The 72,089-nt window shown below is 45.1% G+C and overlaps 2 protein-coding genes across 4 annotated transcripts in view; one reads left to right on the top strand and one right to left on the bottom strand.

Annotated features, from left to right (window-relative positions):
- The window catches only part of LOC124026852 (myotubularin-related protein 14-like), a 37,430-nt gene extending 13,287 nt beyond the window's left edge, over window positions 1-24,143 (bottom strand). For 2 of the 3 annotated variants that reach the window (XM_046339531.1, XM_046339536.1), the window contains exons 1-17: window positions 23,271-24,143; window positions 22,315-22,463; window positions 20,351-20,459; window positions 18,264-18,339; window positions 17,614-17,677; window positions 17,032-17,154; window positions 15,673-15,746; window positions 15,135-15,205; window positions 14,674-14,748; window positions 14,075-14,141; window positions 10,575-10,660; window positions 7,390-7,466; window positions 6,326-6,362; window positions 5,872-5,942; window positions 5,307-5,374; window positions 1,563-1,698; window positions 1,114-1,293 (exon numbers count right to left, since the gene is read on the bottom strand). In XM_046339531.1, the coding sequence (XP_046195487.1) occupies window positions 1,114-1,293; window positions 1,563-1,698; window positions 5,307-5,374; window positions 5,872-5,942; window positions 6,326-6,362; window positions 7,390-7,466; window positions 10,575-10,660; window positions 14,075-14,141; window positions 14,674-14,748; window positions 15,135-15,205; window positions 15,673-15,746; window positions 17,032-17,154; window positions 17,614-17,677; window positions 18,264-18,339; window positions 20,351-20,459; window positions 22,315-22,463; window positions 23,271-23,411 (1,604 nt within the window). In that variant the 5' untranslated portion in view covers window positions 23,412-24,143. Of the gene's footprint in view, window positions 1-33; window positions 94-1,113; window positions 1,294-1,562; window positions 1,699-5,306; window positions 5,375-5,871; window positions 5,943-6,325; window positions 6,363-7,389; window positions 7,467-10,574; window positions 10,661-14,074; window positions 14,142-14,673; window positions 14,749-15,134; window positions 15,206-15,672; window positions 15,747-17,031; window positions 17,155-17,613; window positions 17,678-18,263; window positions 18,340-20,350; window positions 20,460-22,314; window positions 22,464-23,270 lie in introns of those variants that run through there. The other variant, XM_046339540.1, reaches the window with a different exon arrangement.
- Window positions 24,144-30,950: 6,807 nt separating this feature from the next.
- Window positions 30,951-59,137, top strand: LOC124016440 (LHFPL tetraspan subfamily member 4 protein-like). Its single transcript, XM_046332009.1, has 2 exons — window positions 30,951-31,924; window positions 58,872-59,137. Exons 1-2 carry the CDS (start codon window positions 31,519-31,521, stop codon window positions 59,135-59,137), a joined length of 672 nt encoding a protein of 223 aa, XP_046187965.1. The 5' UTR covers window positions 30,951-31,518.
- Window positions 59,138-72,089: the final 12,952 nt, after the last annotated feature.

Genomic DNA, 72,089 nt, shown 5'->3' with positions numbered 1-72,089 from the left:
GCCAAGACCTCAGGAAAAAAAGAATTGTAGACCTCCACAAGTCTGGTTCATCCTTGGGAGCAATTTCCAAACGCCTGAAGGTACCACGATCATCTGTACAAACAATAGCACGCAAGTATAAACACCATGGGACCACGCAGCCGTCATACTGTTCAGGAAGGAGATGTGTTCTGTTTCATAGAGATGAACGTACTTTGGTGTGAAAGGTGCAAATCAATCCCAGAACAACAGCAAAGGACCTTGTGAAGATGCTGGAGGAAACAGGTATGAAAGTATCTATATCCACAGCAGGAAAAAGGAGGAAAAGGGGGAAGCTTGAAAACCGAAGAACACCATCCCAACCGTGAAGCACGGGGGTGGAAGCATCATGTTGTGGGGGTGCTTTGCTGCAGGAGGGACTGGTGCACTTCACAAAATAGATGGCATCATGAGGAAGAAAATTATGTGGACATATTTAAGCAACATCAAGGCATCAGTCAGGAAGGTAAAGCTTGGTCACAAATTAATCTTCCAAATGGACAATGACCCCAAGCATTCTTCCAAAGTTGTGGCAAAATGTCTTAAGGACAACAATGTCAAGTTATTGGAGTGGCCATCACAAAGCCCTGTCCTCAATCCCATAGAAAACTTGTGGGCAGAACTGAAAAAGTGTGTGCGAGCAAGGAGGCCTACAAACCTGCCTCAGTTACACCAACTCTGTCAGGAGGAATGGGCCAAAATTCACCCAATTTATTATGGGAAGCTTGTGGAAAGCTTTGACCCAAGTTAAACTATTTTAAAGGCAACACTACGAAATACTAATTGAGTGTATGTAAACTTCTGACCCAGTGGGAATGTGATGAAAGAAATAAAAGTTGAAATAAATCATTCTCTCTAATATTATTCTGACATGGTGATCCTAACTGACCTAAGACAAGGATTAAACATCAGGAATCGTGAAAAACTGAGTTTAAATGTATTTGGCTAAGGTGTATGTAAACTTCCCACTTCCGACCCCATGCTGCACCTCTATTTCTGTTTCCACACTCATTTCATACCATCGCCTTCTGAATAGACTGAAAATAAATTGTTCAAATAAAAAAAACTACAACTGACTTCTAAGTGAAGGCTTACCTTCTCCCGGGCACAGACATAGGACTGCTGCCTGCGCGCGTGAAACCTGTCTCTGATTGGTTGGAGGAGGAAGAGCTGGAGGACTTGGTTTCTTGACTGAGGGGGTGGGCCAGCCGCTCCTGCAGGGGGTTGGGCCGGTTCCACAGCACCGTCTGTGGGGACGAGTTGTGTCCCTTCCTCCTGGGAGGCCATAGAAAAGGAGAGTTAGGTTTGACGTTATCTGACCCTTCATTTGGTATTACTTTTAGGCAAGTTGGCTGAGAACACATTCTCTCCATAGAAGTTACAACCATACTGGACTTCGATGGAAGGAAGACTTGTCAACATGACACAACATATAGAGCAGGGCAGACACAAAGCGTCTGCTAACTAAATTATTTAATTAAGATAATTATTTTTATACTAACGTTACGGGTCACACCAATAGACAGATGGAGAGGAGAACTCACCAGCTGGAGGCTGCCAGGGGCTGGCCGGAAAACAGGTCCACGGCGTCGTTGGTGAGGCAGGTGGCTCCGCCCACGTCCTCCGTGATCAGAGAGAAGTCACTGCTCAGGCTGGTCACGCTGCCCCGGTCCCTGGCCTCTGCACCAATCACACGGGAGACACGGGTTTAGCGGATAGGCCATCAGACCAATCAGAGGACAGACTAGTTGTAGGGGAGGTACTAATTAAAAAAATACACTGGAAGTTGCCAATTGTGACATTTTGGCAGGAATGTTGTCTGTATGTTGGTTCATGTATACGTTTGATATTTAAGAATTTTGTGTCTCATGAAACCACAAGAATTCTTAGTCAAACAATACATGCCTTTTGCCAGAGATATGGACAATAAGTCTGCCGTTTTAGAGGATCCCATTTGGCTCTGGGAATCATAACATGACAGCTAATGGTCAGAGACGTCATAGTAGGTGACAGCTTGTAGTCAAACCCAGCCTCAACCATTTACATGGAGACAAATAGGTCTGTGAACGCAAAAGTGGATATCAACAAACATAATTATTATGAAATGAGGTGGGTGGAAGCTGCGTTCACAAACTGAACATCTGGTGAACTGTTTCCAGTAGCTGTAAATGCAGCTCCGTTCAAAGCTCTGTGTATCATGTCGAGGGGACAAGACATAAAAGCTCATCATGTTAAATCAGAACTGAGGTAGTGGGAATTCATACCATGGCTTTTCTGAAGTTTCTTAGCACCACTGTACAGACCTCTATCCTTATGTAATATATAATAATGAACTATCTAAAGTTCTCATTATTATGGCATACCATCCTCATTAGTAGCGATACTAATTATTCTACCACACGTCTTGTGCTCCTTATAGGACACATTACTGCACTCTACACTGCTCTAAACTGTTCATCTCTGTATACCCGTCGCAAGACCCACTGGTTGATGCTTATTTATAAAAATAAATAAAAACTCTTAGGCCTCACTCCCCCCTATCTGAGATATTTACTGCAGCCCTCATCCTCCACATACAACATCCGTTCTGCCAGTCACATTCTGTTAAAGGTCCCCAAAGCACACACATCCCTGGGTCGCTCGTCTTTTCAATTCGCTGCAACTAGCGACTGGAACGAGCTGCAACAAACACTCAAACTGGACAGTTTAATCTCAATCTCTTCATTGAAAGACTCAATCATGGACACTCTTACTGGCCATTGTGGCTGCTTTGCGTGATGTATTGTCGTTTCTACCTTCTTGCCCTTTGTGCCATGTTTTATACTGCAACCTTGTTGTGTTGCTTCCACGCTGTGTTGTCTGTCATGTTGTGTTGCTTCCACGCTGTGTTGTCATGTTGTGTTGCTACCACGCTGTGTTGTCATGTTGTGTTGCTACCACGCTGTGTTGTCATGTTGTGTTGCTACCACGCTGTGTTGTCATGTTGTGTTGTCATGTCATGTTGTGTTGCTACCACGCTGTGTTGTCATGTTGTGTTGCTACCACGCTGTGTTGTCATGTTGTGTTGCTACCACGCTGTGTTGTCATGTTGTGTTGCTACCACGCTGTGTTGTCATGTTGTGTTGCTACCACGCTGTGTTGTCATGTTGTGTTGCTACCACGCTGTGTTGTCATGTTGTGTTGCTACCACGCTGTGTTGTTGTGTTGCTACCACGCTGTGTTGTCATGTTGTGTTGCTACCACGTTGTGTTGCTACCACGCTGTGTTGCTACCACGCTGTGTTGTCATGTTGTGTTGCTACCACGTTGTGTTGCTACCACGCTGTGTTGTCATGTTGTGTTGCTACCACGCTGTGTTGTCATGTTGTGTTGCTACCACGCTGTGTTGTCAAATCAAATCAAATCAAATTTTATTTGTAACATACACATGGTTAGCAGATGTTAATGCGAGTGTAGCGAAATGCTTGTGCTTCTAGTTCCGACAATGCAGTGATAACCAACAAGTAATCTAACTAACAATTCCAAAACTACTGTCTTATACACAGTGTAAGGGGATAAGGAACATGTACATAAGGATATATGAATGAGTGATGGTACAGAGCAGCATACAGTAGATGGTATCGAGTACAGTATATACATGAGATGAGTGTGTAGACAAAGTAAACAAAGTGGCATAGTTAAAGTGGCTAGTGATACGTGTGTTACATAAGGATGCAGTCGATGATGTAGAGTACAGTATATACATATGCATATGAGATGAATAATGTAGGGTAAGTAACATTATATAAGGTAGCATTGTTTAAAGTGGCTAGTGATATATTTACATCATTTCCCATCAATTCCCATGTTGTGTTGCTACCACGCTGTGTTGTCATGTGTTGCTGCCTTGCTATGTTGTTGTCTTAGGTCTCTCTTTATGTAGTGTTCTCTCTTGTCGTGATGTGTGTTTTGCCCGATATTTATATTTTATATTCCAGCCCCAGTCCCCGCAGGAGGCCTTTTGCCTTTTGGTAGGCTGTCATTGAAAATAAGAATTTGCCTAGTTAAAAAAAAAAAAAAAAACTGTTTAATGAGCCACAGACTACCAAGTTTATGTAGGTACTGTGACATCATAAAATATTATGTAAGGGATAATCAACGAGGGGCTATAAGTTATATGGAACATAATGCCTGATGTGGAAGGTTTGTGCTACAACGCACTAGAGGAGAGTGTGAATTATCTCCCTATAATGCACAGCAATATTCAATGGCTATGAATATCATTCTTACATGTTCCATATTTGAGCTGCTTTTGAAAGCAAAAGATGAATTTAAAATATTATTGCCATTGTTTAATTAGATTTTCATTGCAAGCTAAGAGGACTGATGGTTTGGATAGCTAAGCTAGCAAGTCAGTCAGTTTGGTTACCAAGGCAACTGCTGTAGCTATCTAGTAAACTTGCTAGCTAGCTACTTCAGTGCATTTCTATCGGCAAATGAACACATTTTCTAGCGACAAATGTGTTTAAATTATAGTCTGTTCTCTGGAAAATAATGCAGTTCTGTGGAAGGTTAGTCGTGGCACACGTCTTTCAGATCATGCATTATTTTCCATAGAATACATAGCCTCTTGTTGATTATCCCTTTCATATAACAGGGATTTTCTGCCATTGAAATCCTTGCGGAGGGTCGCCTAACCGTTTTTTCAGGTCGCCTAAGTCCAAACTGTAAAAGCTAAATTATAATATGGTATGGAAAAAGTTTTCAGTGTCAAATGTAATGATTAAAACCAGATATAAAATACGTAGAAAAGATAATGAACCTATATATTTTGATAGTATAATCTTTGAAAACTAACAATCACCAAAATAAAAGTTAAGACACTCAGGGAGAATTGAAAATTCCCCAAAACAATTAATTTAGCATCATACATTTTGTTATTATGTTTGCACAAAATAACACAAGATTAGCCATGGCAAAATGCATAACATTGCATGACATAAGCTTTAAAAATGCAAAAAAAACATAAAAATAAACTGTTACAAATCGAGAGTTTGGGACTACAAGGTTCAATCTGCAAAAATATGATTGAGATAACTGGCTTTTAAGTTCTGAACCCTCATTTGTTTGAATGGTGTCAGCAATTTTTTTATTGTATTTTTTCTCTAACAACTTAAACTGTGGTATTTAGAGTACTACATGGCTAGAGAACATTGAACAGAACAAGGCTGTCAATAACTCAATTTGGTCAAAAACGCTGATAGAACCTTAGTCTCAAGCTCTTGAAATGTCTCCAGGGAAACAACTTACTCAACTGGCAGAGGTCGTCCACTGTGAAATCAGTGTCTTTGAAATTAGAGTTTTTCCTTCTGTGGAAACTGGAGAGAAAAAGGGATGCTGAAACAATACACACACAGAGAGAGAGAGAGACAGGGAGAGAGAAAAAAGAAAGGAAAAAAAGAGCGAGGGAGGGAGGAGAGAAAAAATTGATAGAGAGCGAGCCATCAAAGAACAGAGAGAAGAAACAAACTTCTTTAAAAAAATCTGTTTTGTCATAGTGGGAATCGGACCATGAAATAACAGCATTATTGCCCCGAGTGGCTGTATGTATACTTACAACTCTCCTGTTGAAACATTTAAAAGAGTGGCTTAAGGGCATTGTACACTGGGTGTACAGGCTGATTGACAATGTATGCATCCCCGAAATGGCACCCTATTCCCAATATAGTGCACCACTTTTGACCAGGGCCAATAGTGCTCTGGTAATTGTAGTGTACTATATAAGGACTAGGGTTTCCATTTCAGGGACGGACAATGTTTTATAAAAAGTGCATTTACATTTCAACCGTCTGTTGTTCCGTGACATTTCACTCACCTCGGTTTCTTCATGGCAGAGAACTTTTCTGAGACAATGTGCTTCAAAAAATTGAAGCAAAAAAAGAAGATCTGCCAAGAGGAATAGAAGGAGTTTAGTGTTGGAGATTAATTAAATACGTGACAAAATACTGCCCCCTAGTTTTGAAAAACATCCCCAAACACCTCACTTTAGTTGAAAATTGGAACATACTTAGTGAATAGTTAGTTACAGTAGTCTGGTATATCAGTTTCATAAAATGTATCAGACAAAGCTGTACTCTTATCTGTACAAGCTATTCAATCTACTTTGGTGCAGTAAATTCCTAAAAACCTAATTCAAGAGGTTGGCAACAGTGTTTGAACTTGGGGGCAGGAACCATATTAACTAAATAGAAAAATGTATAATCAATGTTTTAATATTCCACACACACACACATGCCATTGCATTAATATTGTGTTAGAGTACTACTGACCTCCTCTCCTTTGCTGAGGCGATCAGGTAGCATATGACTGTAGGAAACACAGACCAGATCGGTGACAATGATCGCCATCAAAAACAATCTAGCTAAGAACCCTTTACTACATATGATTATGAGCCACCATCCTCAACCAACCTATTTAACGCCTTCATACTTTCTCTATTCCTTTTCCTTTCTATTAAGTGTAGTTCTCCATGCTCCTGGTAACAATGTAGGTGTGCCAGTTATACTTTTACAATTTATATACTTATTTGTTCAAACATTATAAATCTTAAGATCAAAGTGAAGATGGAGACTGCAAAGCAAAAAGAAGAGGATTCAGTTTAGAACTCATTGTTTACAAAAGTATACCAATAACCAATTGACCCATCATTCCTCCTATCATCTCTGACCTCTGGCTTTGAACCCGAATCAGTCAAGTTACCTTTCACATTTAAAGGTAAAAAGAACAAATGAACCAACTCTCAATGGGAGTTTAAAGTTAGACCGAGCGAGATGACGTTGCCACGAGCAGCACTGCAGATATTGCGATTGGTACGATGCAAGACTCCGCTCTCACACAGTCACACTAAGTCTTTGCGCATATGCACGGCTTCTCTTCACGCTGCAGAAAGGTTTAGCCTTGCGCTTCAACACTCTTAGTTGTTGCAGAAAACTACCCACTATTCCGTTTACTTCTAGCATCTAAATCATATCGCTGGGTCTACCTTTAAGTGATGGAGAGATAACACAAATCAATACAGACCACCACATCAAACCTCAGACAGTTGGAAAAAAATGCCCAATTATGATGGATCGTAGGAAGGAAGAATGGAAGATGTGTGTGTACTATTCTTGGTTGGTCCCATCCCTCCTCCTTGAAAGCAGTCCCAGGAGTTTGGACAAGAATAATTACTCTATTGGGCTATCTGGAGGGCGGACGTTTTCTTTTTGACTCCATTTGATGAGTTAAACATTGGAGAGATGCACAGCGGTAATTATATATATATGAAAGAGAAGAGGAAGAGAAGAGGAAGAGATGAGAAGAGGTCCATTGTGAGCTCAATGTGAATCCTTACCCAAAGAGGAACCAGTCGTAGGCGATGGTCAGATAGAGGATTTCAGCCGGCTCCAGACTGGCGTGGACGGCACCATCCTAGAAAAAAATTAATTCAAGAATGCAAATTAGCCTCAATGGGCACCACATGGTGGCATTGGCATGGTCGTTGGATTACGAGCTCGCCGCAATCCTCCATCTATTTTTTAAATTCCGTTTGTAAGATATACCATGCATGATAGATGTAGGGAAAAGTGTCAGGTACAAATTCCTGGGTTCAAATATTATTTTGAAATCATTTCAAATACTTGAAGAGGCAATCAGCAATTGCTACATGGATTTTTGGGACACCCATTAAATGATATGTACCCATTGAAGAATTTAATTTATGAGCTTAATTTAACTGTCGTATCCCATCAGAGCCCAAAATATAAGTTGGTTTTACTCCAATATTCCTAAACAAAGTAAAATGTATACAAAACAATGCAGAGCCTGAAAACATGGTTAAAACAACAATGATGATATCATGGATGGTCAGTCCTTACATCAGTCCTGTCTTTGAGAGTGATTACATTTCTCTAGCCCTATCCTTCAGCTTTTAGAGAGAGACAGTGGCAGAGAAAACACTTTGTTATTGTTTCAACCACTGATTGGCCCTTTAAGCTGGGCTTGATTGAGGTTCCCTGGTTTAATGGAACAGTCCCCAATCTGCCAAAACCCAGCCACCTGACACTTTGGGCAAAGCTAAAGCAAACGCTGAAAGTATTTAACAGATTTCAAATAGGATTTGAAATATGATGCATATTTATTTGGCCAAACCTAATATTACATTTTAAATAAACGCAGACACTGAATATTGAATCTGGTGATTAAGCGGTGGGTCTCGAATCTGAATTCCATTTGCGTATGAATATATAAAATGGGAGGGGCACGAAGGGGTCAAAGCTGATGAATTCATTGTGGGATTACAGAACATTAATTTTGAAGAAGTGCCTTTGAAATTGAATTGCAAAATGGATACCTGGTTGGCGGAGGTAGAGAGGTAGAGAGAGAGAACAAGAGAGCGCGAGAGAGGTATATCGTATTTACGGTATACCGAGTTATTTGGAAATAACCATGGGATGGTTTTTCAATACCGTTGAAACTATTTACATTTTTTAATACATTTGGATATGTTTTGCTACTTTTTATGTATATACCTGCAGTCAACTTGTGCAATACATTAGGAGATAAAGCAGATTGCGTTCTTCATTTCACCGGTCACATCTTTCATTATGAAGAGTACAGGTAGTAACCAGTGACCTGGTGTTGGTTTACAAGCACACACACACAATGTGCTAAATGCTCTGCAGTTGTGCATTTGGTTAGCTAATATAGTAGCAAAAGTATGTGAACATTTTATTCCCAAATCAGGGGCATTAATATGGAGCTGGTCCCCCCTTTGCTGCTATAACAGCCTCCACTCTTCTGGGAAGGCTTTCTACTAGATGTTGGAACATTGCTGCGGGGACTTCCATTCAGCCACAATAGCATTATGCCTGTCTCGCAGTCGTTGTTCCAATTCATACCAAAGGTGTTCGATGGGGTTGAGGTCAGGGCTCTGTGCAGACCAGTCAAGTTCTTCCCCACCGATATCGACAAAGCATTTTTGTATGGACCTCGCTTTGTGCACAGGGGCGATGTCATGCCGAAACAGGAAAGGGCCTTCCACAAACGGTTGCCACATACAGTGGGGCAAAAAAGTATTTAGTCAGCCACCAATTGTGCAAGTTCTCCCACTTAAAGATGAGAGAGGCCTGTAATTTTCATCATAGGATCATGATTTGCAAATAAATTCATAAAAAATCGTACAATATGATTTTCTGGATTTCTTTTCCTCATTTTGTCTGTCATAGTTGAAGTGTACCTATGATGAAAATTACAGGCCTCTCATATTTTTAAGTGGGAGAACTTGCACAATTGGTGGCTGACTAAATACTTTTTTGCCCCACTGTAGTTAGAAACACAGAATAATCTACAATGCCATTGGACGCTGTAGTGTTAAGATTTGCACAAGCATTTTGCTACACTCACAATAACATCTGCTAACCATGTGTATGTGACCAATAAAATTTGATTTCCCTTCACTAGAACGTTCTCCTGGCATCCGCTAAACCTAGATTTGTCCGTCGGACTGCCAGATGGTGAAGCGTGATTCATTCTTCCAGAGAACACGTTTCCACTGCTCCAGAGTGGCAGCAAGCTTTATACCACTCCAGGCGAAGATTGACATTGCACATGGTAATCTTAGGCTTGTGTGCGGCTCCTCTGCCATGGAAATCCATTTAATGAAGATCTCGACGAACAGTTCTTGTGCTGACATTGCTTCCAGAGGCAGTTTGGAACTTTGCCTGAGTGTTGCAGCCGAGGGCAGATGATTTTTACACGCTTCAACAGTCGGCGATGCCCTTCTGTGAGCTTGTGGCCAAGCCGTTGTTGCTCCAGCACTTACAACTGACCGGGGCACTTACAATTGAGTTGTTGGAAAGGTGGCATCCTATGACAGTACCACGTTGAAAGTCACTGAGGTCTTAAGTACAGGACATTCTACATTACATTTAAGTCATTTAGCAGACGCTCTTATCCAGAGCGACTTACAAATTGGTGCATTCACCTTATGACATCTACTGCCAATGTGTTTGTCTATGGAGATTTATTGGCTGTGTGCTCGATTTTATACACCTGTCAGCAACGGGTGTGGCTGAAATAGCAGAATCCAAGTTGTTAGCTTCTTTCAAAATCAAGCTTTGCATGCAGGAAAGCAGAAACTCTCCTTCTGGATCATGAGCCTTGCTATGTAATATTTGTTTTGAGGGTGCAGAAAACTGTGAGTAGCATTTTGTTGGTTACTTGTATACTTTTATGAGCTGGGATGTCTGTCATGAAAATAGTTTAAGTCAGAGACTATAAAATGTTCACAATGCAATCGTTAGCATTAAGTTAGCATTCCCTATGGGATTTAACATATACTTGTTAGCATTGCTAACCTTTGGATTACAAAACTCAGTGGGTTTTGAAACTAGCGCCCCTTGTGAGCAATGCCGGAATTACCAAATACCCTGGTATGGCACAAGGTCGGTATGAAGGCCGCCCAAGCCTCGGAGAGAAAAATAGAGAGAGAAACAGATGGACAGGAATAAAAGAGAGAGATAAGAGGAGAACACTTACTGCCCACAGCGAGAGACGCAGGAGTGACACGAAGAGAGGTGTCCGGTCCCAACCGGATATGCAGTGCACGAGGAGACCGCTCTCGTCTACAGGGAGCAAACCCAATCACAACCAAATCGGAACCACTTAAGAAATTAAGGTTGACAAGGTTTTATAGAGATTAGGAAGTGATGAGGAATAAAGCCCATGAACAAGACTAGTAGTTCAGCATCTCAGAGACCCTCACTGGACCCTTTGAGATATGAGATAGGACTTAACCAGTCTTTTATGGGGTGAATTTACTTCCTGAAAGGAGCCAGACCCACCCACACACCAGACCCACCCCACACACACCAGACACACACCCACACCAGACCCACACCCACACCAGACCCACACCCACACCAGACCCACACCAGACCCACCCCACACACCAGACCCACCCCACACACACACACACACACGAGACCCACACACACACACACACGAGACCCACACACACACACACACACACACACCAGACCCACACACACCAGAACCACACACACACACCAGACCCACACACACACACCAGACCCACACACACACACACACACACACCAGACCCACACACACCAGACCCCACACACACACACACACACCAGACCCACCCACACACACACACACCAGACCCACCCACACACACACACACCAGACCCACCCACACACACCAGACCCACACACACACACACCCGACCCACACACACACCAGACCCACACACACCAGACCCACACACACCAGACCCACACACACACACACACACCCACACACACACACCAGACCCACCCACACACACACACCAGACCCACCCACACACCAGACCCACCAACACACACACACCAGACCCACCCACCCACACAACACACACACACCAGACCCACCCACCCACACACCAGACCCACACACCAGACCCACACACCAGACCCACACACCCACCCACCCAGACACACCTGACCCACACACCAGACCCACCCACACACCAGACCCACCCACACACCCACACACCCACCCACACACACACACCAGACCCACCCACCCACACACACACACCAGACCCACCCACCCACCCACACACACCAGACCCACCCACACACACCAGACCCACCCACACACACACCAGACCCACCCACACACACACCAGACCCACCCACACACACACCAGACCCACCCACACACACACACACAAACCAGACCCACCCACCCACACCAGACCCACCCACCCACACACACACCAGACCCACCCACACACCAGACCCACCCACACACACACCCACCCACCCACCCACACACACCAGACCCACCCACCCACACACACACACACCAGACCCACCCACACACACACACACCAGACCCACACACACACACCAGACCCACCCACACACCAGACCCACCCACACACACACACACCAGACCCACCCACACACACACACACCAGACCCACCCACACACCAGACCCCCAAACACACACCAGACCCCCACACCAGACCCACACACCAGACCCACACACACCAGACCCACACACACCAGACCCACACACACCAGACCCACACACACCAGACCCACCCACACACACCAGACCCACCCACCCACACACACCAGACCCACCCACACACCAGACCCACACACACACCAGACCCACACACACACACACCAGACCCACCCACACACACACACACCAGACCCACCCACACACCAGACCCACCCACACACCAGACCCACCCACACACCAGACCCCCAAACACACACCAGACCCCCACACCAGACCCCCACACCAGACCCACACACACCAGACCCACCAGACCCACACACACACACACCAGACCCACACACACCAGACCCACACACACCAGACCCACACACACCAGACCCACACACACACACCAGACCCACCCACACACACCAGACCCACCCTCACCAGACCCACACACACACACACACCAGACCCACACACACACACACACCAGACCCACCCACACACACACACCAGACCCACCCACACACACACACACCAGACCCACACACACCAGACCCACACACACCAGACCCACCCACACACACCAGACCCACACACACACCAGACCCACACACACCAGACCCACCCTCACCAGACCCACACACACCAGACCCACCCTCACCAGACCCACACACACCAGACCCACCCTCACCAGACCCACACACACCAGACCCACCCTCACCAGACCCACACACACCAGACCCACCCTCACCAGACCCACACACACACACACACACACCAGACCCACACACACACACACACCAGACCCACCCACACACACACACCAGACCCACCCACACACACACACACACCAGACCCACACACACCAGACCCACACACACCAGACCCACCCACACACACCAGACCCACCCACACACACCAGACCCACACACACACCAGACCCACACACACCAGACCCACCCTCACCAGACCCACACACACACACACCCACCCTCACCAGACCCACACACACACACACACACACACACACACACCCACACCCACACACACCCACACACACACACACACAGACCCACACACACACACACACACCAGACCCACACACACACACACCAGACCCACACACACACACCAGACCCACACACCAGACCCACACACACACACACACCAGACCCACACACACCAGACCCACACACACCCACACACACCAGAACCACACACACACACACACCAGACCCACACCAGACCCACACACACACACCAGACCCACACACACACACCAGACCCACACACACACACACCAGACCCACACACACACACACCAGACCCACACACACACACACCAGACCCACACACACACACACACACACACCAGACCCACACACACACCAGACCCACACACACACACACACACCAGACCCACACACACACACCAGACCCACACACACACACCAGACCCACACACACACACCAGACCCACACACCAGACCCACACACACACCAGACCCACACACACACACACCAGACCCACACACACACACACCAGACCCCACACACACACACACCAGACCCACACACACACACACCAGACCCCACACACACACACCAGACCCACACACACACACCAGACCCACACACACACACACAGACACCAGACCCACACACACACCAGACCCCACACACACACACACACCAGACCCACACACACACACCAGACCCACACACACACACCAGACCCACACACACACACCAGACCCACACACCAGACCCACACACACACACACCAGACCCACACACACACACACCAGACCCACACACACACACACCAGACCCACACACACACACACCAGACCCACACACACACACACACCAGACCCACACACACACCACACACACACACACACACCAGACCCACACACACACACCAGACCCACACACACACACACCAGACCCACACACACACACACCAGACCCACACACACACACACACACACACCAGACACTGACCGTCGCTGTTGATGATGTGAAGCAATAGCTTCAGGTAGTTCTGGGTCTGCTGGACCAGGTCCCAAGACTGAAACAGAGGAACACAGAGTTTTAACACGTTTTCATCTGGGGTGCACTAACGTTCAGACAGACATGTGGAATAAGGAATCACATCAGCGCTATTCATGACGTCTATCTGCAACATTCCACAACATTTGCCAAGTGAACGTGGCCCGGGTGTGGGGACTGCATCGCTTATAACCTAAACATATGCATTTAAAATTAGGGCTGTCAAATTATTTTTTTTTTTTACTCATTTCAGAAACCACATATCACAGTTATAGCAAGTACAACTTTCCTAAAAAAATCTGCTAATCAGCTAAATCTGAAAACAATGGAACAATGGACGTAATAAATATCAAGACATTTTGTTTAACATGAGAAATTATTAGCCAGCAAACAGATGCAGCTTCATAACCCACCTACAGAGGTCACTGTGAGACCACAAATATCAGGAAAGACTCAGAATTACAGCTCACTGAAGTATTGAATACAGTATAATTATGGTTATATAGGGAAAATGGTAGATGCACCTGATATTCAGGTATTAGTAGACATACCTGATATTTAGTCCAGTCTATATTCAAGTTCTTGGTAAAGCACACAGGGATTGTCAAAGGAGCATCCACAAAATCCTGTTGATGAAGGTTAACAATGAAACAGTATGTTTTGAGATCTGAGCTCCTATTCATAAAGTGTGTAACAGTGCTCACCTAGGTTCAGTTATGTGTTTGAGATCTGAGCTCCTATTCATAAAGAGTGTAAGAGTGCTCACCTAGGTTCAATTATGTCTTTGAGATCTGAGCTCCTATTCATAAAGTGTGTAACAGTGCTCACCTAGGTTCAGTTTTGTCTTTGAGATCACAATGAATAAGATAAATGGACAGGGGGGACCGGATCCTACATCAGTAGTCCTAACTTCAAGACGCATTGTCAATACAAGCCCTGAGAACAGTTCATCTGGATGGATAGATATGAGGAATCTCAGAGATTGTGTGTGTGTGTGCGTCAAACACAATACCTGATTCCAGTTGAATACTAGTCCTTCAGCGGTGTAGTCTCCATCTTTGTAGTCCTTAAAGAACTCACACCCTGGAGACACAGAGAGAGGGGTGGTGTTCATTAGACAGCGAACAGAAGAAAACAGAAACAGGGAGGATGCAATAAGAACCACTTGTTTCCAGTTTCAGTTGAAAACCGTGTACGCTAATTAATACAGCCCTGGTGTTGTGGTACAAAAAATGGTATGCGTAGAGAAGAAGACAGCTCTCTCTCTCACTGAGTATGAGTGTAGCTATAACAATAAAGATGTTGGAATGCATTGTAAGGCTTACCAACTGCCTTTCTGTTGTCTATGTAACTATTGTACATAAACTGTGTGTGGAAACCTACTTTTCCTAATAAAACCGACATTATTAAAAGTAGATAAAAAGTTAATAAATAAATTTATTTTAAAAATGTAGGGGGTTGGGTTTTACCTGGGTAAGGGTTAGGGTTTTACCCGGGTAAGGGTTTTACCTGGGTACGAGTTAGGGATTTTCCTGGATAAGGGTTTTTACCTGGGTAAGGCACAGAGAGCAGGGTGAAGTCTGCATATCGTTGAGCCTTATCCACCTTCTCAGACGAGGTGACACTGGACGACAGATCAAATAAAAGAGTAAAGAGAGAAAATATTCCCAATGTGATGAAGCAGCTACAACATACCTGAAGCACTAACCTCATACTGAACATTCTTGTCTAACGGTGCGTATACATGACATGATTCCCGAATTAACTGTCACACATAGCAAGCACGCACATGCACAAATATCAACATTACATAACAATAATAATTTGGGGGGTGCTTATATTTGTCCTGTTACACACTTGTACAAGTGTGAACTGGAAATGTGTGTCTTGCATATTCCAACTCCACCGAGACACCCGGAGGGAGTGGGGTCACAGCCAGGGTGACCATTGTCCAGTGCCCCTGGAGAAATTGGGGTTAAGTGCCTTGCTCAGGGCACAGCGACAGATTTTTCCCCCACCTAATAGGCTCTGGGATTTGAACCAGTGACCTTTCAGTTACTGGCCCAACGCTCTAACCTTGAGGCAACCTGCCGCACACAATTACATCAAACAAGTTCGCAGGCACCTAGGTAAATAAACACACACACACAACCTTTTGACAAAAACACCGCCACACATGCAAAGGTCAACATGCAAACAAGGGTACACTTTAGGAGTCAGGTATATTACATAACATAATGCTACCAAAAGACCAACCTGTGAGTGTGTGTTGAACACATTAAGAATCCTGGCTGGGTGAGGGTGTGTTGAATACATTAAGAATCCTGGCTGGGTGAGGACGTGTTGAATACATTAAGAATCCTGGCTGGGTGAGGGTGTGTTGAATACATTAAGAATCCTGGCTGAGTGAGGACGTGTTGAATACATTAAGAATCCTGGCTGAGTGAGGACGTGTTGAATACATTAAGAATCCTGGCTGAGTGAGGACGTGTTGAATACATTAAGAATCCTGGCTGAGTGAGGACGTGTTGAATACATTAAGAATCCTGGCTGAGTGAGGACGTGTTGAATACATTAAGAATCCTGGCTGAGTGAGGACGTGTTGAATACATTAAGAATCCTGGCTGAGTGAGGACGTGTTGAATACATTAAGAATCCTGGCTGAGTGAGGACGTGTTGAATACATTAAGAATCCTGGCTGAGTGAGGACGTGTTGAATACATTAAGAATCCTGGCTGAGTGAGGACGTGTTGAATACATTAAGAATCCTGGCTGGGGGAGGGTGTGTTGAATACATTAAGAATCCTGGCTGGGTGTGTGTTGAATACATTAAGTATCCTGGCTGGGTGAGGGTCTGTTGAATACATTAAGAATGCTGGCTGGCTGAGGGTGTGGGTGTGTTGACTTACTTTAGGCCAAACTTGACCTTCTTGTTCTCCACCATGAGGTCACAGATGTAGCGCACAGAGAGGTAGCGCAGCAGCTTGATGTCCAGACCCCGCACCTTGTCAAAGAGCTGAGAGTCCCCATTGCTGAAGAGAGACAGATGGTTGAGCATAGAAGTACACAGAACCACTAACATGTATTTAATATTTTCAGCATTCAATCAAGCAAGAAAAAGAAAGAGAGCGATAGGAGGGAGAGAAAGACATTGAGAAGGGGTACACAGAGAGAGCGATAAGAGGGAGAGAAAGACATTGAGAAGGGGTACACAGAGAGAGCGATAGGAGGGAGAGAAAGACATTGAGAAGGGGTACACAGAGAGAGCGATAAGAGGGAGAGAAAGACATTGAGAAGGGGTACACAGAGAGAGCGATAGGAGGGAGAGAAAGACATTGAGAAGGGCTACACCGAGAGAGCGATAGGAGGGAGAGAAATAGTGCAAAGAAATTATGGTTTTAGACGTCATCACATTACCACTCAAATGTCTGTGGCATTTTGAGTATTGAATCAAGCAAAGAAACCAAACCCTCATGTGAAAAGACACCAACCCGGCACTGTCGTCCTCTGGAACCTCTGGCTCAGACTCTGCCCCCCATGTGTCATCAATCCCCCCTAGGGAGAGGAAGACGGAGACAGAGCTGCATCACGACAACAAAATTCTAAACTGGATCCATTTATCCGCAATAAAGGGACGTTTCAAATATCGAATACAGACACCTTCTTCAGGAAAGGGATGCATATTCAAAAACTGGCTTGGGGAATGGACTATAGCCAAACAAGTGAAAATACAGCAGCAACGTTTGATCTTATGAAAAATACTTTTTTTTTTAAAGAAGGAGAAAAAAAGTAACAAATAATTCAAGAGCAGCATTAAAAAGTGAGACGCTTGCTGACAAAGCAGTCGCTCTGACAAAGGTGAGTAGATCCAAACGTTAGCATTTCAGACACAAAAGTGAAACTGGGTGGAAGCAGTACATGAAGACTTACCCTTTTGTAAATGGGTCCAGATTAAAATGTATCTGGTCCTGTATTCATAAAGCTTCTCAGAGCAGGAATTCTGATCTAGGATCTAGTTCTCCCTGTCAATGTAATCTTATTAACTATGATCAAAAGGGGAAAACTGACCAACCCTGAGACGCTTAGTGAACTATATTAAGAGTTTTCCTTGCTGACAAAATGTATTTTGTACCAGTCTCACCTGAGAAGATGTAGTTGTAGCCTGTGCGCCCATATAGCTCCCCCCAGCCTGCCAGAGTGGATGAGCGACAGATATGCTGCAATGGAAGACAACAAAGGATCAGCACACACGCTGGTTAGCTAGCATACAATTCATCTCAATAGTCTAGAAACCTGTCAATCAAGCCTCCCTCTCATTTTTGTTTTTGACACAATCACTTCCTTGTTCAAAGGTGAGGAGTAAAATAAAAGCAACATATCCATCATTTTTTTTAAACACATTTACATACACACATATACATACACAGTAGCCATCAAAAGTTTGGACATAGCTACTCATTCAAGTTTTTTACTATTTTCTACATTGTAGATTAATAGTGAAGACATCAAAATTATGCAATAACACGTTTGGAATCCAAAGACTTCAACAAATCAAAATATTTTATATTTGAGATTATTTAAAGTAACCACCCTTTGCCTTGACAGCTTTGCACATTTTCTCAACCAGCTTCATGAGGAATGCTTTTCCAACAGTTCCCACATATACTGAGCACTTATTGGCTGCTTTTCATTCACTCTATGATCCAAATCATCCCAAACCATCTCAATTGGGTTGAGGTTGGGTGATTGTGGAGGCCAGGCCATCGGATGCAGAACTCCATCACTCTCCTTCTTGGTCAAATAGTCCTTACAGCCTGAAGGTGTGTTTTGGGTCATTGTCCTGTTGAAAAACAGTCCCACTAAGTGCAAACCAGATGGGATGGCTTTTTGCTACAGAATGTTGTGGAAGCCATGCTGGTTATGTGTGCCTTGAATTCTAAATAAATCACTGACAGTGTCACCAGCAAAGCTCCATCACACCTCCTCCTCCAGCTTCATGTTGGGAACCACACATGCGGAGATCATTTATCTGTTCACCTACTCTGCGTCTCACAAAGACACGGCTGTCGGAACTAAAAATCTAAAATTTGGACTCATCAGACCAAAGGACAGATTTCCATCGGTCTAATTGCTCATGTTTCTTGGACCAATCAAGTCTCTTCTTCTTTTTGGTAAACTTTTAGTAGTGGTTTTTCTTTGCAGCAATTTGACCATGAAGGCCTGCTTCACACAGTCTCATCTGAATAGTTGATGTTGAGATGTGTCTGTTACTTCAACTCTGTGAAGCATTTATTTGGGCTGCAATCTGAGGTGCAGTTAACTCTAATTAACTTACCTTCTGCAGTATTGGTAACTCTGGGTCTTCCTTTCCTGTGGCGGTCCTCATGAGATTCAATTTCATCATAGCGCTTGATAGTTTTTGAGACTGCACTTGAAGAAACTTTCAAAGGTCTTGACATTTTCCGGACAGACTGACCTTCATGTCTTAAAGTAATGATGAACTGTCATTTCTCTTTGCTTATTTGAGCTGTTGTTGCCATAATAACGACTTGGTCTTTTACCAAATAGGGCTATCTTCTGTATACCACCCCTACCTTGTCACAACAGCTCATTGGCTCAAATGCATTAAGGAAAGAAATTACACATATTAAGAAGGCACACGTTTTAAATTAAATGTATTCCAGGTGACAACCTTATGGAGCAGAAGTTGCGCAAGGCATTGTATCTCAGTGCTAGAAGCTTCACGACAGACCCTGGTTTGATCCCGGACTGTATCACAACCGGCCGTGATCGGGAGTCCCATAAAGCAGCGCACAATTGGCCCAGCGTCATCCAGGTTAGGGGAGGGATTTGGCCTGGGTAGGGAGTCATTGTAAAAATAAGAATTTGTTCTTAACTGGCTTGCCTAGTTAAATAAAGGTTAAATAAATAAAAAGCTGGTTGAGAGAACGCCAAGAGTGCACAAGGCAAAGGCTGGCTACTGTGAAGAATCTCAAATATGTTTACCCTTTTTTGGTTACTACATGATTTCATATGTGTTATTTCATAGTTTTTATGTCTTCACTATTATTCTACAATGAAGAAAATAGTACAAATAAAGAAAAACCCTAGAATGAGCAGTTGTCCAAACTTTTGAATGGTACTGTATATAAATAATATGTTTACATATAAATAAATATGTAAATAGATACAAATCTATATATCTATATATATATACACGAATCATACTTTGCCGTTGTAGAGGATGACAGGGCAGACAAACCTCCCTCTGCAGCGGGCCATCTTACTGCGGTTCACCAGATCCTGCAGCTTGGTGATCTGGACTGTGCTCTCAAACCTAAGGAGACAGCAGCATTAAGATATCAAGCAACATACTCCTCACTACAGCAATAGATTTTCATTGATATATTCTAACAAAGCAATATATGGATCCTCAATATATTTTCATTACATTGGAGAAATAAATTATAAAAATCAGCAATACATGGATCATCAATATACCAAATAGCAATATATCTTCATTGATATGTTAAAACAAAGCAATACCTACATGAATCATAGTCCTCAATATAGCAATATTATATAATGTAGCAAGTGAAAAATCAAATCAAATTGTATTTGTCACATACACATGGTTAGCAGATGTTAATGCGAGTGTAGCGAAATAACACAAACTGCCCCAATAGTCAGAGACTGACGGCTCACATACAGTCCAGTAAGATTGGCTCGGCGCCAGAGGTACAGGTTCAACCACAGTACAGCCAAAGCCCCTGGAGCAGCTTAGGGGTGAATGGAGGAGGAGGATGTCCCAAATGGCCTCCTATTCCCTATTTAGTGCGCTACTTTTGACCAGTGCGCTACTTTTGACCAGTGACGAGAAACTAATTTGGTGTACCGTTTTATCTGTGGATTAATTGTCAGCGTAGAGGACCTTGTGCCTTTCAGGTAAAATAACAACCCAGTGTTTATATCAAAGGACAAATTAGTTAGCAACAGCAAGCTAGCTAATTTTCAATAAATGTTTAATGCTTTTCGACCTGTCCCAAAATTAATATAATTGGTTCAGAGTTTGTTTTGATATTTCAACCTGCGTGTCCTGATGTGGGGTTACAAAAATCAGCATGCACGCGAGTGGTTTGGTCAGCATGTAACTCAACCCCATTTAGTATTCAGCGTTTTCATTTTAACATCCAAACTAATGGGTATTCTTGAGTGAGCTCATAGCCTAAAGCCCCTATTTAGTCTCAATCAACAACACAAACAATGACATAAAATCCATCTCACTCGTGTGTTTGTTAGCTCTAGATAACCTGGTTGGGCAAACATTTTATGGGTGTTTACATGAATTATTGAGTGGCTGTTTCCCCCGACTTATGAATTCACGTAGAGGGCAACTATGGGACAGGTCACAGACATACGGAAACATCACGCATGAAGGGAATACATTCTCCCCGTGAACATGTTATCCAGTCTGACAAAATCACTTTTTTAAACCTCGAGACATCTTCCTCACTGTGTGGCTCTTAGAAGCGTTGTGCTCCTCTACTCATAGGTCAAAAGTACATATTCTATTTCTGAACACATTCCAAAATAGAACGCTCCCATAACATTTCCCATTTAATCATAAATATAATTAGAGAACCTCAGACATTTCCAACCCCCTCGGTGTCATGAATCATGAAGATGTGGACCGGACTACATTTAACCCCGTTTTGTTTTCTGTCCAATAACAGGTCAGGGCCTGTTTTCTTAATTCAGATCAAATTAGAAAAGATGATCTCGGGTCAGTTTAGCTTTGTAGATCATAATGAATAAGACTATAGGGACCAGGTGACCTGAGCCTAGATCAGCACTCCTACTCCAAGTTCACATTCATCATGAATATGGGCTGTGGACTATGGTACACACAAATAAACAACAGTGTAATTGGTGACTAAGTGGACTGAACTTTGTCTCAGGCTGTGACTGAGAATGTTACTGGCTGTCAAATCCTTGTTTGTTTCTTCAACTCCTCTCAAAACCTATTGGGGGAGAGGATCCAAGGTCCCTCCCTCGGTCCTCCTCCTCCAATGTGCTTTGAGAGAAGTGGGCTGGGGACTGGGGAAACAAGGACTGGACATCTAGTAGGTCTAATATTTGCAGACACAGCCTCATTGATGACCTTGTTAAGGTAACGTAGGTAGGTACGGTACCCGTCTTTATGGAGCTCTGTACATTCATACTCCAGGAAGACCATCTGTCGGGGGTAGTGGCCACACACCTCCCCGTTGGCGTTGTGGATGACACTGTACTTGTAGTCTCGGCCAAAGAGCTCCAAGCAACGCTTCTCTATCGTCTCGACCTGTAAGAGACAAATATTCCAAAGTGGTGTTTGATAGACTTCTGTGAAACACAGTCACCCCCCACACAAAGAAGGAAAAACAGGATGTGTAGCTCAGTTAATTGGCCACAACCTGGGAAGAGCCAATGGTACAGTTGTCCCATGTCCCAAAATGTAGGCCTATTTTCAACCACCGTAGTTTCTGTCAACATTTAGTTGATGCTCATGAGAAACTGCAGACATACACATTAAAAGGTGGCTTGTGAAGGATTTCCTGCTGCGTGTTTGGCACTTCTAAATCATATGAAATATAACCACTAGATTTATGAAGAATATGAACCAAAATGCGTACCATCTCATCATTACCCCCAAAATAAGGACACCTTCCTTCATTGTATAGTCTTTGTTTGTTTTTGTTGGTGGGTTTGAAGTCGTATGAAAAAGGCTTGACTAAGCCTGAGTATCTGGACAGTTAAAGAAATAGGCTACCTCCGAAGGAGATTCTAACATCTGGAGCAGGTGAGCAGTCTCTTTCTAGGGAGTTTTTCCTAGCCACCGTGCTTCTACACTTACGTTGCTTGCTGTTTGGGGTTTTAGGCTGGGTTTCTGTACAGCACTTTGAGATATCAGCTGATGTACGAAGGGCTACATAAATACATTTGATTTGATTGCTAGCACTAGGCACTGCAGGCTGTTGTTTATTTGAAGCACGCGTAAAGGTAAGGGACGTTTGGCGGATGGCACACCATCTCGGAGTAAACACAAATGGCTATAATGACATGAAGAAATAACAGTTAAAAACATGTATGCTGAGGACCTCGGACTTACCCGTGGCGTGACTTCTTTCGCTCTGTACTGTGTCTTCGAAAACAAATCTAGCAGATCCGCTATTTCCTCAGTCTTTCTGCCTGATATCATTAGCCCGGAGTCCGTGAGACTCCCAGACACGGAAGGGAATGCAGACATCATCGTGCCGAGACCCACCGTGGGTTCTATCCGAACTCTTCCGCCCTCAAACACCGCAGCACCTTGGGAACGGGAAGACCCACCAGGCCATCCCTTCCCAGCCAGTTTCTTCCTGGCTGCCCGCTTGAAAGGGCCGGAGCCGGGTATTCTCTCCGAATTCAGGGCACCGCTGTGCTGGTACCCTCTAGAAACAAAGATGTATTAACCAGCCAGCAGGCTAGCTAACCCTTCCGAGTAAAACTTGCCAGGCATGCAGAATGTATAGTAATTTGTTTACGTGGCTAAGCTAGTGGTGGTGGATTTGGTTGGCTAGCTAAGGTAGCGGACGTTAGTTAACTAATGTTAGGAAGTATCCACACTTAAAGTTAAATCCAACACATTACTAAACGTTTTTCCGAGAAAAATGAATGCTGACTGGTTTTTAGTCCTTGCCCTCATCACTCGTATGTTTGGTATTGAGCCTTTGTTGGCAGAGGAATACTCCGGGCGCCTGACTCAGGAAATCGCGAGGACTCCTGGCCTAGTCACGTTTCCTCTGTCATTTATTCATTTTCTCTCCTCTTCCCCAGTAATGACAAAAACATACCGGTTCCAAAACGATTAAATCCGTAGCAGCAGCGATTCAAACGCGTATTTATTAGTCTTGATCAAAAATCACACGACTGTTGAAGTGTTGCAATCCGTGAACTGTCTCAAGGAACAAGTGGTAAACAGGAAGTTGAAACCAGCACGTGACCAACATCGCCCCCTGAAATATATATATATATTTTTATTAACAACAAATCAATACAAAAAGTACATGGGGAACACAAGTGTATATATAAAGAATATACAAAGTACATTTGGGCTAGGGGGTACAATATCACATTATCTTAAGGGACATACACACATTTATAATTCTAACAGCTTTTTTGTTGGTAGAGTATTTCATTGTCTTAAAATATAGTTCCATTTATTTTTGTAAGGTAGTAAAATGTGGTGTTTTGTTTGTAAATGTACATTTGTGAATATGAAATGGGGCTACAAGAATAACGATATTAATGACTTCAAATTGTTTAAACTTATTTCTATCATAAGTAAAGAATCCAAGCAGCATCGCTCTCCATAATAGTGTAAAATCTTCATAAATATGTTAAATTTTAAATCTACTAATGTCTTGCCACAGATTCCTTACATGAATAGAATGCCAAAAAAAAGATGCAACACTGTTTCTGGGTGGTCATTACAAAATGTACAATTAGATTATTATTTTTGTACTTCTTCATATAGTGGTTGGCAGGATAATATTTATGAATAATTTCAAAATAAAATTCCTTCATTTTGTTAACAAGTAGGTATGTGTGTGGTACCATCCAAACTTTTTTCCAACAGACATTACCAATAAAACCATTCCAATAAGGCATGACATAATGTACAACATCCTTTTGAAACAAGGCTCTTAACAATCTATTGTTGTTGAATGGACTAAAAGAGAAACAAATCTTTCCTACTGATGAGTCAACAGGGTCAATAGAAGGTAGGCTCTGGGGGTCAGGTCTTTCCTACTGATGAGTCAACAGGGTCAATAGAAGGTAGGCTCTGGGGTTCAGGTCTTGACACGTTCCTGAATAATAAAGCAACACCTGAGGGAATGGCATCTAAAACAATTGCAACATCTTTAGGTGTTAGAGGGATCTTGTAAAGTGATAAGAATTCCTTATAATGTGGTAAAAGTCCCTCTGCATTTACAAGTTGGCTCACCAATAGGATATTATTTCAGGACCAATATTCTAAAAACAAAGAAGTATTTTTATACAATATGTCCTGATTATTCCATATATAATATCTGTGTGGAGAAAAAATATATTTATATTTTAAGGATCATGACAAGAAAACCTGCTGATGAAAAGCATAGAGTTTCATTGGAACTTTGTCAACATTATAATTGCAAACCAACATGAAGTTAAAACCTCTATGGGAGGGGCAACCTCTATGGGAGGGGCCTCCCGGGTGGCACCGTGGTTAAGGGCGCTGTACTGCAGCGCCAGCTGTGCCATCAGAGTTCCTGGGTTCGCGCCCAGGCTCTGTCATAACCGGCCGCGACCAGGAGGTCCGTGGGGCGAAGCACAATTGGCCTTGCGTCGCCCGGGTTAGGGAGGGCTTGGTCGGTAGGGGTGTCCATGTCTCATCACGCACCAGCGACTCCTGTGGCGGGCTGGGCGCAGTGTGCGCTAACCAAGGTGGCCAGGTGCACGGTGTTTCCTCCGGCGCATTGGTGCAGCTGGCTTCCGGGTTGGATGCACGCAGTGCGGCTTGGTTGGGTTGTGTATCGGAGGACGCATGACTTTCAACCTTCGTCTCTCCCGAGCCCGTACGGGAGTTGTAGCGATGAGACAAGATAGTAGCTACTACAACAATTGTATACCATGAAATTGGGAAGAAAAAGGGGTCAAATTCACACAATTTTTATTTTTTTATTTTTTTATAAATACCTCTATGGGATCGTCCCTGTGGGACAGTTGAGCTAGGCTAATGTGATTAGCATGAGGTTGTAAGTAACAAACAAAAAAATCCCAGGACGTATACATATCTGATATGGGCAGAAAGCTTAAATTCTTGTTAATTTAACGGCACTGTCCAAGTTACAGTAGCTATTACAGTGAAATAATACCAAGCTATTGTTTGAGGAGAGTGCACAATTATGAACTTGAAAATTTATTAATAAACCAATTAGGCACATTTGGGCAGTCTTGATCCAACATTATGAACAGATATGCAATGGTTCATTTGATCAGTCTAAAACTTTGCACATACACTGCTGCCATCTAGCGGCCAAAATCTAAATTGCGCCTGGGCTGGAATAATACATTATGGTCTTTCTCTTGTAGGTGAGAATTGAAAAAAAAGGGCTAGATCCTTATTAACTGAAATCTAGGGGAGGTGCCATGTTTCAGTTTGATAGAGCTGTTACCATTTGTATAGAGAGTCTTAATAGCCTTACAGAAAAAATCCACAAAGCCAAATTTCTCAAGGGAGTGGAAGCGGAACTGATGCTTTATAAAAAAATATAAAAAATAATATGAAGCTATCCTCGGTTATTAGGTCTGAGTAGTCAAGTATGTCTGATATTGTTAGAAATATGTCTGTTCCTCATAAAGCCTGTGTTTCATCAATAATTGCATCCAGGACTTCTTTAATTATTTTTCAAGTAGTAAGGCTAATAAATTCGACATCACTTATCGATGAGCAGTGTTATTACCCCCCGAGTCGTTGTTAGAGGGAGAAGATTGTTTTTAAAGTATTTTTAGAAACTTGTTCATTAAATTGTTCAAAAACATCCTATGGCGTTCTGCATTAGCATCGAACATCCCCCGTGATATGCAACTTTCAGCGAAACTAGAAACCAATATACAAAGGCAGTTAGAAAAGCCAAGGCTAGCTTTTTCAAGCAGAAATTTGCTTCCTGCAACACAAACTCAAAAAAGTTCTGGGACACTGTAAAGTCTATGGAGAATAAGAACACCTCCTCCCAGTTGCCCACTGCACTGAGGATAGGAAACACTGTCACCACCAATAAATCCACTATAATTGAGAATTTCAATAAGCATTTTTCTACGGCTGGCCATGCTTTCCACCTGGCTACCCCTATCCCGGTCAACAGCACTGCACCCCCCACAGCAACTCGCCCAAGCCTTCCCCATTTCTCCTTCTCCCAAATCCAGTCAGCTGATGTTCTGAAAGAGCTGAAAAATCTGGACCCCTACAAATCAGCCGGGCTAGACAATCTGGACCCTTTCTTTCTAAAATTATCTGCCGAAATTGTTGTAAACCCTATTACTAGCCTGTTCAACCTCTCTTTTGTGTCGTCTGATATTCCCAAAGATTGGAAAGCAGCTGCGGTCATCCCCCTCTTCAAAGGGGGGGACACTCTTGACCCAGACTGCTACAGTCCTATATCTATCCTACCCTGCCTTTCTAAGGTCTTCGAAAGCCAAGTCAACAAACAGATTACCGACCATTTAGAATCCCACCATACCTTCTCCGCTATGCAATCTAGTTTCAAAGCTGGTCATGGTTGCACCTTAGCCACGCTCAAGGTCCTAAACGATATCTTAACCGCTGTCGATAAGAAACAATACTGTACAGCCGTATTAATTGACCTGGCCAAGGCTTTCGACTCTGTCAATCACCACATCCTCATTGGCAGACTCGGTAGCCTTGGTTTCTCAAATGATTGCCTCACCTGGTACACCAACTACTTCTCTGATAGAGATCAGTGTGTCAAATCGGAGGGCCTGTTGTCCGAGCCTCTGGCAGTCTCTATGAGGGTGCCACAGGGTTCAATTCTTGGACCGAGTCTCTTCTCTGTATACATCAATGATGTCGCTCTTGCTACTGGTGAGTCTCTGATCCACCTCTACGTAGACAACACCATTCTGTATACTTCTGGCCCTTGTTCGGACACTAACACGAGCTTCAATGCCATACAACTCTCCTTCCGTGGCCTCCAATTACTCTTAAATACAAGTAAAACTAAATACATGCTCTTCAACCGATCGCTGCCTGCACCTGCCTGCCCGTCCAACATCACTACTCTGGACGGTTCAGACTTAGAATATGTGGACCACTACAAATACCTGTGTCTGGTTAGACTGTAAACTCTCCTTCCATACTCACATCAAACATCTCCAATCCAAAGTTAGATCTGGAATTGGCTTCCTATTTCGCAACAAAGCATCCTTCATTCATGCTGCTAAACATATTCTTGCCAATCAATTCCATTTTCTCTTCCCCCAAAACTGTCTGGGGACCTCTGAGAAATGGAAGTTATCCTAACCATAACCTTTTCCTCCTCAGCTCTTCTGGTTTTAGCCAGATTACTACCAGATTGTTGAGGCTATTTGGCCACTTCATATTTAAAGAGCTGTCAGTTCTTGAAATAAGATTTTTCTGCACAAGCTGTTTCCTGTGAGGACAGACGCTGGGAGACTGACGGACATGAAACAAAACAAGAACAGGGGTGTTACGGTTTTCTTCCGTCGAAGGAGAGTCGGACCAAAATGCAGCGTGGTTAGTTCGATACATCTTTAATAAAGAAAAAAACACGAACAATACAAAACAACAAACGGAATGTGAAAACCTATACAGCCTATCTGGTGACTATAAACACAGAGACAGGAACAATCACCCACGAAATACTCAAAGAATATGGCTGCCTAAATATGGTTCCCAATCAGAGACAACGATAATCACCTGACTCTGATTGAGAACCGCCTCAGGCAGCCATAGACTATGCTAGACACCCCACAAAAACCCCATGACAAAAACGCACCACAATAACCCATGTCACACCCTGGCCTGACCAAATAAATGAAGACAAACATATATTACTTCGACCAGGGCGTGACAAGGGGGAACAAAACGACATTAATGCAGAAGGAGAAGAAACTGAGGCAGTGACAGATATATGGGAGGCAATCAATAAAGTAAAAGAATCCAGGTGAGTCCAATGAAGCGCTGATGTGCATAACGATGGTGACAGGTGTACGTAATGATGGGCCTGCTGGCGCCCCTCGAGCGCCAGAGAAGGGGAGCGGGAGCAGACGTGACAGTTTCCCAAAAGTGTGAGCGCAGACCTTGAACCTCAAACTTAACTATATCATTATTTAATAATAAGCTATTTAGCTTACAGTAGGATGCTCTACCAAGGTTAATATCTTGGGTAAATGTTTTTACATCAATGTAAATAGCCCTATCGTCCTATAGTTCCCCTCATAGCCGCATTTCACATAGACTATAATGGAGAATAGTTTTAGGCTGTTTGTAATTTTTCCATTAGGCCTAATAAATGGTTTGTTAACCATTAATAAACTGTAAAGTATCTCATCCTTTTCTTTTCCACAAGTGGGCATGTATGAACCGTTTAATTTAGGACGTAATAATAATGAACAACAGCCTGTATACATGTTTTACTTCATTTAATGGTTAACAAACTGTGTCAAAAATTTATAATTCTTTATAATAGTAATGTTAAACGGCAGTTTATGTTTTTGTTTAGTTTTTATCAGAGTAAGGCAATAGGCTAAGACATTTTGTTACATTGGTGTAGGCCTGTGTTGGAGCTACTGTCATTGCTTATCGAGCCTACACAAATACTCATTGTAGATACTGTATGACCATTATATTCTGTCTATATATTTTGTTTATTGTTGTCAGCTCCATTCCACCAGGTCAAATTCCTGGTAAATGTAAATGTACTTGAAGAATAAAGGTGATTCTGATTCTGATATTGTTTCAATTAGATTTAGATTGGTTGTTCTGTTCAAACGGTGCTCTTATGTTTTCACCGCCAGTGTGGTAATTTATAGGCAAACCGTACTACAACACAGTATCCACCATTCGTGCTTTGGGAAATTGTATGCACCCTTTCAGTAGTACAACTCCTGAATAATATATGAATGTGCAGGTTTTGTAGATGCGCGTATATAGGCTATAACCTACCCTAAGAAACACACTCACATATTTTGCTTGAGATGTGTCATGATTTGCAACATAAAATTCCATCACCTTGATTTAATTCATGCAGTACTAATTCTACTCATATTGAAAAAGAAAAACATTGCACTTGCAATAAAGTATTACCTACAAAACAACTCCTGTTCAGAAAATTCTTAAATTAGGGGGCAATTCTTTTCATTTTGGTTGATAGTGTTAAATCCAAATGGTATTGTCTATTGCAATATTGCAAAAACCACGAGTTAGTGTGAAGACTCTTGTTACACAACATGAATGAGTTGTAGGCTATACGTTTCAAGATGCAATGTGATTAGGAAATTGATCAACATGAGGTTGCCTTTCAACAGTGGTGAAAAGTACTTGGGTAAAAATACTCTAAAGCACTACTTTTAACAGGACAGGAAAACCATACTTGAGTAAAAATAAAAAATACCTTAATAGAAAAGGACTCAAGTAGAAGTAAAAGTCAACCAGTAAAACATACTTGAGCAAAAGTATAAAATAATTTGGTTTAAAATATACTTAAGTATCAAAAGTAAAAGTATAAATCATTTCAAACTCCTTATACCTAGCAAACCAGATGGCACCTTTTTCTTATTTTTTTATTTAATTTACGGGAAACCACGGGCACACTCCAACATTCAGCCATAATTTACAAACGAAGCATGTGTGTTTAGTGAGTCCGCCAGATAAGAGGGAGTGGGAATGTCCAGGGATGTTCGGTTGATAAATGCGTGAATTTGACTATTTTCCTGTCCTGCTAAGCAGTCAAAATGCTTTTGGGTGTCAAGGAAAATGTATGGAGTAAAAAGTACCCCAAAAAAGAAACTTAAGTAGTACTTTAAAGTATTTTTACTTAAGCACTGCTTCCATGCACCTAATCCAAGTTTTTCCAACAGTTTTCTGTGCAGGCCAAAGCAGTTTGTTTGGGGAGCGTGCGCGCGCGGAGGAGAGACGTTGGGGAAAAGGGAGAGCGAGAGTGAGAGTCAGAAGACAGCATCAGAAAACCACCAGCATGGGGTCTTGGTATTTACAGTGATACGACCAATGCCCATCTTTTCTCGTCTTCATTCTTCAAAGGACACGCATCGGTCTCTTATTCCGGATGTAAATAATGCTCAAGTTGACCTAACTTAAATAGTTCGCGGAAGATTCATCAGTGGGGCTCGACAGCGGTGCTTGTCTCTCATTTAAAGCGTTGGGTCTAATGGGAGTCGATATAGCTTCATTCTTCACACTCCGACGGGGGTGGTGAATTGCGAATAACGCGCCTGATCTCTTTTTTCCTTGACCATTGATTTTTGCAATGTGAGCTTGTTCGACTCTGCTGTGTCTTTAGGCATTAAGAGGATTTTCCCCATCGCTGTTTAATCACGCTTCGGTCTTGAATCGATTCATTTGGAAACCATTTGGACTATATAACATCCAGACACCTGGACCTTTTGATTGACTACCAGGGGAGACAGTGCTGACCTTTGTGGAAGATTTTTGTTTGATCTCCATCTTTCAGAGACAACGGGGTGTTCTTATCAAAACAGTTGCTGAGGAATCATTGACGAAGATAGGGGGAGATAGAGACGAGGGGAATACGAGATAACGCCAGTGGTGGGGGAACATGCTGCCTTCGCAAGATGCTTCCAAGATTTACCATGACAACTACACGCGGAACTCGCGGGCCATTGGGGTTCTGTGGGCTATATTCACCATATGTTTGGCCATTATTAACGTAGTGGTGTTTATTCTGCCCTACTGGATTGGGGACAGCGTGAACACCCCACACGCAGGCTATTTCGGCTTGTTCCACTACTGCGTGGGCACTGGAAACTCCAACCGGGAGCTCACTTGCCAAGGAACCTTCGCCGAATTCAGCGGCATCCCCTCGAGCGCGTTCAAAGCTGCCTCCTTCTTCGTGTTGCTGTCCATGGTGCTAATCTTGGGTTGTATTGCCTGCTTCACCCTTTTCTTATTCTGCAACACTGCCACTGTCTACAAGATGTGCGCCTGGATGCAGCTGCTATGCGGTAAGAGATTGCCGTTTGGGTAGCCATCTCCACGGATGCGCGCAAATTCATGCATTCTGCTCACGAACATTGATGGGTCAATTACTTTACACACTGTTCGTTGACGCGTGAGTGTGCTGTTGCAGCCTGTGTGTGTGTGTGTGTGTGGGGGGGGGGGTCCATTTAGCCATAGCCTACATCATGTATGATTTAATACCTGTATAAGTTCATTTGGTTATTATAATTTTATAATTCTGTGTGTAATGCCAATGACACTAGTGTAGGCCTATATGGCAACAATGAATCAGACAATTGAAATAGAAAATATTATTTTCTTTTTTGAGTAGTTTTGAATAGAACCCAGTGAAGGACATGTAAAACAAAACAGTGATTTGCCTAGCATCAATGAGGCCGTATGAGCTCTTGTCATGCCCTGATCTCTCCACCCCCCCCAGGTGTCTCCTGTTTTCCCCATTAGTCCCCGGTGTATTTATCCCTGTGTTTCCTGTCTCTTGTGTTTCCTGTCTTCCTGTCTCTCTCTGTGTCAGTTCGTCTTGTTTTGCCAAGTCAACCAGCGTTTTGCCTAGCTCCTATTTTTTTCCTAGTCCTCCTGGTTTTGACCCTTGCCTGTCCTGACGCCTAACCCGCTTGCCTGACCTCTCTTCCTGTTCTGATCTCGAGTCTGCCTATCCCCTTGTACTGTTTGGACTCGGACCTGATCACTGAATCCCTGCCTGTCCTGACCTTGAGCCTGTCTATCGCCTGGTACTGTTTGGAGTCTGACCTGGTTTATTTTATTTTTATTTTTATTTCACCTTTATTTAACCAGGTAGGCTAGTTGAGAACACCTTTATTTAACCAAGTAGGCTAGTTGAGAACAGGTTCTCATTTGCAACTGCGACCTGGCCAAGATAAAGCATAGCAGTTTGAACAGACAACACAGAGTTACACATGGAGTAAACAATTAACAAGTCAATAACACAGTAGGAAAAAAAATAAAAAAAGGGGAGTCTATATACATTGTGTGCAAAAGGCATGAGGAGGTAGGCGAATAATTACAATTTAGCAGATTAACACTGGAGTGATAAATTATCAGATGGTCATGTACAGGTCGAGATATTGGTGTGCAAAAGAGCAGAAAAGTAAATAAATAAAAACTGTGGGGATGAGGTAGGTAAAAATGGGTGGGCTATTTACCGATAGACTATGTACAGCTGCAGCGATCAGTTAGCTGCTCAGATAGCAGATGTTTGAAGTTGGTGAGGGAGATAAAAGTCTCCAACTTCAGCGATTTTTGCAATTTGTTCCAGTCACAGGCTGCAGAGAACTGGAACGAAAGGCGGCCAAATTAGGTGTTGGCTTTAGGGATGATCAGTGAGATACACCTGCTGGAGCGTGTGCTACGGATGGGTGTTGCCATCGTGACCTCTGAACTGAGATAAGGCGGAGCTTTACCTAGCATGGACTTGTAGATGACCTGGAGCCAGTGGGTCTGGCGACGAATATGTAGCGAGGGCCAGCCGACTAGAGCATACAAGTCGCAGTGGTGGGTGAACTCTCGCCTGTCCCCGACCTGCCTTTTGCCTACCCTTTTTAGTGTAATAAATATCAGAGCCCAACCACCTGCGTCCTGTGTCTGCATTCGGGTCTCGCCTTGTGCCCTTATAGCTCTATTTGTTGTTGTTTCTTTTACTGAGAGAATTCTGACAAAAACAGGAATAACTGTAACAGCAGTTTTGTTTGTTTGGGATCTCTGACCTTGGTTTATAGGGTTGTATTTAAAGGCTGTATGCCGCCATTTCTGGGTAATAATTATGTACATTACTGTAATAGTTCAATTGTTTAAAAAGAAACAAAAATAGCTTCTCAAGCAATAATTTTGCTCTTACTGTCTGGGACTGATCTGAGTTGGGAGGGGAAGGGCACCAAAGCAGGGGAGGGGCCTAATGGAGGTGAGAGGTTTGGAACTCTCTTTACCATTGGTCTATTACAATTTATATCGTCTGGTGATGTCACCAGGCAAGCCAAAACTCCATTCATGCCAAACTTTCTGATTAGAAGATCCTGAGTAGATAGTTGTTGGTTAAAAATACAATCAGGAAATAACATTTTTTTCACAGTTTTACAGTTAGTTTCATAAACTGCTGTATAATACAAAACACAGCATAAACATAAATTTGACTGCACTGGGCTTTTAACTAAGCTTTTGTGACAGAAACATGATTTCTGTCACTGTGCCATGCGGTTCATGCACCCACTCTCTCTAGTCTGAGCAAGAAATGCGTGCACACACAGGCAGTAGAGGGAACTGATTATTTCAGCTCAGGTGTCACGTACCTGCCACACACACGCCAATTCACATATGCGCTCTGTCGCACAGAAGCCCCTCACTGATCTCTAATTGCACAACCTCCAAATTAATTATACATTGTGCAAATAAATGCGCTCTAAATGTGTGTAGCCACCAACTGTGAATTCAGGTGAGAGTTGGGTGACAGGCCTGTTGATGAGAAAGTTTCAGTGCAGGTTTGAGACTGAGATTTGGAAATGGATGAGTATTGGCTTTGTTATTTTGGGAATAATTTTGCACCCACACACAAACACTTCCCAGCATTTGCAAAATGGGGGAATTGTGGAATCCTGAACCTGCTATTGCCCTATTTTGCTGCTTAAACACTGTATATAGCGGGTTGTAGGGGTTGTTGTGGATTATAGGGGGTTATAGGGAGTTATACAGGGTTATAAGGGGTGGTAGGGAGTTGTAGGGGGTTGTAGATTGCATTGGGTGCTTAGCAGTGGGAGAAGGGAGGAATATGGTGGACCAAATATCTCTATACATTTTCCTTCTCTCACCTTTTCCTGTGCCTGGTCCCTGTCTCTGGAGAGGGAGGATAGGAGAGAAACTGAGAGAGAGAGGGAGAGGACACAGCTACAAATTCACAGCTGAATGACACTAGGATATATTGGAACAATGGGAGGCTTGATCTTAGCCTGGACCCATATTCATAGTGTCTCAATGTATGAGTGCTGATCTCAGATCAGGTCCCCCCTCTTCTATGTAATTTGATTCATTATGACCCATTAGGCAAAACTGATCCTTTCTGTCGGTCCTTCACCTTACAGTCATCATTCAAGATAATCCTCTAACAACCCCACTTCTCAACTCTCCCTCAGGCAGCACAGTGAAAGGAATATGCTTTGCGACTGTGATATTACAAAGGCCAAATATCCCAATCCAGCGGAGCACATCTGAGTCAAACAGAAAGGTGAGACGGAGAGAACTCGGTGAGGTGGTGCATATGGATGGTTGAGGTTTTGCAAAGGCTGCTGGGAAATGAAGTCCAGTGTTAGTGTGAGAGGGGCCGTTATTAGGCATGGCTGGGTCAAATTTCGTTAATGAAGAAGTGTTGAAATCATATAGGACAACTTTTTCTGGATTTCTCTCTATTTTCCCTTGTGGAATGGGCGAGGCGTTGGAACCCTGAATGTATATGGTCTGATTTCCAAATGGTACTCTATTCTGATTCATAGGGGTTGGGTTAAATGCGGAAGACACATTTCACTTGAATGCTTTCAATGCGTTCAGTTGTACAACTGACTAGGTATCCTCCCTTTCCCTACAATGTATACTACTTTTTAACAGAGCCCTAGGCCCTGGTCAAAAATAGTGCACAATAGTGTCGGAATTCATAATACCCATAAGACCTATAGGTCAAACAGGGAAATGGTTCCATTCATTTTTCCACCATTCCACCATTAATGTTTCCTATGGGGTAATTGTAGAAATATTTAAATTAAGGGCTGTGTTTTGTGGAGGCTTACCCTGGATTGACATTTTGATAACCGTGCAAATCTCTCTCGGACAAGGTGACTTTTATCAATATATTCGGCACTATTTACTCTTAGATTCGAAAATGCTAATTAGCATAAAAGTAGACATGTAAAATTAGAAATCCCTGCAAGCTCCTGCACATTATCTCTAGCCATCTTTGCAAACAGATATTGTGTCAATTTAAAACTTGCACAAGACAAATCACAGAATTGTCCATTTAAAGAAATGTAGACGATTTGATTCATTTTTACATTTAGCTAACATTAGATAGTTAATCCGGAGATTCTTACCTTTGTCTCGATTCGGCCGTCTCGTCCAGATCATCATGGCATTTGTAGTTCTTTATGATAGCCACATTAGCAGCTAATTAGCATGTCATTTTAGGGGGTCAATACAGGCAAATATATTGATAAAGGTCACCTTGTCCTGGAGAGATTTGCATGGTTATTAAAATGTCATGCCAGGGTAGCTTACATGAAACACAGCCCTTATTTTAAGTGTAATTTAACGTGTACTTTAAAAAACGATTGGAACCATTTCCCTGTTTGACCGCTAAGTTGTATGGGTATTATGACCCATACTGTGGTACTCTATAAAGGGAACAGGTGCCATTTTGGAAGCTATCTATCAATGTAATACTAAGCAGTGGACTTCCATCATCACCTCTGTCACCAGCAATACATTAGTAGGCAACAGACTCATTGAATGCAATCCAGCTTTATGGATAGCAGAATGTTTTCATTCAGTGTAATATAATCTCTGTATGTTATTCTATAGAATCTCTATCATTCTATAAGAGCATAGGTGTACCGTCTGTCATGCAGTGTGCTTACCTTTTCATCCCCCATTGAGTTTCCCCCTCTCTCATGAGACGTTGAGACGCGCAAAAATGAAAGCGCCAACCAACCCATTTAACCATGGAAAAGAGACTAGGATTATGGCTGAATACAAACTATAGTTATTCCCTCCGCAATGCAATCAAACAAGAGAAATGTCAGCATAGAGACAAAGTGGAGTCACAATTCAACGGCTCACACAAGACATATGTGGCAGGGTCTAGAGACAATTACGGACTACAAAAAGAAAATCAGCCACATCACAGACACTGACGTCTTGCTTCCAGACAAACTAAACACCTTCTTTGCTCGCTTTGAGGATAATACAGTGCCACTGACGCAACCCACTACCAAGGACTGTGGGCTTTCCTTCTCCGTGGCCGACGTGAGTAAGACATGTAAACGTGTTAACCCTCGCAAGGCTGCTGGTCCAGACGGCATCTCTAGCCGTGTCCTCAGAGCATGCGCAGACCAGCTGGCTGCTGTGTTTACAGACATATTCAATCTCTCCCTATCACAGTCTGCTATCCCCACATGTTTCAAGATGGCCACCATTGTTCCTGTACTCAAGAAGGCAAAGGTAACTGAACTAAATGGCTATCGCCCCGTAGCACTCACTTCTGTCATCACGAAGTGCTTTGAGAGTCTAGTCAAGAATCATATCACTTCCATCTTACCTGTCACCCTAGACCCACTTCAATTTGCGTACTGCTCCAATAGGTCCACAGACGATGCAATCACCATAACACTGCACTGCCCTATCCCACCTGGACAAGAGGAATACCTATGTAAGAATGCTGTTCATTGAGTATAGCTCAGCATTCAACACCATAGTACCCTCCAACCTCTCATCATTAAGCTAGAGGCCCTGGGTCTAAACCCCGCCCTGTGCAATTGGGTCCTGGACTTCCTGACTGACCGCCCCCAGGTGGTAGAGGTAGGAAACAACATCTCCACTTCACTGATCCTCAATAATGGGGCCCCACAAGGGTGCGTGCTCAGCCCTCTCCTGTACTCCCTGTTCACCCATGACTGCGTGGCCATGCACGCCTCCAACTCAATCATCAAGTTTGCAGACGACACAACAGCAGTAGGCATGATTACCAACAATGACAAGACAGCCAACAGGGAGGAGGTGAGGGCACACGACGTGTGATGTCAGCAAAATAACCTCTCACTCAACGTTAACAAAACAAAGGAGATGATCATGGACATCAGGAAACAGCAGAGGGAGCATCCCCCTATCCACATCGAAGGGACAGCAGTGGAGAAGGTGGAAAGTTTTAAGTTCCTCTGCGTACACATCACAGACAAACTGAAATGGTCCACCCACACAGACAGTGTGGCGAAGAAGGCGCAACAGCGCTTCTTCAACCTCAGGAGGCTGGAGAAATTTGTCTTGTCACCTAAAACCCTCAAACTTTTACAGATGCACAATTGAGAGCATCCTGTTGGGCTGCATCACCTCCTGGTACGGCAACAGCACTGCCCACAACCGCAAGGCTCTCCAGAGGGTGGTGCGGTCTGCACAAATCATCACCAGGGGTGAACTACCTGCCCTCCAGGATACCTATAACACCCAATGTCACAGGAAGGCCAAAAAGATCATCAAGGACAACAACCACCCAAGCCACTGCCTGTTCACCCCGTTACCATCCAGAAGGCGAGGTCAGTACAGGTGCATCAAAGCTGGGACCGAGAGACTGAAAAACAGCTTCTATCTCAAGGCCATCAGACTGTTAAACAGCCATCACTAACACAGATAGGCTGCTGCTTAAATACAGTCTTGGCTACTTTAATAAATGGATCACTAGTCACTTTAATAATAACACTTTAATAATGTTTACATATCTTGCATTATTCATCTCATATGTATATACTGTATTTTATACCATCTATTGCATCTTGCCTATGCCGCTTGGTCATCGCTCATCCACATATTTATGTGTATATATTCTTATTCCATTCCTTTACTTAGATGTAAGGGTTTTCTGGTGAAAGAGAAGCGGACCAAAAAGCAGCATGGTGGTTATTCATGTTCTTTAATTTATAAAGAAACTACACATGAGATAACTAACAAAAACAACAAACGTGAGAAAACCTAAAACAGTCCTATCTGGTGCAAACACAGAGACAGGAACAATCACCCACAAACACACAGTGAAACCCAGGCTACCTAAGTATGATTCTCAATCAGAGACAACTAATGACACCTGCCTCTGATTGAGAACCATACTAGGCCGACACATAGAAATTCCCAAAACCTAGAAAAACAAACATAGACTGCCCACCCAACTCACGCCCTGACCATACTAACTAAATACAAAACACAGGAAATAAAGGTCAGAACGTGACATTAGATTTGTCTATATTGGGTAGTTGTTGTGGAATTGTTAGATTACATGTTAGATATTGCTGCACTGTTGGAACTAGAAGCACAAGCATTTTGCTACACTCGCAATAACATCTGCTAGCCATGTGTATGTGATCAATACAATTTGATTTGACTTGATGATTTGACATAAAATTGAATGTTTTTTTATGGGACTTCTATAACTGTTTCATCCTCTCGTGCCAAACCAAACTGTGCTGGCTTAGATATTTAACTTTCACCTTGCCCTTTTCTGTAGGGTTTCAACTACTACAGTATGGTGGGCCAACACAGTACAGCTTGGGTTGGCTCTGTAGTTTGAAATGTTCTCTACAGCTGCATATTATTTTCCTATTTTTCCCCTCTCACTCCATCGCCCCTACTCCCTTCCCTCAGGTCTAGCCCTTGTCGCGGTGGCAGGGTTTTCCCAGGATGCATTGTGTGTAGCACCAGGTCGGCAGACCTTTGTTTCCGTAAGCACTTCATAACTACATCCCTTCTATACCAAATTACAGCTGGCTTCAGTTTTGAGATGTACCAAATTACAGCTGGCTTCAGTCTTGAGATGTACCAAATTACAGCTGGCTTCAGTCTTGAGATGTACCAAATTACAGCTGGCATCAGTCTTGAGATGTACCAAATTACAGCTGGCTTCAGTCTTGAGATGTACCAAATTACAGCTGGCTTCAGTCTTGAGATGTACCAAATTACAGCTGGCTTCAGTATTGAGATGTACCAAATTACAGCTGGCTTCAGTCTTGAGATGTACCAAATTACAGCTGGCTTCAGTCTTGAGATGTACCAAATTACAGCTGGCTTCAGTCTTGAGATGTACCAAATTACAGCTGGCTTCAGTCTTGAGATGTACCAAATTACAGCTGGCTTCAGTCTTGAGATGTACCAAATTACAGCTGGCTTCAGTCTTGAGATGTACCAAATTACAGCTGGCTTCAGTCTTGAGATGTACCAAATTACAGCTGGCTTCAGTCTTGAGATGTACCAAATTACAGCTGGCTTCAGTCTTGAGATGTACCAAATTACAGCTGGCTTCAGTCTTGAGATGTACCAAATTACAGCTGGCTTCAGTCTTGGATGTACCAAATTACAGCTGGCTTCAGTCTTGGATGTACCAAATTACAGCTGGCTTCAGTCTTGAGATGTAGCAAATTACAGCTGGCTTCAGTCTTGAGATGTAGCAAATTACAGCTGGCTTCAGTCTTGGATGTACCAAATTACAGCTGGCTTCAGTCTTGAGATGTAGCAAATTACAGCTGGCTTCAGTCTTGCGATGTACCAAATTACAGCTGGCTTCAGTCTTGAGATGTAGCAAATTACAGCTGGCTTCAGTCTTGAGATGTAGCAAATTACAGCTGGCTTCAGTCTTGGATGTACCAAATTACAGCTGGCTTCAGTCGTGGATGTACCAAATTACAGCTGGCTTCAGTCTTGAGATGCACCAAATTACAGCTGGCTTCAGACTTGAGATGTACCAAATTACAGCTCGCTTCAGACTTGAGATGTACCAAATTACAGCTGGCTTCAGTCTTGAGATGTACCAAATTACAGCTGGCTTCAGTCTTGAGATGTACCAAATTACAGCTGGCTTCAGTCTTGCGATGTACCAACTTACAGCTGGCTTCAGTCTTGAGATGTACCAAATTACAGCTGGCATCAGTCTTGAGAGCAGCAATTTTTTTTAAATGGTACATTTTTATTTCACCTTTATTTAACCAGGTAAACTAGTTGAGAACAATAGGCTTCCGTAAGGGAATGGAGGGTACAATACTACATGGTTTGCTCGACCGGTGTTGGTCTATGACATTCCTTAAAAAGTCAAAATCAAACAAGTGGAACGATTATTGACAACATTCTTTTCAAATATATTGTGTATTTCTGTGAATGTCTTTTTTAAAACTGGCAACCGTTTGTCATGCTGACACAAGCTCAGCTATAAGCTCATGGCCTATAAAAGACAGGCCACATAGGTGGTTTGCTGGGTCAGTGCAAAATAGTGAAGTGCAGCCAAATTCCATTAGATATTGACTGTCGGCTCCAAAGGTGTCAGTCAGGAAGAGCCCAGACAGGCTCCCAATGACAGGTTTCCTCCAGTGTTTGTGGGCTAAGAAGTTAAGAACTCTCTGACAGGTCATCAGAAGATAAATAATTGGAAGAAACCACATCAAACCTTTCATTGAACCTTTCTGGAAAAGTTCACTCAATAAGATATTGAGTTGCTGAATCCAGATAAATGTTTATTTCCAAAACGGTTAGCTCAATGACATGAGTAAGATCCAGACAACGCAGAGGAGAAAGGGTTTTGACCACACTTTACATTACATAGGCATTACCCCAGAGTACCTATGAGGGAATAACTGCAATCATCCTGTACACAAGCGCATTCAGTAGATACATATGTACTGCTGTATCGATGTAATACAAGTAGAGACAAAAATTGCTCATGTGGAACTACTGTACCTGTATTTATGTTATTTCTAGCTTAATATATGTACCTATAAACCTCTACTACACCACTGGTAGTGGCTTCTGGGATAAGACCTATGTAATGGTCTGTGTGGTAGTGGCTTCTGGGATAAGGCCTATGTAATGGTCTGTGTGGTAGTGGCTTCTGGGATAAGGCCTATGTAATGGTCTGTGTGGTAGTGGCTTCTGGGATAAGGCCTATGTAATGGTCTGTGTGGTAGTGGCTTCTGGGATAATATAATAATAATATATGCCATTTAGCAGACGCTTTTATCCAAAGCGACTTACAGTCATGTGTGCATACATTCTACGTATGGGATAAGGCCTATGTAATGGTCTGTGTGGTAGTGGCTTCTGGGATAAGGCCTATGTAATGGTCTGTGTGGTAGTGGCTTCTGGGATAAGGCCTATGTAATGGTCTGTGTGGTAGTGGCTTCTGGGATAAGGCCTATGTAATGGTCTGTGTGGTAGTGGCTTCTGGGATAAGGCCTATGTAATGGTCTGTGTGGTAGTGGCTTCTGGGATAAGGCCTATGTAATGGTCTGTCTGTGTGGTAGTGACTTCTGGGATAAGGCCTATGTAATGGTCTGTGTGGTAGTGGCTTCTGGGATAAGGCCTATGTAATGGTCTGTGTGGTAGTGGCTTCTGGGATAAGGCCTATGTAATGGTCTGTGTGGTAGTGGCTTCTGGGATAAGGCCTATGTAATGGTCTGTGTGGTAGTGACTTCTGGGATAAGGCCTATGTAATGGTCTGTGTGGTAGTGGCTTCTGGGATAAGGCCTATGTAATGGTCTGTGTGGTAGTGGCTTCTGGGATAAGGCCTATGTAATGGTCTGTGTGGTAGTGGCTTCTGGGATAAGGCCTATGTAATGGTCTGTGTGGTAGTGACTTCTGGGATAAGGCCTATGTAATGGTCTGTGTGGTAGTGGCTTCTGGGATAAGGCCTATGTAATGGTCTGTGTGGTAGTGACTTCTGGGATAAGGCCTATGTAATGGTCTGTGTGGTAGTGGCTTCTGGGATAAGGCCTATGTAATGGTCTGTGTGGTAGTGGCTTCTGGGATGGCTTCTGTGTGGTAGTGCTTCTGGGATAAGGCCTATGTAATGGTCTGTGTGGTAGTGGCTTCTGGGATAAGGCCTATGTAATGGTCTGTGTGGTAGTGACTTCTGGGATAAGGCCTATGTAATGGTCTGTGTGGTAGTGGCTTCTGGGATAAGGCCTATGTAATGGTCTGTGTGGTAGTGACTTCTGGGATAAGGCCTATGTAATGGTCTGTGTGGTAGTGGCTTCTGGGATAAGGCCTATGTAATGGTCTGTGTGGTAGTGGCTTCTGGGATAAGGCCTATGTAATGGTCTGTGTGGTAGTGGCTTCTGGGATAAGGCCTATGTAATGGTCTGTGTGGTAGTGACTTCTGGGATAAGGCCTATGTAATGGTCTGTGTGGTAGTGGCTTCTGGGATAAGGCCTATGTAATGGTCTGTGTGGTAGTGGCTTCTGGGATAAGACCTATGTAATGGTCTGTGTGGTAGTGGCTTCTGGGATAAGGCCTATGTAATGGTCTGTGTGGTAGTAATGGTCTGTGTGGTAGTGCTTCTGGGTACTTCTGGGATAAGGCCTATGTAATGGTCTGTGTGGTAGTGGCTTCTGGGATAAGGCCTATGTAATGGTCTGTGTGGTAGTGGCTTCTGGGATAAGGCCTATGTAATGGTCTGTGTGGTAGTGGCTTCTGGGATAAGGCCTATGTAATTGTCTGTGTGGTAGTGGCTTCTGGGATAAGGCCTATGTAATGGTCTGTGTGGTAGGTTTTTGTCATATCATCTGGTCTATCCTGTACAATCCTGAAGCCTTTCAGTGTTGTTTCCACAGCCAGGTGCTATGGGAGCTTTACTAGGGTAATAGTCAGGCTTTCCAAAACTCCCAGAGCAATTTTGAGGGGCTCAGCAAAAGCCTCTGGTTCAAACGGAGAGCGACCAACCCGGAGGGAGCTGGAGAGGGGAGGCGAGAGGGAAAAGCGGGCATTTGAAGGGGTTAAGCTAAACGATACATTTAACTGGAGCTAACGCTATTGTTAAGAATCTACTTGATTTTCACTGGTGACTCTATGAGAGCTAGCATCACTTTGGGGGAAATTACTTCGGAACCTTCTAAATCCATCCATTATAGCTAAACAGTAACGCATTGGGCCAAGCCTGCACACTGGGTAGTATGAGTGGCTTAGGATACTATTTTACAAACACAGAGAGAGCATGTTTACATTGCCAAAGCAAGTGAAATAGAAAAGAAACTAAAGTGAAATAAACAATACAAAAATAACAGTAAACTTTACACTTACAAAAGCTCCAAAAGAATAAAGACATTTCAAATGTCATGTTAGGTATATACGTACACAGTATTATAAACAGTTATATACAATATATACAGTCTTGTAATGATGTGTGTACACTCTCTCTCTACCTCCATCTGTGTTACTCTCTCTCTCTCTCTGTTACTCTCTCTCTCTCTCTCAGTGTTAATCTTCCTCTGTGTTTCTCTCTCTCTCTCTCTCTCTCTCTCTCTCTCTCTCTCTCAGTGTTAATCTTCCACTGTGTTTCTCTCTCTCTCTCTCTCACTCACTCACTCACTCACTCACTCACTCACTCACTCACTCACTCACTCACTCACTCACTCACTCACTCACTCACTCACTCACTCACTCACTCACTCACTCACTCACTTACTCACTCTGGTCTAATTCCCTGAGATTTGGATCTTCTCTGGAAAATCATTATTTTAGTCTTTTTGGGGTTTACTGCCAGGTTTACTGCTTTCTCTCCCCCTCTCTCTCTCTCTCTCTCTCCCTCTCTCTCTGTGTTTATCTCTCTCACATTCTCTCTCTCTCTGTATTACTCACTCTGTTAATCTCTTTCTCTGTGTGTTACTCTCTCTCTGTGTTATTCTCTCTCTGTGTTACTCTCTCTCTGCATGTTACTGTCTCTATGTCTTACTCTCTCTCTCTCTTTGTGTTACTCTCTCTGTGTTACTCTCTCGCTCTGTGTTACTTTCTCCCTGTGTTACTCTCTCTCTCTGTGTGTGTGTTACTCTCTCTCTGTTACTCTATCTGTCTTACTCTCTCTCTCTCTCTGTGTTACTCTCTCTCTCGGTGAACAGCTTCTATTGAGATCATTGTCATGAAGCCACACCCCCCGACTCATGGTAAAAGTTCAGAACGAGAAAGTGTAGGCTATTGTCACGCCCTGACCTTAGTTACAGTATCTATGTTTTATGTATTATTTCGGTCAGGTCAGGGTGTGACGAGGGTGGGTATGTGTGTTTTTATCCTGTCTAGGGTTTTTGTATATCTATGGGGGTTTTGTGTGTCTAGGTAATTTCGGTCTATGGTGGCCTGAATTGGTTCCCAATCAGATGCTGCTGTTTATCGTTGTCTCTGATTGGGGATCCTATTTAGGTTGCCATTTTCCATTTTGGTTTGTTGGGTTATTGTCTATGTGTAGCACTCGTGTTTATAGCTTCACGTTCATTTTGTTAGTTTGTTTAGTGTTCTTCGTTTAATAAAAAATAATATATTCATATCACGCTGCGCCTTGGTCTCCTAGTTATGATGAACGTGACAGAATAACCTACCAAACAAGTACCAAGCAGCGTGAAAAGGAGGAACAGGAAGGAGGGTGCCAGCTCAGCGTCTGTTGAAAGAGGAGCGGACCAAAATGCGGCGTGGTGGTTATTCATGTTCTTTAATGAAAATGTGAACGATACATGAAATAACTTAATATACAAAACAACAAACGAAACGTGAAAACCTATACAGCCTATCTTGTGACAACAAAAACAGAAACAGGAACAATCACCCACAAACACACAGTGAAACCCAGGCTACCTAAATATGGTTCCCGATAAGAGACAACGAGAATCACCCGACTCTGATTGAGAACCGCCTCAGGCAGCCATAGACTATGCTAGACAACCCTACTCAACCACAATCCAAACCAAGGCGTGACAGAACCCCCCCCAAGGTGCGGACTCCTGGCCGCACACCTAAACCCATAGGGGAGGGTCCGGGTGGGCGTCTGTCCACGGTGGCGGCTCCGGCTCGGGACGTGGACCCCACTCCAACCAAGTCTTAGTCCCCCTGTAACACGTCCTTTGATCGGCGACCCTCGCCGCCGACCTTGGCCTAATAACCCTCACCAAGGACCCCACTGGACCGAGGGGCAGCTCGGGACTGAGGTGGAAGCTCGGGACTGAGGGGAAGCTCGGGACTGAGGGGAAGCTCAGGACTGAGGGGAAGGCGTGACAAGGATATCCTGCTCTGGCTCTGCGTACTGTGTCTCCTGTGATTCTGCACAGCCCAGTGCGTCCTGTGCCAGCGCCCTGCATTTGCAGGACAGGTTGTGTCAGCTCTACACTCCAGACCTCCAGTGCGCCTCCACAGTCCAGTACGTCCTGCGCCTGGTCCCTGCACTCGCCCTGGGGTGCGTGTCACCAGCCCAGTACCACCAGTGCCGGCACCACGCACCAGGCCTCCAGTGCGCCTCCAGTGCGCCTCCAGGGTCCAGTACTCCCTGTTTCTCCTCCCCACACTCGCCCTGAGGTGCGTGTCACCAGCCCGGTACCACCAGTGCCGGCACCAGTCCTACAGTGCACCATGGCAATCCAGAGCGTCCTGCGACAGTACCCAGTCCAGAGCGTCCGGTGACAGTACCCAGTACAGAGCGTCCGGCGACAGTACCCAGTCCAGAGCGTCCGTCGACAGTACCCAGTCCAGAGCGTCCGTCGACAGTACCCAGTCCAGAGCGTCCGGCGACAGTACCCAGTCCAGAGCGTCTGGCGACAGTACCCAGTCCAGAGCGTCTGGCGACAGTACCCAGTCCAGAGCGTCCGGCGACAGTACCCAGTCCAGAGCGTCCGGCGACAGTACCCAGTCCAGAGCGTCCGGCGACAGTTCACAGACCGGAACCTCCAACGATGGGCCACAGTCCGGAACCTCCAACGACGGGCCACAGTCCGGAACCTCCAACGACGGGCCACAGTCCGGAACCTCCAACGACGGGCCACAGTCCGGAACCTCCAATGACGGGCCACAGTCATGTTCGTTTTGTTATTTTCTTAGTTTGTTTAAATATGTGCTGTCACATTCGTTTTGTTATTTTGTTAGTTTGTTTAAATATGTGCTGTCACATTCGTTTTTGTTATTTTGTTATTTTGTTTAGTGTTCTTTGTTTAATAAAGAAGAATGTATTCATATCACGCTGCACCTTGGTCTCCTCGTTATGACGAACGTGACATCTATATAGAAATAATTACACCAATTGAAAAATCAATAAACAAAATAATGAGGATTTCTATCAGCCTAATAGAGGTGTTAGGCCACATCCTGACTAATGGCAGTTTTTGTTTGTCCACCCGCCTCTTGAGAATTGACCACCAGTTCTCAATGGGATTAAGGTCTGGGGAGTTTCCTGACCATGGACCCAAAATATTGATGTTTTGTTCCCCGAGCCACTTAGTTATCACTTTTGCCTTTATGGCAAGGTGCTCCATCATGCTGGAAAAGGCATTGTTCATCACCAAACTGTTCCTGGATGGTTGGGAGAAGTTGCTCTCGGAGGATGTGTTGGTACCATTTTTTATTCATGGCTGTGTTCTTAGGCAAAATTGTGAGTGAGCGCAGTCCCTTGGCTGAGAAGCAACCCCACACATGAATGGTCTCAGGATGCTTTACTGTTGGCATGACACAGGACTGATGGTAGCGCTCACCTTGTCTTCTCCGGACACGCAATATCCTTGCCCGTGAAGCCGTTTTTGTGCAATGCAATAATGATGGCACGTGTTTCCTTGCAGGTAACCATGATTGACAGAGGAAGAACAATGATTGCAAGCACCACCCTCCTTTTGAAGCTTCCAGTCTGTTATTCGAACTCAATCAGCATGACAGAGTGATTTTTTCAACACTTACACCTGATGTCAGCTGGTCATTTTGTGGCAGGGCTGAAATGCAGTGGAAATGTTTTTTTGGGAATCAGTTCATTTGCACGGCAAAGAGGGACTTTGCAATTAATTGCAATTCATCTGATCACTCTTCATAACATTCTGGAGTATATGGAAATTGCCATCATACAATCTGAGGCAGCAGACTTTGTGAAAATTGCCACGACTGTATACGTCAAACTTACCCAGTAGCCATGGTTCAACTGGCAGGCAGTAGCCATTGTTCAACTGGCAGGCAGTAGCCATGGTTCAACTGGCAGGCAGTAGCCATGGTTCAACTGGCCGGCAGTAGCCATGGTTCAACTGGCAGGCAGTAGCCATTGTTCAACTGGCAGGCAGTAGCCATGGTTCAACTGGCAGGCAGTAGCCATTGTTCAACTGGCAGGCAGTAGCCATGGTTCAACTGGCAGGCAGTAGCCATTGTTCAACTGGCAGGCAGTAGCCATGGTTCAACTGGTAGGCAGTAGCCATTGTTCAACTGGCAGGCAGTAGCCATGGTTCAACTGGCAGGCAGTAGCCATGGTTCAACTGGCTGGCAGTAGCCATGGTTCAACTGGCAGGCAGTAGCCATGGTTCAACTGGCAGGCAGTAGCCATTGTTCAACTGGCAGGCAGTAGCCATTGTTCAATGTGATCGTCCCACTCTAGCTTGTGCTTACGTATGTCATATTGTACCATTGAACATGTGGTAACATTGAAATGTAGGTAAGATAACATTAATTATTAGTTTTTATACATGTAACACTGATAAAATGACTGGCTGTTCTAAATCTTGTCCCCTGTCAATGGTAGGGGAATTGTTAGATACTGCCAATCTCTAACACACAGCAGGAGCAGCACTGCCACAATGAATATTTGTCATGTGTGTTTGCTCTGCTTTGGCTGCTAATACTGTGTGTGTGTATATATATATATATATATATATATATATATATATATATATATATATATATATATATATCTCTCTCTCTCTCTCTCTCTCTCTCTCTCTCTCTCTCTCTCTCTCTCTCTCTCTCTCTCTCTCTCTCTCTCTCTCAGTTGCCCATTCACTGTACAGGGCCTGAGCTCAAATCGAGTCGTGGTGGAGTTGATCCGTCCTTATCCGTGGGCCCAGTTGGTTGCCATGGTTTCATGACCTTCCCGTATCGTGGCGCTAACGGCTCGAGTAGCTTCTTATTTGCCACCCTGTTTGTGTTTCTGTCCTTCCTCCTCATTCCACTCTCATTACTCCTCCTTTATGTCTGTCTCGCTCTCTGTCTCACTGTCTCTCCTTCCGTTTCTCTCTCTATTACTGTCTCACTCTCTCCTTCTTTCTCTCTCTATCGCTGTCTCACCATCTCTTCTGTCTCTCTCTCTACCACTGTCTCACTGTCTCTCTCTCTATTGCTGTCTCACTGTCTCTCCTTCTTTCTCTCTCTCTATCGCTGTCTGTCTCTCCTGTTTCTCTCTCTATCGCTGTCTCACCGTCTCTCCTTCTGTCTTTCTCTCTACCACTATCTCACTGTCTCTCCTTCTGTCTCTCTCTCTATCGCTGTCTCACTCTCTCCTTCTCTCTCTCTATCGCTGTCTCACTGTCTCTCCTTCTGTCTCACTCTCTCTCTCTCTCTATTGCTGTCTCACCGTCTCTCCTTCTGTCTCTCCCTTCCCTCGCTCTCTTTTCTCCCTTCCCTCGCTCTCCTTCTTTTTTCTCATACCGTGAGAGAGACCTAGTACAGTGTGACAGCAGAGGGATCGTGACTTGTATCTAATATTTGAGTATCTGTGTGTGTGTGTGTGTGTGTGTGTGTATGTGCGTGCGTGTGTGTGTGCGTTCATCTTGAAGTCTTGCTGTGCTGATAGTTGTAAGAGCAATGCTCTTGGATAATTGGCTGCTTTGACCAATCTTACATGGGTCACTGTTCCACTAATTTCAGAAATGCTCTAGTTGTAAGAGCAATGCTCTTGGATAATTGGCTGCTTTGACCAATCTTACATGGGTCACTGTTCCACTAACACACACACAACACACACACACACACACACACACACACACACACACACACACACACACACACACACACACACACACACACACACACACACACACACACACACACACACACACACACACACACACACACACACTCACACACACACACACACACACACACACACACACACACACACACACACACACTCAAACACACACACACACACAAACACACACACACACACACACACACACACACACACACACACACACACACACACACACACACACACACACACACACACACACACACACACACACACACACACACACACACACACACACACACACACACACACACACACGTCCATAACACACACACACACACACATGTCACACACACACACACACACACACACACACACGTCCATAACACTCGCACACACACACATGTCCATAACACACACACACACACACACACACACACACACACACACACACACACACACACACACACACACACACACACACACACACACACACACACACACACGCATACATTCGTCCATAGCACCTGGTTCCCTGCTGGATGTCTCTCTTTCTCTGCTCCATCTTGTCGACTGTGGACCGTATGTTAAACTAAAGAGCAGATGACATCCCCCTCAAAATAATGCTCTTTGATTATCCAATATCAGCTTCGATGCAGGTGCTGTGAAAAGGAATGGACAATGCTACTGATAGGAACACAATGCTACTGATAGGAAACACAATGCTACTGATAGGAAAGACAATGCTACTGATATGAAAGATAATGCTACTGATAGGAACACAATGCTACTGATAGGAAACACAATGCTACTGATAGAAAAGACAATGCTACTGATAGGAAAGATAATGCTACTGATAGGAAAGACAATGCTACTGATAGGAAACACAATGCTAATTCAAAAGAGCTGAAATTGGAACTGGGAAGTAGAATGAACGGTGTCATTATTAAATTAATTGGCATTCATTCAATGAAATGATACCTGATATAAATTGAGTAAAAGGTTATGTTATGGAGATGAATAAGATAGTGCTTCAACCAATATGAAATGTTGCTGAGGTGTATACAGTAATCTAACACAAGTGGGTTAAGATAATTTATAATTCTTAAAAGACCTGAAGCACTGTACAGGATGTTTCTTCCAGTGTGGTTTGGTAGTTCTGATGTACTATTTACAGTATGTGTATGTTTGTGTGCCTTTGATGGCTTTGATTTATTCCCGTATGTGATCATGTGCTTGTGAAAATGTATGTGTGTGTGTGTGTTTGCGTGTGTGTGTGTGTGTGACATGATGGCTCCTTGCTGTCCCCAGTCCACCTGACTGTGCTGCTGCTCCAGTTTCAACTGTTCTGCCTTATTATTATTCGACCATGCTGGTCATTTATGAACATTTGAACATCTCGGTCATGTTCTGTTATAATCTCCACCCGGCACAGCCAGAAGAGGACTGGCCACCCCTCATCGCCTGGTTCCTCTCTAGGTTTCTTCCTAGGTTTTGGCCTTTCTAGGGAGTTTTTCCTAGCCACCGTGCTTTTACACCTGCATTGTTTGCTGTTTGGGGTTTTAGGCTGGGTTTCTGTACAGCACTTTGAGATATCAGCTGATGTACGAAGGGCTATATAAATAAATTTGATTTGATTTGTGTGTGTGTGTGTGTTTGCTTGCTTGTCTGTGTGTATGTGTGTGTGTGTCTGTGTGTGTGTGTGTGTTTGCTTGTCTGTGTGTGCAGTCTGGCGTTAGCGTTGGGTTGACAGAATTATTGATTAAGTCATTTGTTCCTCCACCTCACGCCCCCTTCTCCCAGCTGGGCCAACGAAAAGTTAATTAACACCTATGGAACTCTGATGCCTCCAGGGACATCTGGGAAATGTAGTTATGTTCAAAGAGCATGGGACTTTTCCAAGTTCTTCCACACTGTTCTCGACAAACCATTTCTGTATGGACCTGGCTTTGTGCGGAGGGCATTGTCATGCTGAAACAGGAAAGGGCCTTCCCCAAACTGTTGCATCAAAGTTGGAAGAACAGATTCGTATAGATTGTCATTGTTTGCTGTAGTATTATGATTTCCCTTCACTGGAACTAAGGGGCCCGGACCATGAGAGACAGCCACAGACCATTATCCCTGCTCCACCAAACTTTACAGTTGGCACTATGCATTCTAGCTGGTAGCATTCAAATCCAGGTTTGTCAGTCGGACTGGCAGATGGTGAAGTGTGATTCATCACTCCAGAGAACGTGTTTCCACTGCTTCCACTGCTCTAGAGTCCAATGGTGGCGATAACCTGCTCTCTGTGGCATCAGACCAGTCTATGAAATCAGCAGGGAATCAGTTAGATGACACACTACTAGATCATCTGATAGAGGATACATCCCAAATAGCACCCTATTCCCTATATAGTGCACTACTTTTGACCAGAGCCCTATGAGCCATATCAAAGTAGTACACTGCAAAGGGAATAGAATGCCATTAGGGATGCAAGCAAATAGACACTCACGGCCTCCCGGGTGGCGCAGTGGTTAAGGGCGCTGTACTGCAGCGCCAGCTGTGCCATCAGAGACTCTGGGTCCGCGCCCAGGCTCTGTCGTAACCGGCCGCGACCGGGAGGTCCGTGGGGCGACACACAATTGGCCTAGCGTCATCTTGTGGTGGGCCGGGCGCAGTGTGCGCTAACCAAAGTTGCCAGGTGCACGGTGTTTCCTCCGACACATTGGTGCGGCTGGCTTCCAGGTTGGATGCGCGCTGTGTTAAGAAGCAATGTGGCTTGGTTGGGTTGTGTATCGGAAGACACATGACTTTCAACCTTTGTCTCTCCCGAGCCTGGGGGTAAAAAAATAATAATAATTGACACTCACATGGGACCACGACTCCTCCAACTAATGTCGACTGGTCTCTCCATTTAGGAGAGCTTCTCCAAGCCTTACCATCGCTATTGAAGATACATGGACCTCTTTTGTTGTTTAGTAATTGTCCCCAAATCAAAAAAAATGCCCAATAAAGTATTTTTCTCACAAAATAATTCAAGCTGCTCAAAAACCCAAAGCACAATGCTAGAAAAAGCATAGAAGTAGATCTGTATTTAATAAAGGTACAGCTCTCAGTTGGTCACTACTTAGCTATATTCTTGGTGTACATCCCCTGGGTGTATCCCCTTGTCCTTTTAATTGGGAGCTGCCGCAGTTCTGCAAGAGAAAGAGTTGGTCTGAGTCCCAAATTGAACCCTATTTTCTACATAGTGCACTACGTTTGAGCAAAGCCCAGGAGCAGGACAGGAGTGATGGAGGTGGCACTAGTGTTACATCAGGGCACTGTCTCCCTGCAGACAGAACAGACAGCCTTGGAGAGATGGGAAGAAAACTACTTCAAAGTGCCGTGTCTCAAAATGGGATCAGCTCTACACTGATCTCCAACCCGAGCACGCACGCACGCACGCACGCGCACGCACGCACACACGCACACACACCAGCATGTGCTTAGGGAGTGAGAGAGAATACAGTTGGGAGTTCAGCAACATTACATTTATAGAAGCCTTTTCCAAAATCCCTGACACAGATTTAAATAATTGTCAATTAATCATTAAGTCTAAATCTTGTTTACCTGTGTCTGCCAGCCACATTCAGAAGGCAGCCAATCAGAACACAGAGGAACAGGAGTGGGGAGGAATTTGATCAGGTAAATCATACTGTAACGGTTTTCTTTAGGTGAAGTAGAGGCAGACCAAAACGCAGCGTGGTGGTTATTCATGTTTTTTAATAAACGTGGAAAACCAAAAACAGCCCTATCTGGTACAAAACACAGAGACAGGAACAATCACCCACAAACACACAATGAAACCCAGGCTACCTAAATATGGTTCCCAGTCAGAGACAATGACTAACACCTGCCTCTGATTGAGAACCATATCAGGCCAGACATAGAAATAGACAAACAAGACATCCAACATAGAATGCCCACTCAGATCACACCCTGACCAACCAAAACATAGAAACATACAAAGCAAACTAAGGTCAGGGTGTGACACATACGTTGATGTCAATGGAATAATTAAGTGAAAACTCGAGATTAGAGCACAGACCTCAAGTTAGAATTCAGGCCTAAATGAATTGTCTAAAGTCCAGGGCCATATTCATTAAGTGTAGGAGTGCTGATCTACAAAACGTTTTTAGATCATAATGAATAATCATAATCAATTCATTATGATTATTGACTAAAGAAGATGGTGCCGGAAGAAATGGCAGCCGTTTTACGGGTGACTAATTATGCTATTATGTGTCTTTTTTCGTGATATTTGTAACTTATTTTGTGCATAATGTTTCTGCCACCGTATCTTACAGCAAAAAAATTGCTTCTGGAAATCAGGACAGCGATCACTCACCTCGGATTAGACAAAGATGTTTTCTTCAAAAAGCAGGAAGCACAGGATGTACTTCAGACACCCAACAAGGCCGAAATCCCCATCATTAGCAAGAGAAAGAGACACAGGTACAGAGGACACAGGGCTGGGTGCCTCGTAAAGATACTCCAACGGCTACTGGGAAATCTGCCCTTACCATCAATATCACTTGCCAATGTACAATCATTGGACAATAAATTAGACGAGGTACGTTCACGAATATCCTACCGACGGGACATCAAAAACTATAACATCTTATGTTTCACCGAATCGTGGCTGAATGACGACATGAATAACATTCAGCTAGCGGGATATACGCTGCACAGGCTAGATAGAACAGCACACTCTGGTAAGACAGGCGGGCTGTGTATATTTGTAAACAAAAGCTGATGCACGAAATCTAAGGAAGTCTCTCGATTTTGCTCGCCTGTAGTAAAGTCTCATGATAAGCTATAGACCACACTACTTACCAAGATAATTTATATTTTAAAAAATTGTGGCTGTTTCTTTACTACCACAGACGGACGCTGGCACTAAGACCACACTGAGTCACCTGTATAAGGAAATAAGAAAACAGGAAACCGCTCACCCAGAGATGGCGCTCCTAGAGGCCAGGACTTTAATGCAGGGAAATTTAAATCAATTTTACCAAATTTCTATCAGCATGTTAAATGCGCAACCGGAGGGAAAATAATTCTAGATCTCCTTTACTCCACACACAGAGACGTGTACAAAGCTCTCCCTCGCCCTCCATTTGGCAAATCTGACCATAATTATATACTCCTGATTCCTGCTTAAAAGGAAAAAAATTAATCAGGAAGTACCAGTATTTTGTATTTCTTTACTTATATATTGCGTACCTAATACCTAATTTTCCTTAAAAAATTGCACTGTTGGTTAGGGCTTGTAAGTAAGCATTTCACTGTACAACACCTGTTGTATTTGGCGTACGTGACAAATAAACGTTGATTTGATTTGATTAACGTGTATGGACAGGGAACACCTGATCCTAGATTAGCACTCCTACCCTGAGACGCTTTATGAGTACAAGCCCAGAGTTCCATCATGCAAAGGGTTCTCCTTCCTTCAGATTGAATCAGAAGGACGGAGGTAATCAGGAGGAACGGCCCAATAAAACAACACGTTTTGGTGACCCATCTGTAGTGTGAGGTTTTGGTTTGCATCTGGCCTGTAGACCAGTGTTTCCCAATTCTGGTCCTCCACTATGTGTGTGCGTGTGTGTGACAGCAGTGGATCAAAGGACCTTTTTCCTCCACAGCGTAGATAGGCACTGGTAGATCGGCGCCCGTAGAACGGCGCCTGTAGATCGGCGCCCATAGATCGGCGCTCGTAGATTGGCGCTCGTAGACTGGTGCTCATAGATAGGCTCTCATAGACCGGTGCTCGTAGATAGGCGCTCAACGCTCGTAGACCGGCGCTTGGTGCTCGTAGATTGGCGCTCGTAGATCGGTGCTCGTAGATAGGCTCTCATAGATAGACGCTCGGCACTCGTAGATTGGCGCTCGTAGACCGTTGCTCGTAGATAGGCTCTCATAGATAGACGCTCGGCACTCATAGATTGGCGCTCGTAGACCGTTGCTCGTAGATAGACGCTCGGCACTCGTAGATTGGCGCTCGTAGACCGTTGCTCGTAGATAGGCGCTCGGCGCTCGTAGATCAGCGCTCATTGGGCTTTGACACTGACAGAAAACAATCTGTCTCCCTGCTCCTCTTAAAAGTAGAGACAAAATACTACTAAATCTGTATACTACAGATGAACAGAACTTCTATCTGGAGACACTTGCTTTTTATTCTGGTTTGAAGCAGTGGACTAAATCAGGGTCACACAGTGTTTCATGGTAGTCAAAAAAATCTACTTTGAAACAAAAGTATACACCTCACACACATGATTATTGACTTTTAAAAGATAAGACATAAGAAAAAATAAGACATGTACCAATGTATTCCATTTTCAGTTTGCAATATTACATGTCATATACATCAGAGAAGACTGAAATATAACAAAACCGTTTTACATGGAAACATTGTTTTTTCCAAATATTATTTGTTAATTGTGAAATTATGAAAAATGTTGATAACATTCCATCCATGAGGACACTAGAAGGCGATTTGGTCATTGACAGCATATAAACACAACATGCAACAATTTCAAAAATGTTAAAGAGTTACAGTTCATTTAAGGAAATCAGTCAATTTAAATAAATGTATTAGGCCCTAACCTATGGATTTCATATGACTGGGCAGGGGCGCAGCCCTGGGAGGGCATAGGCCCACCCACTTAGGAGCCAGGCACAGCCAATCAGAATGAGATTTTCCCCACAAAAGGGCTTTATTACGGACCAAAATACTCCTCAGCACCCCGATCCCTCCCCCTCAGACGATCCAGCAGGTGAAGAAGCCGAATGTGGAGGCCCTGGGCTGGCGTGGTTAGGCGTGGTCTCCGGTTGTGAGGCCAGTTGGACGTATTGCCAAATTCTCTAAAACGACGTTGGAGGCGGCTTATGGTAGAGAAATTAACATTCAATTCTCTGGCAACAGCTCTGGTGGACATTCCTGCAGTCAGGAACTCCCTCAAAACTTGAGACATCTGTGGCATTGTGCTGTGTGACAAAACTGCACATTTTAGAGTGGCCTTTTATTGTCCCCAGCACAAGATGCACCTGTGTAATGATCATGCTGTTTAATCAGCTTCTTGATATGCCACACCTGTCAGGGGGATGGATTATCTTGGCAATGTAAAAATGCTCACTAACAGGGATGTAAACAAAATTGTGCGCAAAATTTGAGAGAAATAAGCTTTTTGTGCGTATGGAGAATTTTTGGGATCTTTTATTTCAGTTCATGAAACATGGGACCAACACTTTGCATGTTTAGTTAATATTTTTGTTCAGTGTACTTTCCTAACCCTAAATAATCTACAATATCAGAGTATTTTTAAATCTACCAATTGGTGCTGAAACGGAGACGAATATGCATATATTTAGATGTCTTTATTTCATTGATCCCTAATATTCTGAACGTGTTCTCTCAATATATTCTAGTCTGACGACAAAATTCGATCTTAAAGGTACACCGTATTTAAAGAGATGGCTTTAGATAATGACTGAAACCCCTATTGAATGAAAAAGCCCAACTGAGTGATCTGACTGAGATTTCCTCTTCCTGCTGTTTTCGTTATTAATATTTTCTCTCTCCTTCTGGCTCAGCTTTGGTTGAGTGCAAGAGCAAGACAGAGAGGGATGCTTGCGAAGCGGGTCCATTGACAATGAGGGTTGACTTAGCATGCAGTGTGAAATGCAGTGTCACATTTAAAAAAAACTTGATTTCTTTCCATCGCTTTCCTTTTTGCTCCATGTCCCCTTATTTTGTACACTTTCCTTACTCCCAAAATGTTGTTGCCTACATCTCACCTAACCCTCCCAACACAACACCGTTCCCGTGCGCTGTCCCCCCTATACTACTCCCCCATTCCATACCTCCTGCATCTACCTCCTTACCCCCTGTCTAGTGTACACTTCATTTATCCTCCTCACCACCCTCTAAATCTGTACACCTTATAATATTTCCCACTTCCCCAAAACTACACATGAACAAAATTATGTGGACACCTGTTTGTCGAACATCTCATTCCAAAATCATGGGCATTAATATGGAGTTGGTCCCCCCTTGCTGCTACAACAGCATCCACTCTTCTGGGAAGGCTTTCTACTAGATGTTGGAACATTGCTGTGGGGACATGCTTCCATTCAGCAACAAGAGCATTAGTGAGGTCAGGCATTGTTGTTGGGCAATTAGGCCTGGCTCGCAGTCAGCGTTCCAATTCATCCCAACGGTGTTCCATGGAGTTGAGGTGAGGGCTTTCTCAAACCGATCTCGATAAACCATTTCTGTTTGAACTTTGCGTTGTGCACGGGGGGCATTGTCATGCTGAAACAGGCTGGAAGCACAGAATCGTCTAGAATGTCATTGTATGCTGTAGCGTTAAGATTTCCCTTCTCTGGAACTAAGAGGTCTAGTCCAAAACATGAAAAACAGCCCCAGACCATTATTCCTCTTCCACCAAACTTTACAGTTGGAACTATGCATTGGGGAAAGTATCAAATCAAATGTATTTATATAGCCCTTCTTACATCAGCTGATATCTCATAGTGCTGTACAGAAACCCAGCCTAAAACCCCATCAGCAAGCAATGCAGGTGTAGAAGCATGGTGGCTAGGAAAAACTCCCTAGAAAGGCCAAAACCTAGGAAGAAACCTAGAGAGGAACCAGGCTATGAGGGTTGGCCAGTCCTCTTCTGGCTGTGCTGGGTGGAGATTATAACAGAATATGGCTAATAATCACAGTAGTTGTCGAGGGTGCAACAAACAAGTCAGCACCTCAGGAGTAAATATCAGTTGGCTTTTCATAGCCGATCATTGAGTGTATCTCTACCGCTCCTGCTGTCTTTAGAGAGTTGAAAACAGCAGGTCTGGGACAGGCAGCACGTCCGGTGAACAGGTCAGGGTTCCATAGCCGCAGGCAGAACAGTTGAAGGTGGAGCAGCAGAACGGCCAGGTGGACTGGGGACAGCAAGGAGTCATCATGCAAGGTAGTCCTGAGGCATGGTCCTAGTGCTCAGGTCCTCTGAGAGAGAGAAAGAAAGAGAGAAAGAGAATTCGAGAGAGCCTACTTAAATTCACACAGGACACTGGCGGATATAACGGACTGACCCTAGCCCCCCGACACATAAACTACTGCAGCATTAACCAGGTAGGCCAGTTGAGAACAAGTTCTCATTCACAACTGCGACCTGGCCAAGGTAAAGCAAAGCAGTGCGACAAAAACAGCACAGAGTTACACATGGGATAAACAATCGTATGGTTGTGTGCTCGATTTTATACACTTGTCAGCAATGGGTGTGTCTGAAACAGCCGAATCCACTAATTTGAAGATGTGTCCACATACTTTTGTATGTATAGCGTACTTCACCCTGTCTCAAGTACGCTAAAACATACAGCAGCAGTGTGGTCGTTAAACTAGAACTCCTCTCTCCCCATAGCTGTGTGTTTGCTCCTGGGCTGTATGATCTTCCCGGATGGCTGGGATGCGGAGGTGGTACGCGACATGTGTGGCGAGGAGACAGGGAAGTACACGCTGGGAAACTGCTCGGTGCGCTGGGCCTACATGCTGGCCGTCGTTGGCATCATGGACGCCCTCATCCTCTCCTTCCTGGCCTTCGTTTTGGGCAACCGGCAGAATGACTTCCAGCTGGAGGAGCAGCTCAAAGCAGAACAGAAAGGTGAGGCGCTAATGATTCTAAGCTAACCGCTAGAATAATGCTAATATAGGCTAATAGCTAGGCTAATGCTAATCTACGCTAACAGCTAGCCAAATGCTAGTCTAGGCTAACAAATGGGATAATGCTAATCCAGGCTAACAACTAGGTTAATGCTAATCTAGACTAACATATTTTCTTTTTTTTTTCTTTTTTTTTTTTTTTACCACATTTTGGCAGCAGGATTGTAAAATTAAGGTATTGACCAGATGGGCTAGGTTATTTTAAAAATGCACGCATAACTGTAAATTGCTTTGGATAAGAACGTCTGCTAAATGGCATATACTGTATTGTAACGACCCTGGGTTTATAAGCACGGAAATCGACTCTGCCACACTGTGCTTCTGCGGCACAGTCAATAGCGCGCTGGACCTCGGGCCAGAAGGTCGAGGGTTTGAGACCTTCTCCCTGCTGTTTCATTACAGTGCATTATTTTTTATTATTTCTATATATTGACACACCAGTGGCTAATGCTAATTGTTTTCATATATCAAGCAATGTACGGGGTTTACAAAGTGCTATGTAGTTATGTTTTAATTACATTTCCAGCCCTGTTGTTTTTTTATTATTGCATTGAAAATCAAGTTTCAATGTTTTGAGTAAAACTTTTGGCACAAACAAGCCACCATGTAGCTAGCTCAGCTCAAAGACTAGCTATCTAGAACTATTTCAAAATGAAAACGACTAACTACAGCTATAGCTACCACAATGACATGAGAGCTCATGCCTGTTACATGAGGAAAGCCAATGCATCACCGCAGGGGGAACCCTATCCCAGGTCAGGACTGTTTTTCTGCTTGTTGGACTTGAAAATCGTGATGTTGATCGGGGTGGAGGTTTAAAGTCTTTGTGTACCAGGGGGACAGACACATGTTCATACATATTTTATATTGCATTTCAGTTTCTGTGAAATGCATTGTGATGTCTGGTGCATTACATCATTCAGGTTTTTAATAATCTACTCACTGTTCCCTTTACAAAACCTTTGTCTATGAAATATTTCTGTGTTCTAGAGTTGAATAACGAGGCAACGTTTCTCTATCTACATTTGGTGCATCAGTATATTTTTTACGATTTATCAAAAATATTGGTGGCATCGTGATGAGGGATGTTGCAGCCTGATCAGAGGCAGGAGAAGACAGTGTCGCAACACCTCTATCGACTGTGCCGCAACACCAGCGCTATCGCTATCGACTGTGCCGCAACACCTCCCCTCCATAGCCCTCTAATATGTTTCCATGGTTACGTGTCATAATCCAGCAGGAGGCTTCTCTCTCTCTCTCTCTCTCTCTCTCATATTCCTCAATCTCTCTCTCTCATATTCCTCCCTCTCTCTCTCATATTCCTCTCTCTCTCTCATATTCCTTCCTCTCTCTCTCATATTCCTCCCTCTCTCTCTCTCATATTCCTCCGATCTTTCTCTCTCCCCATCATCCATCCACTGGATGCTAATTTTGTTTCATCTGGTTCAAGGAGGGGGTAAAGGATGTGGAAGGGTGCGTCTGGGCTAACACAATATGAGGTAGGGGTGTTGCAGTGTGGTTGTGGAGGTTGGTGTTGAGGCATCTGTAGTTGCCTGAGTAGCGGTGTTGTGTCAACAACAACCTAGTGGCAGCGTGCCAGAACTCATCTGGCTTTATTTGTTTTGCCTTAATCTACCCAGGCATTTACCCACCCCACCCTCCGTCGTTTAAAAAAAAATCTCCTTCCAGACACGGTTCACATTCATAAATGTTCTCTTCCCTCAACCGAAGCAATTAAAGCTGCCATATTTATTTCCCCCTTAGTAGCATTTGCTCAGATGTAGCATAGTGGTATTCTCCACGTTCAACAACATTTCCCCCGTTTCCCATGAGGCTGAGCTTTATGGAATTGTCTAGTGTGAGGATTGAAAATATGCTTGGCCTATCATGAGGGTGTCTGTGTATGTTAAAAGCAACATTTTGTAACATATGATGTGACTAGCGGAAAGGCTGTGGCCTTGAGGTGTAGGCAGCTATCATGAGTTGTGGGAGACACGTACAACATGTAGGCAGTTAAACAGACTGTCTTTTGTTAGAACTCAAACTTAGCAGTAACAAGAACCAGATGTGAGATAACTGTATTTAGGGTATGAGCGCATAGATATTCTGCCCAGCAACAACTACACCTGCCAATGGGAGCGCCCGGGGGCTGGGACCAGTTCGGGCGCCAACAATCAACATAGGTTGAGTAAGTTTAAACCACACTTGATCTCTACTCTGACAGGCCAGCTCGGAAGCAGGAACTACTACTGTCAGAGTATTTAAAGAAGATATCTTTAGGGTGATGGCCAGTTCTCTGATACCAGATTCGATCTGCGCAACCCTTTACACGAGCCGGAGACAGGGAGCCAATAGCATCATGGCTAACTAGTGCTGACACATGTTCACTGCTAGTGTTCATTTGCAGGGTTAATTAAACCAACCCACAAGACCAGAGGCAGAGAAATGTTGGAATACCTTCACATAAATTGATCAGATAAAATAGATCAACAGCATCATGGCTCGTTTCTTTGCGACATGAACGCATGGTATTTTCTCTGTCTTGAAAATATGACACCCTGGAATGCAATTTGAAAACAAATATACATGAAAAAGTAGCCTAAATTATATTTTTGTTTGAATTAGATGGCGCATCAACGAGCAGATGTGGACATGTTTATGTGTCCGATGGATTGTGTGTCAGCCACAATATTCTGAGCGTTTCCCTCCCATTTCCCACACCAGACCTCCTAGAGGTTCTCACAGCGGGAGGCCAGAATTTGGACAGTATTCCAACGGAGCTGCAAAACCTATTTGAGCCAGCCAAGAGGAATAGTCTCACTCAACAACCCTTGGGGATAAACAATTGGTTTAACCAGCGATAGCAGTGAAATACAGTGCATTCACTTTTTAAAAAACATTGTGTTACAGCTTTAATTTAAAATTGATTACAATTAGATTTTTTTGGTCACTGGCCTACACACAATAGCCCATAATGTCAAAGTGGAATTATATTTTTGAAATGTTTACAAATTAATACAAAATGAAAAGCTGAAATGTCTTCAGTAAATAAGTATTCGACTCCTTGGTTATGACTAGCCTAAATAAGTTCAGGAGTAAAAATGTGCTTTACAAGTCACGTAGTAAGTTGCATGGACTCATTCTGTATGCACTAATAGTGCTTAACATGATTTTTTAATGACTACCTCATCTCTGTACCCCACACATACAATTATCTGTAAGGTCCCTCAGTTGAGCAGAGAATTTCAAACACAGATGAAATTCCAATACCAGAGAAGTTTTCCAATACCTCACAAAGAAGGACACCTATAGGTAGATGGGTAAAAATAAAGAAAGCAGACATTGAATATCAACTTTGAACATGGTGAAGTTATTCATTACACTTTGGATGGTGTATCAATACACCCAGCCACTACAAATATATCGGTGTCCTCGGTTACCAGAGAGGAAGGAACCCACTCAGGGATTTCACCATGAGGCCAATGGTGAGGTTAAGGCAGTTATGGCTGTGTTTAATGGCTGTGATAGGAGAAAACTGAGGATGGATCAACTGCATTGTTGTTACTCCACATTAACCCGAATTGATAGAGGTAAAATAAGAAAGCCTGTACAGAATAACAAATATTCCAAAACATGCACCTGTTTGCAACAAGGCACTAAAACATGGGGTTCTTAAAATTTTTCAGCCTGTGACCCAAATGAGAATTGCTGTGTTTTCCTGGGACCCAAGCTTAGGAAAATATGCAACTATACATAAATATCGGTACATTTCATTGCCCTTGTGCCTAAAGAAAATGCATTATAGACAAAAGCAAATGAATTTAAATATCCATATAAATATCTATTAATGTTTATTTTCCCCCATTAAAACACTTACATATATGTCTAGGTTGAAACTGTTGCTGTTAAAAAGCAAAAAATAATTATCATTCTGAACTGGAATAAACAGATTGATCATATCACACAGATGAATAACAGAACACACACACAGGCCTTTTGATAGTGCAACCCTAAGCAACAGTACAGATCAGGCCTACTGTACATCTTACTGTAGAAATTATTGTTGAAAGAAAGTCCAGGTTGGAACTGTTGCTGTTAAAATACAATACATATTTATTTGTTATTCTGAACTGGAATAAACTGATTGATCACATCACACAGATATAGATCAGGAAACACACAAACAGCCCTTTTCTAGTCTATATCTGTGTGATGTGATCAATCAGTTTATTCCAGTTCAGAATAAAAAAAGATGTATTGTATTTTAACAACAACATGTCTATTCTGGGCTCTGTTTTTGACAATACAACACTGACGTCATGCTCAGCCTTGAAACTGTTTCTGTTCTTGTTTTCTAAGTATGTCAGTGTTGAGAACCCTGACTCACACAGGTATGTGGTGCCAAACTGGACCAGAACATCTCCTGCTTTCTCAGTCAGGTTGTCATGAATCCTGCCGAAAATTAGTGCCTCTTCCTGTTCGGGCGGAGCTCGGCCTACTAGATGCCACCGATCCCCTTTTCTGTTCGGGCGGCGCCGGCCTACTAGATGCCACCGATCCCCTTTTCTGTTCGGGCGGCGCCGGCCTACTAGATGCCACCGATCCCCTTTTCTGTTCGGGTGGCGCCGGCCTACTAGATGCCACCGATCCCCTTTTCTGTTCGGGCGGCGCTCGGCCTACTAGCTGCCACCGATCCCCTTTTCTGTTCGGGCGGCGCCGGCCTACTAGATGCCACCGATCCCCTTTTCTGTTCGGGCGGCGCTCGGCCTACTAGATGCCACCGATCCCCTTTTCTGTTCGGGCGGCGCTCGGCCTACTAGATGCCACCGATCCCCTTTTCTGTTCGGGCGGCGCTCGGCCTACTAGATGCCACCGATCCCCTTTTCTGTTCGGGCGGCGCTCGGCCTACTAGATGCCACCGATCCCCTTTTCTGTTCGGGCGGCGCTCGGCCTACTAGATGCCACCGATCCCCTTTTCTGTTCGGGCGGCGCTCGGCCTACTAGCTGCCACCGATCCCCTTTTCTGTTCGGGCGGCGCTCGGCCTACTAGATGCCACCGATCCCCTTTTCTGTTCGGGCGGCGCTCGGCCTACTAGATGCCACCGATCCCCTTTTCTGTTCGGGCGGCGCTCGGCCTACTAGCTGCCACCGATCCCCTTTTCTGTTCGGGCGGCGCTCGGCCTACTAGCTGCCACCGATCCCCTTTTCTGTTCGGGCGGCGCCGGCCTACTAGCTGCCACCGATCCCCTTTTCTGTTCGGGCGGCGCTCGGTCTACTAGATGCCACCGATCCCCTTTTCTGTTCGGGCGGCGCCGACCTACTAGATGCCACCGATCCCCTTTTCTGTTCGGGCGGCGCTCGGTCTACTAGATGCCACCGATCCCCTTTTCTGTTCGGGCGGCGCTCGGCCTACTAGATGCCACCGATCCCCTTTTCTGTTCGGGCGGCGCCGGCCTACTAGCTGCCACCGATCCCCTTTTCTGTTCGGGCGGCGCTCGGCCTACTAGATGCCACCGATCCCCTTTTCTGTTCGGGCGGCGCTCGGCCTACTAGATGCCACCGATCCCCTTTTCTGTTCTGGCGGCGCCGGCCTACTAGATGCCACCGATCCCCTTTTCTGTTCGGGCGGCGCCGGCCTACTAGCTGCCACCGATCCCCTTTTCTGTTCGGGCGGCGCCGGCCTACTAGATGCCACCGATCCCCTTTTCTGTTCGGGCGGCGCTCGGCCTACTAGATGCCACCGATCCCCTTTTCTGTTCGGGCGGCGCCGGCCTACTAGATGCCACCGATCCCCTTTTCTGTTCGGGCGGCGCTCGGCCTACTAGATGCCACCGATCCCCTTTTCTGTTCGGGTGGCGCCGGCCTACTAGATGCCACCGATCCCCTTTTCTGTTCGGGCGGCGCTCGGCCTACTAGCTGCCACCGATCCCCTTTTCTGTTCGGGCGGCGCTCGGCCTACTAGCTGCCACCGATCCCCTTTTCTGTTCGGGCGGCGCTCGGCCTACTAGCTGCCACCGATCCCCTTTTCTGTTCGGGCGGCGCCGGCCTACTAGCTGCCACCGATCCCCTTTTCTGTTCGGGCGGCGCTCGGTCTACTAGATGCCACCGATCCCCTTTTCTGTTCGGGCGGCGCCGACCTACTAGATGCCACCGATCCCCTTTTCTGTTCGGGCGGCGCTCGGTCTACTAGATGCCACCGATCCCCTTTTCTGTTCGGGCGGCGCTCGGCCTACTAGATGCCACCGATCCCCTTTTCTGTTCGGGCGGCGCCGGCCTACTAGCTGCCACCGATCCCCTTTTCTGTTCGGGCGGCGCTCGGCCTACTAGATGCCACCGATCCCCTTTTCTGTTCGGGCGGCGCTCGGCCTACTAGATGCCACCGATCCCCTTTTCTGTTCTGGCGGCGCCGGCCTACTAGATGCCACCGATCCCCTTTTCTGTTCGGGCGGCGCCGCCTACTAGATGCCACCGATCCCCTTTTCTGTTCGGGCGGCGCTCGGCCTACTAGCTGCCACCGATCCCCTTTTCTGTTCGGGCGGCGCCGGCCTACTAGCTGCCACCGATCCCCTTTTCTGTTCGGGCGGCGCTCGGTCTACTAGATGCCACCGATCCCCTTTTCTGTTCGGGCGGCGCCGACCTACTAGATGCCACCGATCCCCTTTTCTGTTTGGGCGGCGCCGGCCTACTAGATGCCACCGATCCCCTTTTCTGTTCGGGCGGCGCTCGGCCTACTAGCTGCCACCGATCCCCTTTTCTGTTCGGGCGGCGCTCGGCCTACTAGCTGCCACCGATCCCCTTTTCTGTTCGGGCGGCGCCGGCCTACTAGCTGCCACCGATCCCCTTTTCTGTTCGGGCGGCGCTCGGTCTACTAGATGCCACCGATCCCCTTTTCTGTTCGGGCGGCGCCGACCTACTAGATGCCACCGATCCCCTTTTCTGTTCGGACGGCGCTCGGTCTACTAGATGCCACCGATCCCCTTTTCTGTTCGGGCGGCGCTCGGCCTACTAGATGCCACCGATCCCCTTTTCTGTTCTGGCGGCGCCGGCCTACTAGATGCCACCGATCCCCTTTTCTGTTCGGGCGGCGCCGGCCTACTAGATGCCACCGATCCCCTTTTCTGTTCGGGCGGCGCTCGGCCTACTAGCTGCCACCGATCCCCTTTTCTGTTCGGGCGGCGCCGGCCTACTAGCTGCCACCGATCCCCTTTTCTGTTCGGGCGGCGCTCGGTCTACTAGATGCCACCGATCCCCTTTTCTGTTCGGGCGGCGCTCGACCTACTAGATGCCACCGATCCCCTTTTCTGTTCGGGCGGCGCCGGCCTACTAGCTGCCACCGATCCCCTTTTCTGTTCGGGCGGCGCTCGGCCTACTAGCTGCCACCGATCCCCTTTTCTGTTCGGGCGGCGCTCGGCCTACTAGCTGCCACCGATCCCCTTTTCTGTTCGGGCGGCGCCGGCCTACTAGCTGCCACCGATCCCCTTTTCTGTTCGGGCGGCGCTCGGTCTACTAGATGCCACCGATCCCCTTTTCTGTTCGGGCGGCGCCGACCTACTAGATGCCACCGATCCCCTTTTCTGTTCGGACGGCGCTCGGTCTACTAGATGCCACCGATCCCCTTTTCCGTTCGGGCGGCGCTCGGCCTACTAGATGCCACCGATCCCCTTTTCTGTTCGGGCGGCGCCGGCCTACTAGCTGCCACCGATCCCCTTTTCTGTTCGGGCGGCGCTCGGCCTACTAGATGCCACCGATCCCCTTTTCTGTTCGGGCGGCGCTCGGCCTACTAGATGCCACCGATCCCCTTTTCTGTTCTGGCGGCGCCGGCCTACTAGATGCCACCGATCCCCTTTTCTGTTCGGGGCGGCGCCGGCCTACTAGATGCCACCGATCCCCTTTTCTGTTCGGGCGGCGCTCGGCCTACTAGCTGCCACCGATCCCCTTTTCTGTTCGGGCGGCGCCGGCCTACTAGCTGCCACCGATCCCCTTTTCTGTTCGGGCGGCGCTCGGTCTACTAGATGCCACCGATCCCCTTTTCTGTTCGGGCGGCGCCGACCTACTAGATGCCACCGATCCCCTTTTCTGTTCGGGCGGCGCTCGGTCTACTAGATGCCACCGATCCCCTTTTCTGTTCGGGCGGCGCTCGGCCTACTAGATGCCACCGATGCCCTTTTCTGTTCGGGCGGCGCCGGCCTACTAGCTGCCACCGATCCCCTTTTCTGTTCGGGCGGCGCTCGGCCTACTAGATGCCACCGATCCCCTTTTCTGTTCGGGGCGGGCCTACTAGATGGCGCTCGCGCTCGGCCTACTAGATGCCACCGATCCCCTTTTATGTTCTGGCGGCGCCGGCCTACTAGCTGCCACCGATCCCCTTTTCTGTTCGGGCGGCGCTCGGCCTACTAGATGCCACCGATCCCCTTTTCTGTTCGGGCGGCGCTCGGCCTACTAGCTGCCACCGATCCCCTTTTCTGTTCGGGCGGCGCCTACTAGCTGCCACCGATCCCCTTTTCTGTCCCCGTTCGGGCGGCGCTCGGCCTACTAGCTGCCACCGATCCCCTTTTCTGTTCGGGGGCGCCGGCCTACTAGGCGCCGGCCTACTAGCTGCCACCGATCCCCTTTTCTGTTCGGGCGGCGCCGGCCTACTAGCTGCCACCGATCCCCTTTTCTGTTCGGGCGGCGCTCGGCCTACTAGATGCCACCGATCCCCTTTTCTGTTCGGGCGGCGCTCGGCCTACTAGATGCCACCGATCCCCTTTTCTGTTCGGGTGGCGCTCGGCCTACTAGATGCCACCGATCCCCTTTTCTGTTCGGGCGGAGCTCGGCCTACTAGATGCCACCGATCCCCTTTTCTGTTCGGGCGGCGCTCGGCCTACTAGATGCCACCGATCCCCTTTTCTGTTCGGGCGGCGCTCGGCCTACTAGATGCCACCGATCCCCTTTTCTGTTCGGGCGGCGGCGCTCGGCCTACTAGATGCCACCGATCCCCTTTTCTGTTCGGGCGCGGCGCTCGGCCTACTAGCTGCCACCGATCCCCTTTTCTGTTCGGGCGGCGCTCGGCCTACTAGATGCCACCGATCCCCTTTTCTGTTCGGGCGGCGCTCGGCCTACTAGATGCCACCGATCCCCTTTTCTGTTCGGGCGGCGCCGGCCTACTAGCTGCCACCGATCCCCTTTTCTGTTCGGGCGGCGCTCGGCCTACTAGATGCCACCGATCCCCTTTTCTGTTCGGGCGGCTCTCGGCCTACTAGATGCCACCGATCCCCTTTTCTGTTCTGGCGGCGCCGGCCTACTAGATGCCACCGATCCCCTTTTCTGTTCGGGCGGCGCCGGCCTACTAGATGCCACCGATCCCCTTTTCTGTTCGGGCGGCGCTCGGCCTACTAGCTGCCACCGATCCCCTTTTCTGTTCGGGCGGCGCCGGCCTACTAGCTGCCACCGATCCCCTTTTCTGTTCGGGCGGTGCTCGGTCTACTAGATGCCACCGATCCCCTTTTCTGTTCGGGCGGCGCCGACCTACTAGATGCCACCGATCCCCTTTTCTGTTCGGGCGGCGCTCGGTCTACTAGATGCCACCGATCCCCTTTTCTGTTCGGGCGGCGCTCGGCCTACTAGATGCCACCGATCCCCTTTTCTGTTCGGGCGGCGCCGGCCTACTAGCTGCCACCGATCCCCTTTTCTGTTCGGGCGGCGCTCGGTCTACTAGATGCCACCGATCCCCTTTTCTGTTCGGGCGGCGCTCGGCCTACTAGATGCCACCGATCCCCTTTTCTGTTCGGGCGGCGCTCGGCCTACTAGCTGCCACCGATCCCCTTTTCTGTTCGGGCGGCGCTCGGCCTACTAGCTGCCACCAATCCCCTTTTCTGTTCGGGCGGCGCTCGGCCTACTAGCTGCCACCGATCCCCTTTTCTGTTCGGGCGGCGCCGGCCTACTAGCTGCCACCGATCCCCTTTTCTGTTCGGGCGGCGCCGGCCTACTAGCTGCCACCGATCCCCTTTTCTGTTCGGGCGGCGCCGACCTACTAGATGCCACCGATCCCCTTTTCTGTTCGGGCGGCGCTCGGCCTACTAGATGCCACCGATCCCCTTTTCTGTTCGGGCGGCGCCGGCCTACTAGATGCCACCGATCCCCTTTTCTGTTCGGGCGGCGCTCGGCCTACTAGATGCCACCGATCCCCTTTTCTGTTCGGGCGGCGCTCGGCCTACTAGATGCCACCGATCCCCTTTTCTGTTTAATTTAGTTGTGTCTGATTTGTTGCAACTGTTTCGTATTTTGGTTGTGGGCCATTTAAATCCAGTAGGCCCGCCGGCTTTTGTGCGGGCTTGTTTTTCTGTTTATGGTGTGTGATTATTTTGTGGTATTAATTTTTCTGATCAGTTTCGTCCTGCTTGTGTGGACTGGGTCTTTACACGCCGTTGTGTGTGTGGCGTGACCGGATTTTTGGAAAATAAAGATCCACATCTTGTGAACTACCCTGCTCTCTGCGCCTGACTCCTCCACCCACTACTTATAGAAGCCGTGACACAGGTAGGAGACCACTTCCTGCTGTAGATGAGCAACCCAGAACTGTGTGAGTGTGTTTGCCTCAAAAAGCATCTTGCTTCAATCAGTTTGTTCCAGTTAAGTATAACTATTATTACTGTATTTTAACAGCAAATGGTTGTCTAGCAATGATCAACAACCAATTTGACAGAGCTTGAAGAATTAAAAAAAATAATAATAGGCAAATGCTGCATAATCCAGGTGTGTTTCAGCTCTAAGTGACGTACCCAGAAAGACTCACAGCTGTAATCGCTGCCAAAGGTGCTTCTACAAATTGAATTTTAATTTTACCTTTATTTGACCAGGCAAGTCAGTTAAGAACATATTCTTATTTTCAATGACGGCCTGGGAACAGTGGGTTAACTGCCTGTTCAGGGGCAGAACGACAGATTTGTACCTTGTCAGCTCGGGGGTTTGAACTCGCAACCTTCCAACGCTCTAACCACTAGGCTACGCTGCCGCCCCAAAGTGTTGACTCAGGAGTGTGAATGCTTATGTAAATTAGATATTTTGTATTTCATTTCCAATAAATTAGCAAAAATATCTAAAAACATGTTTTCACTTTGTTATTATGGGGTATTGTGTGTAGATGGGTGAGAAAAACCCCATTTAATCAATTTTGAATTCAGGTTGTAACACAACAAAATGTGGAATATATCAAGGGGTAGGAATACTTTCTGAAGGCATTTTATACCATAATGTATACTTTTCTTTGCAAAATTGGATTTCCTCCCATTGTTATTATCACATTGAAGTACTCTGAATTTGACACTGGGCTTGTGCATAAGTAGACACAGAACTGTTTGAACAGAACTGTGATGTGGTGTCTGTGGCCTACATTCAGACATTATTTAGTATAAGGAAGGACTCTACATACAGATTACCAAACATGTTTAAGCTCTGTATAAACATAAACAGCAATAAATGCATATGCAGGGGCGGACTTAGCGATTTGGGCGCCTGTTTCAAAATGCTGTTGAGGGTCTGTTTAAACCGAAACCCCCTGAAACATAGCAAAGTCTGCCCCCTGTGCATATGTCAACAACATTTAGTCTAGACTGAGTATACCAAACAGCCTCAACTCGTCAGGGCATGGATTTTACAAGGTGTCAAAAGCATTCCACAGGGATGCTGGCCCATGTTGACTCCAATGCTTCCCACAGTTTTGTCAAGTTAGCTGGATGTCCGTTGGGTGGTGGACCTTTCAAATCAAATCAAACTTTATTTGTCACATGCGCCAAATACAACAAGTGTCGACCTTACCGTGTAATGCTTACTTACAAGCCCTTAACCAGCAGTGCAGTTGAAGAAGAAGAAAATATTTACCAAGTAGGCTAAAATAAAAATTAATAATAAAAAGTAACAGCATATTCTTGATACACATGGGAAACTGTTGAGTGTGAAAAACCCAGCAGCGTTGCAGTTCTTGACATTGTTCTTGGATTGTGTATGTGTGCCTGGCACCTACTACCATACCTCGTTTAAAGGAACTGAAATATTTTGTCTTGCCCATTCACCCTCTGAATGGCACACATACACAATCAATGTCTCAATTTTCTCAAGGCTTAAAAATCCTTCTTTAACCTGTCGCCTCCCTTTCATCTACACTGATTGAAGTGGATTTAACAAGTGACATCAATAAGGGATCACCTGGTCAATCTATGTCATGGAAACAGCAAGTGTTCATAATATTTGGTATATTCAGTGTATAAAGGGATCAGTGGTCTGCAACAGTCTTCCTCCCTTCAGCCTCGCTCATCTCCTTTTCTAGCAGTGTTCTACTATTGTCTATTTAATCAGTTTCTCTGTATGTTTGTTGTAAAAAGGGGTTTTCTTGATAAGGGTTAAAGGTTATGGTTTTCTGTATGTATGACCATATTATGAAATTCACCCCAAAAAAGACCAAATTAGAAAACAATGATTGGATAGAATATTCATGTGCAGTCAAAATCACCCCCCCCCCCCCCCATTCACATCAATATCAATCCTACTGAAGAAGGTTGACTCAAAACAATTCTCCTTCTGTCTTCACAGATTTCGCAGTGTCCAGGGTAAGTCAAACCGCTGTTGTGGCTGTTTATGTTCTGTGGTGTGTTGTGATTGTAAGGTATCTGTGCTGTGTGGTCGTGTATATGGTGTGTACAGTGACCTCTGCTGACCAGGTGGATTAGCGAGTAGAGGAATGAGGTATAATCACAGTAGCAATACAGGAATGAGGTATAATCACAGTAGCAATATTTGTGTCCTGTTGCCACAAGAAAAGGGCACCCAGTGAAGAACAAACACCATTGTAAATACAACCCATATTTATGTTAATTTATTTTCCACTTTGTACTTTAACTATTTGCACATCGTTACAACACTGTATATAAACATAACATGACAT

Source organism: Oncorhynchus gorbuscha, linkage group LG03 (assembly GCF_021184085.1).
Source record: "Oncorhynchus gorbuscha isolate QuinsamMale2020 ecotype Even-year linkage group LG03, OgorEven_v1.0, whole genome shotgun sequence".
Classification (NCBI taxonomy): domain Eukaryota; kingdom Metazoa; phylum Chordata; class Actinopteri; order Salmoniformes; family Salmonidae; genus Oncorhynchus; species Oncorhynchus gorbuscha.
Note: the sequence above shows the minus strand (reverse complement) of the source record. Positions and strands in the feature narration are given on the sequence as shown.

Bases quoted from the DNA above. Each gene is read 5' to 3' on its own strand.
- LOC124016440 (XM_046332009.1), top strand. From the start codon at position 31,519: ATGCTGCCTTCGCAAGATGCTTCCAAGATTTACCATGACAACTACACG. The intron at 31,925-58,871 runs GTAAGAGATTGC...CTCTCCCCATAG, and splicing joins CTGGATGCAGCTGCTATGCG to CTGTGTGTTTGCTCCTGGGC.